General features: G+C 53.4%; 1 long non-coding RNA gene across 1 annotated transcript; it reads right to left on the bottom strand.

Annotated features, from left to right (window-relative positions):
• Window positions 1–2,262: 2,262 nt before the first annotated feature.
• LOC308631389 lies at window positions 2,263–52,441 on the bottom strand. The gene is made up of 5 exons (XR_014018189.1): window positions 52,119–52,441; window positions 51,635–51,741; window positions 48,978–50,412; window positions 18,876–19,084; window positions 2,263–3,736 (listed from the first exon to the last, which is right to left on the bottom strand). It is a non-coding gene; the product is annotated as an uncharacterized lncRNA (long non-coding RNA).
• Between the last annotated feature and the right edge of the window lie 10,894 nt (window positions 52,442–63,335).

Below are 63,335 nucleotides of genomic sequence, written 5' to 3' on the forward strand. Positions count from 1 at the left end.
GACAACTGAAGACTACTTTACTGCACGGCTGTGCGTGATGACGTTAGCTGAGTCCCAATACCTGAACACTGAAGTTCTTCCAAGACCCTCTGCTTGAACAATCCCAGAAAGCTCTGGACACATATTAAGTGTTGCTTGTTGTTTTTCTTCCTTTGCAAAACAGTTTTATGTCCTGCAACCTGCTTCTCACATTTAAAAAATATATCATAAAAGACCTTCCAGAGAATTATTTTAACAGTGTACAATATTCTATAGTGTAATACACTCTCTTGGTGCAACCTTTTTCTTGAGGATACTCTGGCTACTTCCTGGTGTTTGCCACACAAGTGTTGCTGCACATGGGTGCCCATCCACGTGTGCACGTCCATAGCATGAGGGGATGTAGGGTGCTGGGTGAATGGCAGGATTGCACTGCCAGTGGACTTGCAGAGTCACCTGTGGAGGTGTGCGCCCAGCACGGGGATCCAAGCTGCTCTGCCAGTTCTCAGGGACACTTGGTCGGACACACAAACCCCTCGTGTGCAGCATACAGACAAAGCAAGTGCCCTCTAACAGGAACGCTCCTGAGCCTCAAGGGGACATGTCCCAGAACAATGAACCTTCTGCTGGAGTGGGAAGTCACTACAGGGGACAGAAAGTGAGCTATTGCTGACAGCCACCACCTGACACCCAGTAGCTTGGAATAACTGCCATGGTCAGGTCCACGTGGCAGTGCAGGCTGGCCTCTGCCGGGGGAGCTTCTGGTCGGAGCTAGGTCCACTCACCTCTGCGTGGCCCGCTGGGTGCTTCACCTCTCTCCTCCTCAAAGACCCAAGAGACAGCAAGCAGAGCGACCTCCCCACAGAGGTCACAGCCTACCCCTGTCACTTCAGCATCATCCGCAGCAGAGAGCAAGGGGGCCCCAGACCCAAAGGGCCAGAAGGGGACGGCCTCTTTCTGCAGGAGGAGTGCCCAGGTCAGGCACCCAGGTCACACAGGAAGAGGCGGAGCCTTCTGCCTGCCAGCAGGGCCTGTGTGTGCAGTGGGTATTTTTCCCAGTTTCCAAAAAATTGCTTTCGTAGTGTGTTCACCAGGCTGTTGGGAAAATCACGGCTGTGTATGAGCATAAAGAAAGTGACATTTGTACAGAGACCTCCCAAACCTCTCTCAAGATGCCCGAGGTACACTTGGGGCACCACTCTATCGGGTCGGGTCTCTCTTTATTTTTAAAAGTAGAGTTTTCAGATAAGGAAATTAATCTCTATGGCCACTTTATTCCCATTATTTGTAACACCTTATATGGAGTTGCTGATTTATCCCCCCTTTATTGCTCTGCTTGTGAGCACTGCAGCTATACAGGACACTACTGGGGGTTTGTTTCTTTTTCCTCTTGGCATGTCTGTGACTCTCCATCTCCCACAACAAGCAAGCCGAGAGCAGGGCAGTGCAGGTCAGGAAAACGGCAGCCAGAAATAAAGCTCAGTGCGGTGGCTCCCTTCATGTGACCCTGCAGAGGAGGGCAGGTGGGGCCCAGGCCAGGGCAGGAGGGGCGCTCACAGCCCTGCAGGATGTCCCTGTGGCTGGGGTGGAATGTCCGACCTCCATGTCTAGAAGCTGGCATGGATTGGGGACATGGGATGAGGACAAGCAAGACGGCTCTTTCCTGATTCTGCAGCTTGGTACAGAAAGGACCTTAGTGAGCCTGGGGGTGTCAGCTAAGGTGGTCCTGGAAGGAAGGGGAGGCCTGCTGCGGCCTGCCTGAGGGTGGCCACTCCCTCTGCACTGCAGCACCTGCCGACACACCGCTGAGCAAGGCCAGGAGTCCCAGGAAGCAGGAGCCGAGCCCTCTGGAGCTTCCAGGCCAAGAGCACAAGCTCTGAGGTTGGAGAGGAACTCTGCTAACGTGGAAGGCTTCGCAGCCGTCTGCAGGACTCCCTGACCGAGGAGACAGGACACCAGGGAGGGGCCTGTGCTCACTCAGGTAGGGAGGAAGCAGGTCGGTGATCTGTTTCCATGGTGACTGTTACGAAATAAGACAAACTGACACTGATTTATTCTCCTCAAGCTCTTTAAAATTCCACTTTAATTTGAGTTGGTTCTTTACTAAAGCAAAACCAAGTTTTCTCTCACAATAATTAGCATTGGCCACCTGCAAATGAGCTTTTTAAAAAATAATGACACCAAAACCATCGGAATTCATGCCAGATCAGCTTGTGAGTGTAAATTTGATGTGCATTTTACATACAGAATCTGTGTTCTGGATATTTGCAATTTAATCCTGATTCTTAAAGTAATATCAGTTCTTGCTGCACATGGAACTACGAGATATCCATGTGCTGCGGGTGACCTTGGAAGCCACATCAGCAGGGCCTGTTTTATCAATGTGGACACTCAATCTACCCTCCCGGGTGGAGCCCCCAGCTCCAGGTGTGGTCCATTTCATGGTGGTGATCACAGAACAGTGGGCATGAGTCTTACGGGATTCCCAATCCCCCTCTCAGGAGAAGGCCTGGGGATGTCCTACAGGGCGATGCACAGGAAGTCAGAGCTACTATGCATTCCTGGCTTAGCTCATAGAGAGGAGAAAGGCCCAGAGAAGCTTCTAGAAATCCCAAGGCCCCTGCTGGTTAAAGTGCAGCCTGTCGGCTTGTTTCAGTATCTCTATGCCCGGGGCCCCCAGGCAGGGCTCCTCAGTCCTCCCTTCCCCACCTCGGGGGGCTCCCCTGACAGTAGATCTCGCTCTCACCGGGAGGAAGCACCAAGGAGTCTCACCAAGGAGCTGGAGTTCGATTCCAGTCCTGCGCTGAGGCTTCCTGGAGGTCCCTGGTGTCTCTCGGCCACACCCACCACAGTTGCTGGGAGGATTAGGTGAGATCTGTGAGCTCAGAACCTGCTGCTATGAAGCCTTGCCCCCCCCCCCCCCCCCCCGTGGGTCACACTCGGCATCCTGTGTTACAGAAAAGTCCTCAAGAACAGAACATTGAAACCGCTCTCAACGCGGTCTCCATGACTTAAAACGGAAGTAAAGTGTCATCACTTATTCCTTTCAAAGCCTCTTTGGGTCTGACTGGCGGCTGGGCGTGGTTGATGTAGGTCAGTCTGGATCGGTGTGCGCCAGCGAAGCCATCGCCTCGGTCCCTGCAGTGAGTACGGTCCCCCAGGTCCCCCGGCCCGGCCTGCCTCCCCGCTGTTTCATCGTCCACTCTGTGATGAGAACACTCGGCAACTTATCCCTTCCACACTGTCAGGACCCCAGTGTGGCCCTGGGCTGGAGCTGTGTGGATGTCCAGGACTAGAGCTGACCTCTGGTCCCCGCCCCACCCTGCCTCGTGATGTGGCGGTTCGGACCTTGTCTCGGCGTACTGGGGCTTGCGTGTCTGGCTTCTTCACACTGCATCAAGGCCTCCAGGGCCCAGGTGACCAGGCTCTATGAGGCCTTTTAGACTGGGACGAGCACAGGCCTGGTGCACAGCTGTGGACCCAAGGCCAACCTCAGTGGCTTCTTTCACCAGCACCATGAGCCACCCAGCAGCTGGTGTCAGCATCGGGACTGCGAGAGTTTTCATCAGCCACAGGACCCTGGGACCCTGGGCCACCTCCTTGGCTGAGCTCTTAACCTCTGGGAGGCTGAGGCACGAGGATCACAAATTCCGGGCCAGCCTCAGCAACTTAGTGAGAGCCTGTCTCAAAATAAAGAATTAAGAAGGTCTGGGGATATGGCTCAGTGGTAAAGCATCCTGGGTTCAATTCCTGGCACCTAAAAAACAACACCAAAAAAAAAAAAAAACACCTCTATAAACGCAGCATCAGTTCTTAACCTTGTGGTGTGAAAATCAACTTTTTCCATTTGTTCCTGTGCAAGTCTGAGTGTGTATGAAAGAACGTGTGTGTGTGAATCACAAGTGTGTTTATGTGTGGGAGTGTGCAAAGCTGTGTGACTTGAATGAGTGAGTATATGTGAACGTGAGAGTGCCGGTGTGCACAGGGGGCAAGCCTGTGCCCCGAGTGTGGCTTGTGTTGGTGAGCCCCGCCTAACTCCAGCGTAAGATTGGGAGCCGTCTCATCACTGAGTCATGAAACGTTCACTTCTGTTTTACTGTAAAATACTGATTTCTATCTGGCCGGACCATGATTTGATGTTTTAAAAACTTGCTTGGGACTCCTGCTGTTGCCCGGCTCCTCCTGACCAGTAACCACCCTCCCTGAAATCCCAGCTGCTCCTCGTTAACTCTGGTGACGGAATCCGAGGCTGCGCCCCACCTTGAGATGTTAAGCCACGCAGATCACAGACCTCATCTGCCCTTGCCTTACGCGTGCCAGAGCCGGGACAGCTGTGGGCTCCCAGGACACCCCCATCCTGTGACCTTTGTGCTGTGAAAACTTCCTGTGACCAGGTCAGCTGCTGACCTCCTGGTAGGATGTGGATAAGTGTGCACAAAAGCAGATGAAGGCTGAGTGCCTGACTGTGTGTGTGAGCACCTGAGTGTGTGGCTGCGCGTCCCTGACTGTGGGGGTGTGAGCATGCCCACGTGCTCTGAGGCCCTGAGATGCACATGGGCGACGGGTTGACGGGTCTCTTGGGCTGCCGGGAGCCCTTCGGTGGGTCTTCTTTGCCCGTGTCTCCTCTGGCACTTCCTGGCTCTCGACCTCTCTGCAAGTTGGCCTCTCCTGACACGTTACAGGCACGTTGGTGGGAGACCAGGAAAGGGGGTTTGGGAGTGCGAAGGGAGGCGGGGCTTTCTGGCTAGAGCGAGCCACACCTGCTCTGCTCCAGGCCGGCCTCCACCTGCCAGCGCCCAGTGTGCTGTGTGACGGATGCACGCTCCTGTGCCTGGGCAGTACGCGCTTTCCCCCAGCAACCCAACAAAAGCCCCCGGAGCTGGCCCATCAGGAGGAGGAGTCCACATGGAGGACCCTAGCCCACAGCTGAAGCTGGTCCCCACGTTGAGAACCAAGACTGTCCACCGCCTGGGGCTGGCGCTCCCTCCCCACTTCCTGCAGTGGCACAGAGGGAGGCACTGGCTTTGTTCCCTTGGAATGGCTCCGCGTGCAGTGTGGCCCCACTCTGCAGGGACAGCCCCTGCACGCTCACTGTGGGCCCATCTGTGGGCTGGGCACTGCCTACGTGAACCCAGGTCCTGGTGTCAGGGCTGGACAAAGCCTGGCAGTTCTGGTGACATCCCAGGCACAGCAGATGCTAAGTGGCTACGCACAGCAACTTGTTGCTTCTGGTGCTACATCAAATCTCTTACTAAAAAAATCTCTATCGGAGAGTGAACTACTCATAAGGAAGGCCAAAGGATGGAGCCTGAGAACTGGAACGGATGATGAGGAGAATGTGCCGCTCCTGTAGGCAAAAGGCCTGCGTGGAGCCAGTGCAGAGTCCTTTCCTGCTTGATTTTTTTACTAAGTTGGTTATAAATTTTGGAATTTTGTTTTACAGCATTTCAGACACCCATGAACATACTAAGAATCATAACATGACCCTACACATCTACCCCCCCAGCTTGAAAGAAATCAAAGCCGGCTCCCCCGGCCTCCCCGCAGCCCCCCTCCGGCTGAGCTGACCCAGGTGGGAGCTCAGGCTGCCTACCTCCCACCTCTAGTACTTTACAATACAGCCATGTAGCCACACGGCAAGTCGGTTTTGTGTATTTCAAATTTCTGTGTGGCTAATAGCATGCGTGGTTTGGCTTTGCAGATGGCTTCAACGTGGCTGTCCTGGAGCCAAGGCCACCCTCGCCCTCACAGGTGAATGGCCATCGTCACGACGCAGCACGACCTCTCTGTTCTCCTCGTCAGAGCGCCTAAATCATTATTTAGATGAAATTCTATTTTCAACCTGGTTTTGCTTCCATTTTCCCTATTCCTCACAGAGACTTTTTCGGAAGAGACTCAGCTTAAGATATGCAAAGTTAATTAAAACAAAACCTGTTTTCCCAGGTATGAAGCTGATACATGTCCATTTGAACTAACTTCACATAAGTTCTCTTCTCCGCCTGGGGCGACTGCTGGTGTCTCTGTTTCCAGTGCTTTCCCTGTACCTAGGTATTACTCTTGACTCGCATAAGTCTCACGCTGCCAAAGAAACAATTTCCCTTGTCTTTAAAAATGCTCGAAAATATGGATTGTGGTGATTGTAAGGTATCCCCGGTGTGTTCCAATAGGTAAGGCCGTTTCCAGGTTTCACTCTTTCCCCCTCGACAGATGTCTAGCAAGTTCTTACAGAGTCCTGTAACTCTGGTGCTGTAGGCAGGGGCAGGGGCAGGGGCGTAGAGCAAGAGAGGCAAGACCCCCTCCCTCGCTGCTGGGCTGCTGTAACTGAATACCACAGCCTAACCCATGAGGCAGAGAGGCTTACCTGCTCATGGCTGGGAGGTTCTGCATCTGGAAAGAAACTTTTTGTTGCAGGGACTCCCTATGAGTCCCCAGGTGGCTCAGGACATCGCCTAGCAACAGAAGACCCCAGCTCAGCTCAGTTCTCTGCTGCTCCTCTGAAGCCACGGCCCAGGATGGGGGCCTACGTTTATGGCCTTATTTAAAAGGACCTACCTCCAAACATCACCCACTTCATTCCCCACAATGGGCTGAATTTTCAACATGTATTTTGGCAGGGACACTCAAACCCCAGCAAAGCCTGCAACAAGACAGCTAGGTACCAGAGAGACAGACCCTCCTGGCTAGGGAAGCCCTGGGAGCAAGAGGATCGGAGGTCTGAGGTCAGGAGGCCGTGGTCAGGTGCCACACTGTGGTGCCACACTGTGGCTGGGGTTGGGCAGAGAGGAGGACACAGGGTGGGTAGGCGTGAAGACAGAGGATGGTAGGCAACCCAGGTGCCCCACTTCAGTCCTCTCATGAGATGCCACCCCAAGTGCCGCAGCACCGGGTCCCGGGAAGGGAAGGAGTGGGCGCCTGCAGGATTCCCATGTGTTGAGGGGTGCAGTATCATCCAAGGTCCTGTTCTCACTACAAATGTGAAGACTGCTGCAGAACCCAGTGGGCTGGACACACAGCAGGCTAGCTGGCCAAGCATCAGCCCGTGCTGTGCACCTGCTCAGGGGAGGGGCTGGGAAACCCGCAGCTGAACACTCGGCCCTGTTCTCCTCCTCCTCCTCCGGGTCTCCTATTTGCCCAGGTGACCCCAGACCTCTGGACTCAGCGACCCTCCTCCCTCAGCTTCCTGAGTAGCTGGAGGTACAGCTGCCATCACGCCCAACAAGAGATCATTTTTAATGTTTAAAAACATACTAAGAAAAAATCACCTTTGCTATTTGAATTACACACATACACTTTTTAAAGAAAATATTTTTAGTTGTAGTTGCACATAATGACTTTACTTTTCTAATTTATTTTTTATGTGGTGCTGAGGATGGAACCCAGTGCCTTACACGTCCTTGGCAAGCGCTCTACCACTGAGCCCAGCCCCAGCTCCACACATAAATATTTAGGGAAATGCTAAACAAGAACAAGGCAAGGAGGGCCGGGCCTGCAGGGGCGCCATAAATTCACTGGGGGACAGGTCAGGTTTTAGTAAATGGGGAGAGACTTCATTAAATGAAGAGCCCACATTAAAAGAAATTCATTCTATCAAATCTATTTTTTTAAATGCATCAAAAAAATTGTAAAAGGAGTTATTCTGGACAAAAAGATTTTGGAGTTTTTTTTTTTTTAAGAAATAATATTCGAGAATATCCAGGAAAATTACTAGAAAAAAAGCCACTAAAATAATAACTATTTCTTCTGGGGGTGAGTGGGCCGGTGGGGTGAACAGGGGCTGGGGCTTCCCCCCAAGCCCCAGACTTTACCCGCCCTGTCGGGGCCTCTGGACAGCAGTGAGCAGCCAAGGGGCCACACTGGCCAGCTGTGGCACCAGCAGGCATAGGGGTAGGACGTGGGACAGCTGGAGTTTGTAAAAGAACTAAAGATAAAAATAACATTTTAAATCAGATGCATGGCTAACACTGCAAGTAAGGTACAACCGTCTGGGGCAGCCTCAGAAGTTGAATCCAAGAACTGGAGAATTAAAAATGAACACGGGGAGGCAGGGGCCACGCACAGGAGCGGAGCCGCAGGAGGGTGGGCGTCCACGGTGCCCACAGTGAGGGACGCCCAGCGGACCATGTCGCCTGACTCCCCAGAACAGCTTCCACGCCTGGGGAGACAGAGCCGAGCAGGCCTGTGCTGCGACTCTCACCTGGCTCCCAGCCAGCGGGTGCCACCCCACCTGGGGGCAATTGTCCTGACAGCCGTGACTCCAGGGCCCACTCACGCTTCCTGCTTCCTCTGGCCAGGACAGAGGGGCGCATCCCCAATCCTTCACACCCACCCTGTTCTCCTGTGCTGGGGCTTTCCAGGGTGCTGGGGGACCGGCACCAGCCGGGGAAGGGTCTGTCTATCCAGTAGGAGGTGGGCTGGGAGGAAGTGTCCTGAGTGTGTGACCTGCCACGTGCTTGTGGTGGGGTGGCGCCCATGCTGAGGTCGAAGCCCGCAAGTCGATGCACACCTGCCTGTGAGAGAGAAAGAGGGCTCGGGCGCGGGGTCTTCCACCCACCACACACAGCAGGTACGGACCGAAGGCGGGCGAGTCACACATGTGGGCGAGTCACACATGTGGGCGTGTGGCCATCCTCATCACGGGGAGCCACTCCGAGGGGTGCCATCAGAAGTCAGGGTCTCCTCTAGGAAGGAGGCTGTGGTGTAGAGGCAGCCAAACAAAATTGACACTCAGGGCTGAGAGGGGCTGGCGGTCACCCCCGGGGCTCGGTATTCCCTTCTGGATGGTGTGTGGCTAATATTGGCCTCTAGCTACATCAAATGCTCTTAAAAAGCAAAGTAGAAGTTTGGGTTCTAATCAAATTTGTAGGGCTTCTAGAACTTTCTGTTTCTAGGAGAATTGCTTGTTTCCTCCCCTCTGCTCTCTAGGGAGGTGGGGACAGAACTGAGGTCAAAACACCGGGGATTTTGTGACCTGGCATCTTTCTGGGTGAGAAGTGTTCCTTTTCTTTGCAGTTACTTTTCCTTTTGTAATAAAAGATAAGCAACACCTTCCCAAACCTCACACCCCCATGGAGTCCCACTCCATAGATGGCTCAGTGCTGTGACACGGGGCTGGGCGCGCTCCAGGGCCAGGCAGGTCTGGGGCTGGAAGCTAGCTGGCTCGGAGGGCACCCCAGCACCTCGGGGTCATGTGTTCCCTACACTGTGCAATGTGCCGTCCCCAGGTGAGGTCCCCTCTTGTAGTGCCTGTTTCTGCAGCTAAGCCAAAGCTCCCCTGCTGCACTTGTGCAGAACTTTATCAAAGAGGCCTTGCCTGAGAGCAATAAATCTTGTCTCTTGTTCCAAATGACATTTGCAACTTAAAAAGACAGGAAGTGAAGTTATTTACAGCTTCTCAGGACAGAATGGGGCCAACTCCGTAATGAGGAGATTCTGTAATAACCACACACAGGTGCAGGTGCATACACCCTCCATGCCTGCCTCGGGCCAGGACCCACCCAAGAAGCTCGTTTGGCAAATGGGGCTGCGAGGTGGACAGCGCCGGTCAGCACACATGGGGCAATACATGACGTTACTCCAAGCAATACCGTAACCCAGAAACAGGATTCTGTGCTGAAGACCTCACCTGCCACCCACATGGCTGAGCCCGGCGAGGACGTGCCAGTGTCACCACACCCCTCGCTCAAGCCCAGGTGGCCCCCTGATGTGCCTCCTGTCTGAAATGGAGCTCCCTGTTCTCTAAGCCTCTCTGGCTGCATCCTCTGGAGTTTCCTGATTAAAGACACGTTCCTCCGAGCTCCAGAAATCCCACGGGGGAGGGTGGGACAGCCTTCTCCAGCTCCAGGCTGGTGCACAGGGGCTCGCTGTGCTGCTCCGGAAGCAGCCGGGTGCCTGGAAGGTGGAGCTGTGGCGGGCATTTCCAGAGCTTTTTGTGTGCTCCCAGAGGTAACAAGATAGAAAGTGCACAGCAAGGCTCGCCCAACGTCTGGGGCGCAGGGCAGACCCAAAGGAAAGCCACAGAGCCCACCCTCCCCTCCCCTCTCTCAGCTGTTTTCACTTGGTGCCACTTACCCCAGCTGCACCCCAGCTGCACCCCAGCCAGGGACTCTATCCCGCACTTTCAGACCAAATCCCACGGGGTTCAAACTCAGTGACTTCTTGAGGTCCCTTGTCTTTCCTTCTTGCAATCTTTCATCTCTATGTGGGCAGCTGGTAGGAGAGGAGGTGGGGAGAGTTCTCACTAAGTGTGAGTGATGCATGTCCTGTGGCCCGTGGCCCCTGGCCCAGGGCTCTCTGCTGGTAAAACAGAGACTGTGGTCCAAGTGGGTTCAGGGCAGGGCTCCCTTACCTAGAGATCACGAGTCTTTGGGAATAGAGCAGGCAAGTGGGGCCAGATGGCTACTTTATCTGGCCAGGCCCCATCTCCTCTGCTTGGCAATGATATGGAAATACAATTCTCTAGAGCTGTACTTTCCAGACTTTCAATGATGCATCCCTATTGGATTAAAAAAAAATCCAACCAAATCATTGATTTTCTGTTTATATATGCACCACTGCTGTACTAATATACTTTGTTTACTACAGACACACATATTTTAAAGTGTGTGATAAAAATAAGCAATCTTTTAAAACCATTTTATCTTAGTTTAAAAATGTTTTTGCTCTGATTCCAACTTGTTTTGTGTGCCAGTAATTAGACTGCATATTCTTCTCACAAGCAAATTCAAGTCCACCAACTACTGGGGGAGCCAAGGGCATCCTGCTCCTGCCCTGGGTCGCCTGCTCACCAAATGGGCGCACAGGGCAGGGGCCCCTGCACCAAGAATGAAGGTGACAGTAATGCAGTGTCTCCTCTTGAGCCCCAGCTACTCCTGTAGGCTGCGATCACAGTACAAGGGCAACATTGAAAGCAGGGGTGTCAAGGGGCCAGGTTTTGTGCAATGGGACTTTTACGATTCCTGAGAGTAAATTTCTGAAGGAAATAAAACTTTAAAATATATATTGCAAAAATCTCTCAAAGCCAAAAACACTACTTGTCAATTTTTACACATTTATGACCCTGGAGACACAGGGACAGGCCCTGCCAGGGCCCTGGGTGGGGAACCCTACGTGACCCATCACTCCTCAGGCAGAACCCATCTGCACCTTGGCTGGGAGACAGAGTGGCATGGACCCTTAAGACACCACTTCTGCAATAAGTTGCACAGTGAGCTAGACCATGCCTCTCCCGGGCTCAGGGTCCTTGCTCTCAGGAGGGCTGTGAGTCGTCCTGTAGCATGGAGAGCTCCAGGGCTGGCTGCAGGAAATCAGTCTGGGAGGTGCAGGAGATCAGCCTGGGGGGTGCAGGAGATCAGCCTGGGGGGTGCAGGATATCAGCCTGGGAGGTGCAGGAGATCAGGGATGGGAGGTGCAGGAGATCAGGACTGGGAGGTGCAGGAGATTAGCCTGGGAGGTGCAGGAGATCAGGGATGGGAGGTGCAGGAGATCAGGGCTGGAGGTGCAGGAGATCAGGACTGGGAGGTGCAGGAGATTAGCCTGGGAGGTGCAGGAGATCAGGGATGGGAGGTGCAGGAGATCAGGGATGGGAGGTGCAGGAGATCAGGACTGGGAGGTGCAGGAGATTAGCCTGGGAGGTGCAGGAGATCAGGGATGGGAGGTGCAGGAGATCAGGGCTGGGAGGTGCAGGAGATCAGGACTGGGAGGTGCAGGAGATTAGCCTGGGAGGTGCAGGAGATCAGGGCTAGGAGGTGCAGGAGATCAGGGCTGGGAGGTGAAGGAGATCAGGGATGGGAGGTGCAGGATATCAGGGCTGGGAGGTGCAGGAGATCAGCCTGGGAGGTGCAGGAGATCAGCCTGGGAGGTGCAGGAGATCAGGGATGGAGGTGCAGGAGATCAGGGCTGGAGGTGCAGGAGATCAGGGCTGGAGGTGCAGGAGATCAGCCTGGGAGGTGGAGGAGATCAGGGCTGGAGGTGCAGGAGATCAGGGATGGGAGGTGCAGGAGATCAGGGATGGGAGGTGCAGGAGATCAGCCTCAGAGGTGCAGGAGATCAGCCTGGGAGGTGCAGGAGATCAGGGATGGGAGGTGCAGGAGATCAGGGCTGGAGGTGCAGGAGATCAGGGCTGGAGGTGCAGGAGATCAGGGCTGGAGGTGCAGGAGATCAGCCTGGGAGGTGGAGGAGATCAGGGCTGGAGGTGCAGGAGATCAGGGCTGGGAGGTGCAGGAGATCAGCCTGGGAGGTGCAGGAGATCAGGGCTGGAGGTGCAGGAGATCAGGGCTGGAGGTGCAGGAGATCAGGGCTGGAGGTGCAGGAGATCAGCCTGGGAGGTGGAGGAGATCAGGGCTGGAGGTGCAGGAGATCAGGGCTGGGAGGTGAAGGAGATCAGGGCTGGGAGGTGCAGGAGATCAGCCTGGGAGGTGCAGGAGATCAGGGCTGGAGGTGCAGGAGATCAGGGCTGGAGGTGCAGGAGATCAGCCTGGGAGGTGCTGGAGATCAGCCTGGGAGGTGCAGGAGATCAGGGATGGGAGGTGCAGGAGATCAGGGCTGGAGGTGCAGGAGATCAGGGCTGGAGGTGCAGGAGATCAGCCTGGGAGGTGCAGGAGATCAGGGATGGGAGGTGCAGGAGATCAGGGCTGGAGGTGCAGGAGATCAGGGCTGGAGGTGCAGGAGATCAGGGCTGGGAGGTGCAGGAGATCAGCCTGGGAGGTGCAGGAGATCAGGGCTGGAGGTGCAGGAGATCAGGGCTGGAGGTGCAGGAGATCTGGGCTGGAGGTGCAGGAGATCAGCCTGGGAGGTGCAGGAGATCAGGGCTGTAGGTGCAGGATATCAGGGCTGGGAGGTGCAGGAGATCAGGGCTGGAGGTGCAGGAGATCAGCCTGGGAGGTGGAGGAGATCAGGGCTGGAGGTGCAGGAGATCAGGGATGGGAGGTGCAGGAGATCAGCCTCGGAGGTGCAGGAGATCAGCCTGGGAGGTGCAGGAGATCAGGGATGGGAGGTGCAGGAGATCAGGGCTGGAGGTGCAGGATATCAGGGCTGGAGGTGCAGGAGATCAGCCTGGGAGGTGGAGGAGATCAGGGCTGGAGGTGCAGGAGATCAGGGCTGGGAGGTGCAGGAGATCAGCCTGGGAGGTGCAGGAGATCAGGGCTGGAGGTGCAGGAGATCAGGGCTGGAGGTGCAGGAGATCAGGGCTGGAGGTGCAGGAGATCAGCCTGGGAGGTGGAGGAGATCAGGGCTGGAGGTGCAGGAGATCAGGGCTGGGAGGTGAAGGAGATCAGGGCTGGGAGGTGCAGGAGATCAGCCTGGGAGGTGCAGGAGATCAGGGCTGGAGGTGCAGGAGATCAGGGCTGGAGGTGCAGGAGATCAGCCTGGGAGGTGCTGGAGATCAGCCTGGGAGGTGCAGGAGATCAGGGATGGGAGGTGCAGGAGATCAGGGCTGGAGGTGCAGGAGATCAGGGCTGGAGGTGCAGGAGATCAGCCTGGGAGGTGGAGGAGATCAGGGACGGGAGGTGAAGGAGATCAGGGATGGGAGGTGAAGGAGATCAGAGCTGGAGGTGCAGGAGATCAGGGCTGGAGGTGCAGGAGATCAGAGCTGGAGGTGCAGGAGATCAGGGCTGGGAGGTGCAGGAGACCAGGTCTGGGAGGTGCAGGAGATTAGCCTGGGAGGTGAAGGAGATCAGGGATGGGAGGTGCAGGAGATCAAGGCTGAAGGTGCAGGAGATCAGGGATGGGAGGTGCAGGAGATCAGGGATGGGAGGTGCAGGAGATCAGGACTGGGAGGTGCAGGAGATCAGGGCTGGGAGGTGCAGGAGATCAGGGCTGGGAGGTGCAGGAGATCAGAGCTGGAGGTGCAGGAGATCAGGGCTGGGAGGTACAGGAGATCAGGTCTGGGAGGTGCAGGAGATTAGCCTGGGAGGTGCAGGAGATCAGGGATGGGAGGTGCAGGAGATCAGGGCTGGGAGGTGCAGGAGATCAGCCTGGGACGTGCAGGAGATCAGGGATGGAGGTGCAGGAGATCAGGGCTGGAGGTGCAGGAGATCAGGGCTGGAGGTGCAGGAGATCAGCCTGGGAGGTGGAGGAGATCAGGGCTGGAGGTGCAGGAGATCAGGGATGGGAGGTGCAGGAGATCAGGGATGGGAGGTGCAGGAGATCAGCCTGGGAGGTGCAGGAGATCAGGGATGGGAGGTGCAGGAGATCAGGGCTGGGAGGTGCAGGAGATCAGGGCTGGAGGTGCAGGAGATCAGGGCTGGAGGTGCAGGAGATCAGCCTGGGAGGTGGAGGAGATCAGGGCTGGAGGTGCAGGAGATCAGGGCTGGGAGGTGCAGGAGATCAGCCTGGGAGGTGCAGGAGATCAGGGCTGTAGGTGCAGGAGATCAGAGCTGGGAGGTGCAGGAGATCAGGGCTGGAGGTGCAGGAGATCAGCCTGGGAGGTGGAGGAGATCAGGGACGGGAGGTGAAGGAGATCAGGGATGGGAGGTGAAGGAGATCAGGGCTGGAGGTGCAGGAGATCAGGGCTGGAGGTGCAGGAGATCAGAGCTGGAGGTGCAGGAGATCAGGGCTGGGAGGTGCAGGAGACCAGGTCTGGGAGGTGCAGGAGATTAGCCTGGGAGGTGAAGGAGATCAGGGATGGGAGGTGCAGGAGATCAAGGCTGAAGGTGCAGGAGATCAAGGCTGAAGGTGCAGGAGATCAGGGCTGGGAGGTGCAGGAGATCAGGGATGGGAGGTGCAGGAGATCAGGGCTGGAGGTGCAGGAGATCAGAGCTGGAGGTGCAGGAGATCAGCATGGGAGGTGCAGGATATCAGGCCTGGAGGTGCAGGAGATCAGGGCTGGGAGGTGCAGGAGATCAGGGCTGGAGGTGCAAGAGATCAGCCTAGGAGGTGCAGGAGATCAGGGATGGGAGGTGCAGGAGATCAGGGCTGGGAGGTGCAGGAGATCAGGGCTGGGAGGTGCAGGAGATCAGAGCTGGAGGTGCAGGAGATCAGGGCTGGGAGGTACAGGAGATCAGGTCTGGGAGGTGCAGGAGATTAGCCTGGGAGGTGCAGGAGATCAGGGATGGGAGGTGCAGGAGATCAGGGCTAGGAGGTGCAGGAGATCAGCCTGGGAGGTGCAGGAGATCAGGGATGGAGGTGCAGGAGATCAGGGCTGGAGGTGCAGGAGATCAGGGCTGGAGGTGCAGGAGATCAGCCTGGGAGGTGGAGGAGATCAGGGCTGGAAGTGCAGGAGATCAGGGATGGGAGGTGCAGGAGATCAGGGATGGGAGGTGCAGGAGATCAGCCTGGGAGGTGCAGGAGATCAGGGATGGGAGGTGCAGGAGATCAGGGCTGGAGGTGCAGGAGATCAGGGCTGGAGGTGCAGGAGATCAGGGCTGGAGGTGCAGGAGATCAGCCTGGGAGGTGGAGGAGATCAGGGCTGGAGGTGCAGGAGATCAGGGCTGGGAGGTGCAGGAGATCAGCCTGGGAGGTGCAGGAGATCAGGGATGGAGGTGCAGGAGATCAGGGATGGAGGTGCAGGAGATCAGGGCTGGAGGTGCAGGAGATCAGGGCTGGGAGGTGCAGGAGATCAGGGCTGGGAGGTGCAGAAGATCAGGGCTGGGAGGTTCAGGAGATCAGGGCTGGAGGTGCAGGAGATCAGCCTAGGAGGTGCAGGAGATCAGGGATGGGAGGTGCAGGAGATCAGGGCTGGGAGGTGCAGGAGATCAGGGCTGGGAGGTGCAGGAGATCATGGCTGGAGGTGCAGGAGAGTAGCCTGGGGGTGCAGGAGATCAGAGCTGGGAGGTGCTGGTGTCTGGAGGCCAGTGTCAGTGGCTAGTCTCACTTCCTGCCCCAGCTGCTCTCCTAGCAGTGTTCAGGCGCCAGGAGGAAGATGTATAACATTTCGGTAAAGAACAGTCTGGACTTACTAAAATAAGTCACACTGTCAGCTCCTGCGCAGCGAGGGGGGCCTAATTTTCCTGCTCCTTACAGGAGAGAAATTTGAGATGAAGCTGGTCTTGCAGAAATCCCAGCCATCTTCCTTTTAAGGAATTGTTTTTAATGTAAGATGACAAAAGAAAATAGGCTGTGGCCAATAGAGGACATTTATGGCCCTGCAAGCAGCGGAAGGCCAACAGTGGGGTGGGTTTGATTCAGGCAAGTCTCAGCAAACGGTTCAGGTGCAGACTTACTGCGGCAGAGAGTGGGAGAGCCCAGGAGAGATTCCGTCTTCAACAGTCACAAACCCATCGCTTCCCTCCCCCCTCCCTGGTGCTGGCTGCAGGCCACCCCCCATGTCTTCCCATGTGGTTGGCATCTCTGAGGCCTCAGGATAAGCTTGTACAAGGACACCGAGGGCCAGCAGGCCTGGCCACACCTGGCCACAGGTGGATGTGCCACCCCTCTTTGGCTCTGTCCTCCCTGGGACTGCAGTCTTTCCCAAGGGCAATCAGACAAGATAGTGGGTCCATAGATGCCAGGCCTCACTGCCCACACAGTCCCACACAGAGCCCGGACTTTCCTAAAAGCAAATCTCAGGGGAGCCCTACGTCTTGGTACCTCGACCAGCAGACAGCACCCTTCCATTTTCCCCCAGAACAGGGCTGCAGGAAGTGGTGTGGCAGAGACCCCTACTAGGATTGGCAAACTAGGGTTGGTACCTCTTCCCATTGTCTGGGCTGGCCCGTTGAGGTCAGACAGGGGACCTGGAGGTTAGCCCGGGCATCCGCAGGTGAGATGGGCACCTGGAAGTCAGATGAGGCACATAGTAGTGACAAGTTGGCCACAGCCCAGACCCCTTGGCCTAGGGCGGGTGCGACCCTGACCAAGAGCCCACCGGTCCTGGAGGACATTGCAAGTGCCTGGTGCAGGTAAGCCGGTGGGAGGTGGGGCATCAGCGTGGCGGAATCCTCTCCCTCCAGGCCTTTCCTGGGGGACGAAGTGGGGGTGGCAGGAAGCGGGAGGTTCTGCCCTACAGGTGACATCTAGCTGCAGCAGAGCCCACTTACTGGCAGTTTTTATTTCTATGGCTTCCAGGTACATGCAGTTTTAAATTGTTTGCCGTTCTAGTGAGGAATGAGCATGAGGAAATCTCAGGCCATCCCATTCTGTCCCATCCTCTTTTGTACGGTGTATGGATCCATCCCGTGTAGGTTGCCTGCCCCTCCTTCGCTGCAGCCTTGGTTATCTGATCATCTGGTGGTGTCACGATGCTTGTGTTCATGTGACCCTGGTTTTACTGTATAATGATCCCAGAGAGAGTAGCAAGCTGGTGAAAGGTAACAGAAATGAATAGCCAGGCTGCTCTGAGTCTACAGTTGAGGGCAAACATGCTAGAAATGTTTTCCCATGCCAGTTAAACAGGAAGAATTTTGAAGGAACCTTCCAATCGAATTTATGTTTAAAATGAACTTTAGAAAAGGTTAATATATGTTGAAAACTTGTTCAAATGACAGAACTCTACCTTTGACTTGGCTTAGTCTAAAAATAGCTCCAGAGGAGCAGAGGTGACTTCCTACCTCTGAGATCACTGGAACATCAGCTAATGGGCATGCTGTTGAGCAGAAGGCCTGGAGAGGAAGGTTTCTATACCACCTTTCCACAGACAGCAGACTGAAGCCCTAAGGTACAGGGCTGGGAGGCAGAGAAGAGCAAGTTAGAAATCTAGAGATTTACTACAGAAAGTGGGGGGTAGAGGCCAGTGCTTCTGACATTTAAAGACCAGGATGAGAACTCCTTTTGGGTGCAGGAGTGGAAAAGGAATGGTAACCGCTGGACTAGCACTGTCCTTCTGCATCCTTGGGGTGCAGCCCAAGCCTTCCTATAAGCATGTGCCAGGTCTGCATCCTGCCACTCTTGATGAGCTGACTTTGACTAAATGACTTAGCTCTCCAAGTGTCAGCCTGCTGGTCAATTCAGGGTGAAGTCTGTCCATGCACGTACAGACCCTGGTCCAGCCCTCCCCTCAGCAGGTTTACCAAGGGCATCCCTGTCCTGGAGCCTGGACCCTGCAGCCCAGAGCCTGTGGCTTATGCACCACTGCCATCTGGTGGTCACACCCCCAAATTACAACTCCAGGGTTTCTCCCTCCTGAATCCTCTATAGGGAAGGAAGCCTCTGAGCATCAAGGTAGGGTGGGAGGCGGGGCGATTTCAGGGTCTGCACAGTACTGCCTGGTTACTTTGAGATGTTTTGAATTCCCAGTATATTAGACCCACTCAAAATGGACGATCCAAAACGGGCCAAAGGCAAGATTCCCGGTGCTGCATTGCCTTCCATCTGGGGTATTCTGGCAAGCTCTTTCTGCAGATACCAAGGGTCTCAATGAACCACTTAATTGAGAGTAAGCCAAAACATGAGTAAGACAGCAACAGGATTCGCTTCCACTTCTGAACTCTGACCCTTGCCCTGGACAATTCAGAGGGAGCCTGGTTTGAGCAGCATCAGGAAAGACTACAACAGCCCCCCATTCCAGACAACAGTCCTCCAGGCAGGGGGCACAGGGCTGTCTGCTTTCTAGCTGCATCTCACTTGCAGGTAAGCCCTGCACTGGTGGCTGACTCCCCAGGCACCCCAGCCCACCCAGCACACACCCTACCTCTGCCTGGTTCTGTGTGGGGTCACCTAGGGAGGAAGTCAGGGCAGCAGGGGCTCCAGGTGAGTTCACCCTGGATGGAACCCACAGGCGGCCACTGAGGGAAACCGCCCCAGATGACCAAGTGTCTCCACCCAGCGCTCAGGTGTATGCAGGTGTGGGGTTGGAGAGCTGCAGCCCATTCTCGGCTCATCATTATGATTCACATTCAGAGAAGTCTGCCTGCAACCATCCTCCCAGAGCCCCTGAGGGGAGCAGGGCTCCGGCCTGAGGACCTGCCCAGGCCCCGCATCCTCGGGCCCTGTCCTTCCGAAGAGAAATGAGCAGTGACACTCACCGACATCCGTCTGGATCATTTCTGGTGGGCCCAGGAGTTCCTTGGAGGTCCAGACGTGCAGACTCAGAGCAGTGAGGGTGCTGGGCTCCAGCCCTTGTCAGTCATCTCAGAAATGTTGTGTCAGCCCCTGGGTCTGGATCCAGGTCAGGAGGGTGCAGGGGAGGCCTTGGGGAATCGCAGTTGCTCTGGATTAGCAGAGTTGCTGGACCCTGCAACAGAATTATGGGCTGACCTTGCTCACCAGTTCTCTCCAACTCCTCACCCTCCCACGGTCCATATTTTCTTCCAAGACCACCTTCCTGTCTCAGAAGACCATGGATGGGAAGACAGCAGACCAAGATGCCCACCAGGTTTGGATCAGCAAGGCCCAGGGATGACCAGATGAGCCCCAGGGGTGGCAGTCAGGCAGCCTGTGTCGCAGGAGCAAAAAACCTTCCTCTATGCAGATCTAACTGGCTGAGGGAAGTGCCAAGACCTGAGCATGGACCATCAGTCTCCCCTTGACTTGCCCTTCCAGCCATAAAAAAACAGTGAGGTTTTCCCATCTTAACCCTAGTCCCTTTGATTTGGCTTTTCCATCAGTGGATTTAGGATTAGCACTCGGGGTCTGAGAAGTGATATAAAACACTATGCTAGCAATTATAAGCTCAGGGACCCAGAAAAAATTACCTGCTACCCTGGGCAAAACAATGCTCAATAGTAGAAACATAATCCCAACACCTCCTAGGACACTGCAGGGACACAGGGTGGCACTGTCCTCCTGTGCAGATACAGTCCAGCACCTCCTAGGACACTGCAGGGACACAGGGTGGCACTGTCCTCCTGTGCAGATACAGTCCAGCACCTCCTAGGACACTGCAGGGACACAGGGTGGCACTGTCCTCCTGTGCAGACACAGTCCAGCACCTCCTAGGACACTGCAGGGACACAGGGTGGCACTGTCCTCCTGTGCAGACACAGTCCCATCACCTCCTAGGACACTGCAGGGACACAGGGTGGCACTGTCCTCCTGTGCAGATACAGTCCAGCACCTCCTAGGACACTGCAGGGACACAGGGTGGCACTGTCCTCCTGTGCAGATACAGTCCAGCACCTCCTAGGACACAGCAGGGACACAGGGTGGCACTGTCCTCCTGTGCAGACACAGTCCAGCACCTCCTAGGACACTGCAGAGACACAGGGTGGCACTGTCCTCCTGTGCAGACACAGTCCCAGCACCTCCTAGGAACCTGCAGGGACACAGGGTGGCACTGTCCTCCTGTACAGACACAGTCCTAGCACCTCCTAGGACACTGCAGGGACACAGGGTGGCACTGTCCTCCTGTGTAGACACAGTCCCAGCACCTCCTAGGACACTGCAGGACACAGGGTGGCACTGTCTTCCTGTGCAGACACAGTCCCAGCACCTCCTAGGACACTGCAGGGACACAGGGTGGCACTGTCCTCCTGTGCAGACACAGTCCAGCACCTCCTAGGACACTGCAGGGACACAGGGTGGCACTGTCCTCCTGTGCAGACACAGTCCAGCACCTCCTAGGACACTGCAGAGACACAGGGTGGCACTGTCCTCCGGTGCAGATACAGTCCAAGCACCCCCTAGGACACTGCAGGACAAAGGGTGGCACTGTCCTCCTGTGTAGACACAGTCCCAGCACCTCCTAGGACACTGCGGGACACAGGGTGGCACTGTCCTCCTATGCAGACACAGTCCTACCACCTCCTAGGACACTGCAGGACACATGGTGGCACTGTCCTCCTGTGCAGACACAGTCCCAGCACCTCCTAAGGACACTGCAGGGACACATGGTGGCACTGTCCTCCTGTGCAGACACAGTCCAGCACCTCCTAGGACACTGCAGGACACAGGGTGGCACTGTCCTCCTGTGCAGACACAGTCCCAGCACCTCCTAGGACACTGCAGGACACAGGGTGGCACTGTCCTCCTCTGCAGACACAGTCCTAGCACCTCCTAGGACACTGCAGGACACAGGGTGGCACTGTCCTCCTGTGCAGACACAGTCCCAGCACCTCCTAGGACACTGCAGGACACAGGGTGGCACTGTCCTCCTCTGCAGACACAGTCCTAGCACCTCCTAGGACACTGCAGGACACAGGGTGGCACTGTCCTCCTGTGCAGACACAGTCCAGCACCTCCTAGGACACTGCAGGGACACAGGGTGGCACTGTCCTCCTGTGCAGACACAGTCCAGCACCTCCTAGGACACTGCAGGGACACAGGGTGGCACTGTCCTCCTGTGCAGACACAGTCCCAGCACCTCCTAGGACACTGCAGGACACAGGGTGGCACTGTCCTCCTGTGCAGATACAGTCCAGCACATCCTAGGACACTGCAGGACACAGGGTGGCACTGTCCTCCTGTGCAGACACAGTCCAGCACCTCCTAGGACACTGCAGGGACACAGGGTGGCACTGTCCTCCTGTGCAGACACAGTCCCAGCACCCCCTAGGACACTGCAGGACACAGGGTGGCACTGTCCTCCTGTGCAGACACAGTCCCAGCACCCCCTAGGACACTGCAGGGACACAGGGTGGCACTGTCCTCCTGTGCAGACACAGTCCCAGCACCTCCTAGGACACTGCAGGGACACAGGGTGGCACTGTCCTCCTGTACAGACACAGTCCAGCACCTCCTAGGACACTGCAGGACACAGGGTGGCACTGTCCTCCTGTGCAGACACAGACCCAGCACCTCCTAGGACACTGCAGGACACAGGGTGGCACTGTCCTCCTGTGCAGACACAGTCTCAACACCTCCTAGGACACTGCAGGACACAGGGTGGCACTGTCCTCCTGTGTAGACACAGTCTCAACACCTCCTAGGACACTGCAGGACACAGGGTGGCACTGTCCTCCTGTGCAGACACAGTCCAGCACCTCCTAGGACACTGCAGGACACAGGGTGGCACTGTCCTCCTGTGTAGACACAGTCCCAGCACCTCCTAGGACACTGCAGGACACAGGGTGGCACTGTCCTCCTGTGTAGACACAGTCCCAGCACCTCCTAGGACACTGCAGGACACAGGGTGGCACTGTCCTCCTGTGTAGACACAGTCTCAACACCTCCAAGGACACTGCAGGGACACAGGGTGGCACTGTCCTCCTGTGCAGACACAGTCCCAGCACCTCCTAGGACACTGCAGGGACACAGGGTGGCACTGTCCTCCTGTGCAGACACAGTCCAGCACCTCCTAGGACACTGCAGGGACACAGGGTGGCACTGTCCTCCTGTGCAGACACAGTCCAGCACCTCCTAGGACACTGCAGGGACACAGGGTGGCACTGTCCTCCTGTGCAGACATAGTCCCAGCACCTCCTAGGACACTGCAGGGACACAGGGTGGCACTGTCCTCCTGTGCAGACACAGTCCAGCACCTCCTAGGACACTGCAGGGCACAGGGTGGTACTGTCCTCCTGTGCAGACACAGTCTCAGCACCTCCTAGGACACTGCAGGACACAGGGTGGCACTGTCCTCCTGTGTAGACACAGTCCAGCACCTCCTAGGACACTGCAGGACACAGGGTGGCACTGTCCTCCTGTGCAGACACAGTCCAGCACGTCCTAGGACACTGCAGAGACACAGTGTGGCACTGTCCTCATGTGCAGACACAGTCCTAGCACCTCCTAGGACACTGCAGGGACACAGGGTGGCACTGTCCTCCTGTGCAGACACAGTCCCAGCACCTCCTAGGACACTGCAGGGCACAGGGTGGCACTGTCCTCCTGTGTAGACACAGTCCCAGCACCTCCTAGGACACTGCAGAGACACAGGGTGGCACTGTCCTCCTGTGCAGATACAGTCCAGCACCTCCTAGGACACTGCAGGGACACAGGGTGGCACTGTCCTCCTGTGCAGACACAGTCCCAGCACCTCCTAGGACACTGCAGGGACACAGGGTGGCACTGTCCTCCTGTGCAGACACAGTCCAGCACCTCCTAGGACACTGCAGGGACACAGGGTGGCACTGTCCTCCTGTGCAGACACAGTCCAGCACCTCCTAGGACACTGCAGGGACACAGGGTGGCACTGTCCTCCTGTGCAGACATAGTCCCAGCACCTCCTAGGACACTGCAGGGACACAGGGTGGCACTGTCCTCCTGTGCAGACACAGTCCAGCACCTCCTAGGACACTGCAGGGCACAGGGTGGCACTGTCCTCCTGTGCAGACACAGTCTCAGCACCTCCTAGGACACTGCAGGACACAGGGTGGCACTGTCCTCCTGTGTAGACACAGTCCAGCACCTCCTAGGACACTGCAGGACACAGGGTGGCACTGTCCTCCTGTGCAGACACATTCCAGCACGTCCTAGGACACTGCAGAGACACAGTGTGGCACTGTCCTCATGTGCAGACACAGTCCTAGCACCTCCTAGGACACTGCAGGGACACAGGGTGGCACTGTCCTCCTGTGCAGACACAGTCCCAGCACCTCCTAGGACACTGCAGGGCACAGGGTGGCACTGTCCTCCTGTGTAGACACAGTCCCAGCACCTCCTAGGACACTGCAGAGACACAGGGTGGCACTGTCCTCCTGTGCAGATACAGTCCAGCACCTCCTAGGACACTGCAGGACACAGGATGGCACTGTCCTCCTGTGCAGATACAGTCCAGCACCTCCTAGGACACTGAAGGGACACAGGGTGGCACTGTCTTCCTGTGCAGACACAGTCCTAGCACCTCCTAGGACACTGCAGGGACACAGGGTGGCACTGTCCTCCTGTGCAGACACAGTCCAGCACCTCCTAGGACACTGCAGGGACACAGGGTGGCACTGTCCTCCTGTGCAGACACAGTCTCAACACCTCCTAGGACACTGCAGGACACAGGGTGGCACTGTCTTCCTGTGCAGACACAGTCCTAGCACCTCCTAGGACACTGCAGGGACACAGGGTGGCACTGTCCTCCTGTGCAGACACAGTCCAGCACCTCCTAGGACACTGCAGGGACACAGGGTGGCACTGTCCTCCTGTGCAGATACAGTCCAGCACCTCCTAGGACACTGCAGGGACACAGGGTGGCACTGTCCTCCTGTGCAGACACAGTCCCAGCACCTCCTAGGACACTGCAGGACACAGGGTGGCACTGTCCTCCTGTGCAGACACAGTCCCAGCACCTCCTAGGAACCTGCAGGGACACAGGGTGGCACTGTCCTCCTGTACAGACACAGTCCTAGCACCTCCTAGGACACTGCAGGGACACAGGGTGGCACTGTCCTCCTGTGTAGACACAGTCCCAGCACCTCCTAGGACACTGCAGAGACACAGGGTGGCACTGTCCTCCTGTGCAGATACAGTCCAAGCACCCCCTAGGACACTGCAGGACACAGGGTGGCACTGTCCTCCTGTGTAGACACAGTCCCAGCACCCCCTAGGACACTGCAGGGACACAGGGTGGCACTGTCCTCCTGTGCAGATACAGTCCAGCACCTCCTAGGACACTGCAGGACACAGGGTGGCACTGTCCTCCTGTGCAGACACAGTCCAGCACCTCCTAGGACACTGCAGGGACACAGGGTGGCACTGTCCTCCTGTGCAGACACAGTCCAGCACCTCCTAGGACACTGCAGGGACACAGGGTGGCACTGTCCTCCTGTGCAGACACAGTCCCAGCACCTCCTAGGACACTGCAGAGACACAGGGTGGCACTGTCCTCCTGTGCAGACACAGTCCAGCACGTCCTAGGACACTGCAGGGACACAGGGTGGCACTGTCCTCCTGTGCAGACACAGTCCCATCACCTCCTAGGACACTGCAGGGACACAGGGTGGCACTATCCTCCTGTGCAGACACAGTCCAGCACCTCCTAGGAACCTGCAGGGACACAGGGTGGCACTGTCCTCCTGTGCAGACACAGTCCAGCACCTCCTAGGACACTGCAGGGACACAGGGTGGCACTGTCCTCCTGTGCAGACACAGTCCCATCACCTCCTAGGACACTGCAGGGACACAGGGTGGCACTGTCCTCCTGTGCAGACACAGTCCAGCACCTCCTAGGACACTGCAGGACACAGGGTGGCACTGTCCTCCTGTGTAGACACAGTCCAGCACCTCCTAGGACACTGCAGGACACAGGGTGGCACTGTCCTCCTGTGCAGACACAGTCCAGCACCTCCTAGGAAACTGCAGGACACAGGGTGGCACTGTCCTCCTGTGTAGACACAGTCTCAACACCTCCTAGGACACTGCAGGACACAGGGTGGCACTGTCCTCCTGTGCAGACACAGTCCCAGCACCTCCTAGGACACTGCAGGACACAGGGTGGCACTGTCCTCCTGTGTAGACACAGTCCCAGCACCTCCTAGGACACTGCAGGGACACAGGGTGGCACTGTCCTCCTGTGCAGACACAGTCCCAGCACCTCCTAGGACACTGCAGGGACACAGGGTGGCACTGTCCTCCTGTGCAGACACAGTCCAGCACCTCCTAGGACACTGCAGGGACACAGGGTGGCACTGTCCTCCTGTGCAGACATAGTCCCAGCACCTCCTAGGACACTGCAGGACACAGGGTGGCACTGTCCTCCTGTGCAGACACAGTCCAGCACCTCCTAGGACACTGCAGGGCACAGGGTGGCACTGTCCTCCTGTGCAGACACAGTCCAGCACCTCCTAGGAAACTGCAGGACACAGGGTGGCACTGTCCTCCTGTGCAGACACAGTCCCAACACCTCCTAGGACACTGCAGGACACAGGGTGGCACTGTCCTCCTGTGCAGACACAGTCCCAGCACCTCCTAGGACACTGCAGGACACAGGGTGGCACTGTCCTCCTGTGTAGACACAGTCCCAGCACCTCCTAGGACACTGCAGGGACACAGGGTGGCACTGTCCTCCTGTGCAGACACAGTCCCAGCACCTCCTAGGACACTGCAGGGACACAGGGTGGCACTGTCCTCCTGTGCAGACACAGTCCCGCACCTCCTAGGACACTGCAGGGACACAGGGTGGCACTGTCCTCCTGTGTAGACACAGTCCCAGCACCTCCTAGGACACTGCAGGACACAGGGTGGCACTGTCCTCCTGTGCAGACACAGTCCAGCACCTCCTAGGACACTGCAGGGCACAGGGTGGCACTGTCCTCATGTGCAGACACAGTCTCAGCACCTCCTAGGACACTGCAGGGACACAGGGTGGCACTGTCCTCCTGTGCAGACACAGTCCCAGCACCTCCTAGGACACTGCAGGGCACAGGGTGGCACTGTCCTCCTGTGCAGACACAGTCCCAGCACCTCCTAGGACACTGCAGGGACACAGGGTGGCACTGTCCTCCTGTACAGACACAGTCCAGCACCTCCTAGGAACCTGCAGGGACACAGGGTGGCACTGTCCTCCTGTGCAGATACAGTCCAGCACCTCCTAGGACACTGCAGGGACACAGGGTGGCACTGTCCTCCTGTGCAGACACAGTCCCAGCACCTCCTAGGACACTGCAGGGACACAGGGTGGCACTGTCCTCATGTGCAGACACAGTCCCAGCACCTCCTAGGACACTGCAGGACACAGGGTGGCACTGTCCTCCTGTGTAGACACAGTCCCAGCACCTCCTAGGACACTGCAGGGACACAGGGTGGCACTGTCCTCCTGTGCAGACACAGTCCCAGCACCTCCTAGGACACTGCAGGGACACAGGGTGGCACTGTCCTCCTGTGCAGACACAGTCCAGCACCTCCTAGGACACTGCAGGGACACAGGGTGGCACTGTCCTCCTGTGCAGACATAGTCCCAGCACCTCCTAGGACACTGCAGGACACAGGGTGGCACTGTCCTCCTGTGCAGACACAGTCCAGCACCTCCTAGGACACTGCAGGGACACAGGGTGGCACTGTCCTCCTGTGCAGACACAGTCCAGCACCTCCTAGGACACTGCAGGGCACAGGGTGGCACTGTCCTCCTGTGCAAACACAGTCCCAGCACCTCCTAGGACACTGCAGGGCACAGGGTGGCACTGTCCTCCTGTGTAGACACAGTCCCAGCACCTCCTAGGACACTGCAGGGCACAGGGTGGCACTGTCCTCCTGTGCAGACACAGTCCCAGCACCTCCTAGGACACTGCAGGGACACAGGGTGGCACTGTCCTCCTGTGCAGACACAGTCCCAGCACCTCCTAGGACACTGCAGGGACACAGGGTGGCACTGTCCTCATGTGCAGACACAGTCTCAGCACCTCCTAGGACACTGCAGGACACAGGGTGGCACTGTCCTCCTGTGCAGATACAGTCCAGCACCTCCTAGGACACTGCAGGACACAGGGTGGCACTGTCCTCCTGTGTAGACACAGTCTCAACACCTCCTAGGACACTGCAGGACACAGGGTGGCACTGTCCTCCTGTGCAGACACAGTCCAGCACCTCCTAGGACACTGCAGAGACACAGTGTGGCACTGTCCTCATGTGCAGAGACAGTCCTAGCACCTCCTAGGACACTGCAGGGACACAGGGTGGCACTGTCCTCCTGTGCAGACACAGTCCCAGCACCTCCTAGGACACTGCAGGGCACAGGGTGGCACTGTCCTCCTGTGTAGACACAGTCCCAGCACCTCCTAGGACACTGCAGAGACACAGGGTGGCACTGTCCTCCTGTGCAGATACAGTCCAGCACCTCCTAGGACACTGCAGGACACAGAATGGCACTGTCCTCCTGTGCAGATACAGTCCAGCACCTCCTAGGACACTGAAGGGACACAGGGTGGCACTGTCCTCCTGTGCAGACACAGTCCTAGCACCTCCTAGGACACTGCAGGGACACAGGGTGGCACTGTCCTCCTGTGCAGACACAGTCCAGCACCTCCTAGGACACTGCAGGGACACAGGGTGGCACTGTCCTCCTGTGCAGACACAGTCTCAACACCTCCTAGGACACTGCAGGACACAGGGTGGCACTGTCTTCCTGTGCAGACACAGTCCTAGCACCTCCTAGGACACTGCAGGGACACAGGGTGGCACTGTCCTCCTGTGCAGACACAGTCCAGCACCTCCTAGGACACTGCAGGGACACAGGGTGGCACTGTCCTCCTGTGCAGACACAGTCCCAGCACCTCCTAGGACACTGCAGGACACAGGGTGGCACTGTCCTCCTGTGCAGACACAGTCCCAGCACCTCCTAGGACACTGCAGGGACACAGGGTGGCACTGTCCTCCTGTGCAGACACAGTCCAGCACCTCCTAGGACACTGCAGGGACACAGGGTGGCACTGTCCTCCTGTGTAGACACAGTCCAGCACCTCCTAGGACACTGCAGGGACACAGGGTGGCACTGTCCTCCTGTGTAGACACAGTCCCAGCACCTCCTAGGACACTGCAGGGACACAGGGTGGCACTGTCCTCCTGTGCAGACACAGTCCCAGCACCTCCTAGGACACTGCAGGGACACAGGGTGGCACTGTCCTCCTGTGCAGACACAGTCCAGCACCTCCTAGGACACTGCAGGGACACAGGGTGGCACTGTCCTCCTGTGCAGATACAGTCCAGCACCTCCTAGGACACTGCAGGGACACAGGGTGGCACTGTCCTCCTGTGTAGACACAGTCCCAGCACCCCCTAGGACACTGCAGGGACACAGGGTGGCACTGTCCTCCTGTGCAGACACAGTCCCAGCACCTCCTAGGACACTGCAGGGACACAGGGTGGCACTGTCCTCATGTGCAGACACAGTCCCAGCACCTCCTAGGACACTGCAGGGCACAGGGTGGCACTGTCCTCCTGTGTAGACACAGTCCCAGCACCTCCTAGGACACTGCAGAGACACTGGGTGGCACTGTCCTCCTGTGCAGATACAGTCCAGCACCTCCTAGGACACTGCAGGGACCCAGGGTGGCACTGTCCTCCTGTGCAGATACAGTCCAGCACCTCCTAGGACACTGAAGGGACACAGGGTGGCACTGTCTTCCTGTGCAGACACAGTCCTAGCACCTCCTAGGACACTGCAGGGACACAGGGTGGCACTGTCCTCCTGTGCAGACACAGTCCAGCACCTCCTAGGACACTGCAGGGACACAGGGTGGCACTGTCCTCCTGTGCAGACACAGTCTCAACACCTCCTAGGACACTGCAGGACACAGGGTGGCACTGTCTTCCTGTGCAGACACAGTCCTAGCACCTCCTAGGACACTGCAGGGACACAGGGTGGCACTGTCCTCCTGTGCAGACACAGTCCAGCACCTCCTAGGACACTGCAGGGACACAGGGTGGCACTGTCCTCCTGTGCAGACACAGTCCCAGCACCTCCTAGGACACTGCAGGACACAGGGTGGCACTGTCCTCCTGTGTAGACACAGTCCCAGCACCTCCTAGGACACTGCAGGACACAGGGTGGCACTGTCCTCCTGTGCAGACACAGTCCCAGCACCTCCTAGGACACTGCAGGGACACAGGGTGGCACTGTCCTCCTGTGCAGACACAGTCCCAGCACCTCCTAGGACACTGCAGGACACAGGGTGGCACTGTCCTCCTGTGCAGACACAGTCCCAGCACCTCCTAGGACACTGCAGGGACACAGGGTGGCACTGTCCTCCTGTGTAGACACAGTCCAGCACCTCCTAGGACACTGCAGGGACACAGGGTGGCACTGTCCTCCTGTGTAGACACAGTCCCAGCACCTCCTAGGACACTGCAGGGACACAGGGTGGCACTGTCCTCCTGTGCAGACACAGTCCCAGCACCTCCTAGGAACCTGCAGGGACACAGGGTGGCACTGTCCTCCTGTGCAGACACAGTCCCAGCACCTCCTAGGAACCTGCAGGGACACAGGGTGGCACTGTCCTCCTGTGCAGACACAGTCCCAGCACCTCCTAGGACACTGCAGGACACAGGGTGGCACTGTCCTCCTGTGCAGACACAGTCTCAACACCTCCTAGGACACTGCAGGACACAGGGTGGCACTGTCTTCCTGTGCAGACACAGTCCTAGCACCTCCTAGGACACTGCAGGGACACAGGGTGGCACTGTCCTCCTGTGCAGACACAGTCCAGCACCTCCTAGGACACTGCAGGACACAGGGTGGCACTGTCCTCCTGTGTAGACACAGTCCCAGCACCTCCTAGGACACTGCAGGACACAGGGTGGCACTGTCCTCCTGTGCAGACACAGTCCCAGCACCTCCTAGGACACTGCAGGGACACAGGGTGGCACTGTCCTCCTGTGCAGACACAGTCCCAGCACCTCCTAGGACACTGCAGGACACAGGGTGGCACTGTCCTCCTGTGCAGACACAGTCCCAGCACCTCCTAGGACACTGCAGGGACACAGGGTGGCACTGTCCTCCTGTGTAGACACAGTCCAGCACCTCCTAGGACACTGCAGGGACACAGGGTGGCACTGTCCTCCTGTGTAGACACAGTCCCAGCACCTCCTAGGACACTGCAGGGACACAGGGTGGCACTGTCCTCCTGTGCAGACACAGTCCCAGCACCTCCTAGGACACTGCAGGGACACAGGGTGGCACTGTCCTCCTGTGCAGACACAGTCCAGCACCTCCTAGGACACTGCAGGGACACAGGGTAGCACTGTCCTCCTGTGCAGATACAGTCCAGCACCTCCTAGGACACTGCAGGACACAGGGTGGCACTGTCCTCCTGTGCAGACACAGTCCAGCACCTCCTAGGACACTGCAGGGACACAGGGTGGCACTGTCCTCCTGTGCAGACACAGTCTCAACACCTCCTAGGACACTGCAGGACACAGGGTGGCACTGTCCTCCTGTGCAGACACAGTCCTATCACCTCCTAGGACACTGCAGGACACAGGGTGGCACTGTCCTCCTGTGCAGACACAGTCCCAGCACCTCCTAGGACACTGCAGGACACAGGGTGGCACTGTCTTCCTGTGCAGACACAGTCCAGCACCTCCTAGGACACTGCAGGGACACAGGGTGGCACTGTCCTCCTGTGCAGACACAGTCCCAGCACCTCCTAGGACACTGCAGGGACACAGGGTGGCACTGTCCTCCTGTGTAGACACAGTCTCAACACCTCCTAGGAACCTGCAGGGACACAGGGTGGCACTGTCCTCCTGTACAGACACAGTCCAGCACCTCCTAGGACACTGCAGGACACAGGGTGGCACTGTCTTCCTGTGCAGACACAGTCCCAGCACCTCCTAGGACACTGCAGGACACAGGGTGGCACTGTCCTCCTGTGCAGACACAGTCCAGCACCTCCTAGGAACCTGCAGGGACACAGGGTGGCACTGTCCTCCTGTGCAGACACAGTCCAGCACCTCCTAGGAACCTGCAGGGACACAGGGTGGCACTGTCCTCCTGTGCAGACACAGTCCCAGCACCTCCTAGGACACTGCAGGACACAGGGTGGCACTGTCCTCCTGTGCAGACACAGTCTCAACACCTCCTAGGACACTGCAGGACACAGGGTGGCACTGTCCTCCTGTGCAGACACAGTCCCAGCACCTCCTAGGACACTGCAGGGACACAGGGTGGCACTGTCCTCCTGTGTAGACACAGTCCAGCACCTCCTAGGACACTGCAGGGACACAGGGTGGCACTGTCCTCCTGTGCAGACACAGTCCAGCACCTCCTAGGACACTGCAGGGACACAGGGTGGCACTGTCCTCCTGTGCAGACACAGTCCCAGCACCTCCTAGGACACTGCAGGACACAGGGTGGCACTGTCCTCCTGTGCAGACACAGTCCTACCACCTCCTAGGACACTGCAGGACACAGGGTGGCACTGTCCTCCTGTGCAGACACAGTCCTATCACCTCCTAGGACACTGCAGGACACAGGGTGGCACTGTCCTCCTATGCAGACACAGTCCCAGCACCTCCTAGGACACTGCAGGACACAGGGTGGCACTGTCCTCCTGTGCAGACACAGTCTCAACACCTCCTAGGACACTGCAGGACACAGGGTGGCACTGTCCTCCTGTGCAGACACAGTCCCAGCACCTCCTAGGACACTGCAGGACACAGGGTGGCACTGTCTTCCTGTGCAGACACAGTCCAGCACCTCCTAGGAACCTGCAGGGACACAGGGTGGCACTGTCCTCCTATGCAGACACAGTCCCAGCACCTCCTAGGACACTGCAGGACACAGGGTGGCACTGTCCTCCTGTGCAGACACAGTCCCAGCACCTCCTAGGACACTGCAGGGCACAGGGTGGCACTGTCCTCCTGTGGAGACACAGTCCAGCACCTCCTAGGAACCTGCAGGGACACAGGATGGCACTGTCCTCCTGTGCAGACACAGTCCAGCACCCCCTAGGACACTGCAGGACACAGGGTGGCACTGTCTTCCTGTGCAGACACAGTCCCAGCACCTCCTAGGACACTGCAGGACACAGGGTGGCACTGTCCTCCTGTGCAGACACAGTCCCAACACCTCCTAGGACACTGCAGGGACACAGGGTGGCACTGTCCTTCTGTGCAGACACAGTCTCAACACCTCCTAGGAACCTGCAGGGACACAGGGTGGCACTGTCCTCCTATGCAGACACAGTCCCAGCACCTCCTAGGACACTGCAGGACACAGGGTGGCACTGTCCTCCTGTGCAGACACAGTCCCAGCACCTCCTAGGAACCTGCAGGGACACAGGGTGGCACTGTCCTCCTGTGCAGACACAGTCCAGCACCTCCTAGGACACTGCAGGGACACAGGGTGGCACTGTCCTCCTATGCAGACACAGTCCCAGCACCTCCTAGGACACTGCAGAACACAGGGTGGCACTGTCCTCCTGTGCAGACACAGTCTCAACACCTCCTAGGACACTGCAGGACACAGGGTGGCATTGTCCTCCTGTGCAGACACAGTCCCAGCACCTCCTAGGACACTGCAGGACACAGGGTGGCACTGTCTTCCTGTGCAGACACAGTCCAGCACCTCCTAGGAACCTGCAGGGACACAGGGTGGCACTGTCCTCCTATGCAGACACAGTCCCAGCACCTCCTAGGACACTGCAGGACACAGGGTGGCACTGTCCTCCTGTGCAGACACAGTCCCAGCACCTCCTAGGAACCTGCAGGGACACAGGATGGCACTGTCCTCCTGTGCAGACACAGTCCAGCACCCCCTAGGACACTGCAGGACACAGGGTGGCACTGTCCTCCTGTGCAGACACAGTCCCAGCACCTCCTAGGACACTGCAGGACACAGGGTGGCACTGTCTTCCTGTGCAGACACAGTCCAGCACCTCCTAGGAACCTGCAGGGACACAGGGTGGCACTGTCCTCCTATGCAGACACAGTCCCAGCACCTCCTAGGACACTGCAGGACACAGGGTGGCACTGTCCTCCTGTGCAGACACAGTCCCAGCACCTCCTAGGAACCTGCAGGGACACAGGGTGGCACTGTCCTCCTGTGCAGACACAGTCCAGCACCCCCTAGGACACTGCAGGACACAGGGTGGCACTGTCCTCCTGTGCAGACACAGTCCTAGCACCTCCTAGGACACTGCAGGGACACAGGGTGGCACTGTCCTCCTGTGCAGACACAGTCCCAGCACCTCCTAGGAACCTGCAGGGACACAGGGTGGCACTGTCCTCCTGTGCAGATACAGTCCAGCACCTCCTAGGAACCTGCAGGGACACAGGGTGGCACTGTCCTCCTGTGCAGACACAGTCCCAGCACCTCCTAGGACACTGCAGGACACAGGGTGGCACTGTCCTCCTGTGCAGACACAGTCCCAGCACCTCCTAGGAACCTGCAGGGACACAGGGTGGCACTGTCCTCCTGTGCAGATACAGTCCAGCACCTCCTAGGACACTGCAGGGCACAGGGTGGCACTGTCCCATTGTTATCAATTTCTGTCACTCTCAATTTTAGGCCTTTCGGCCTGTGTTCCCAGCATCCTCACACCCTCAGCGGCCACTCCTGAAAACAGAGGTGGTCTAGTCATACCCCCTGTTCGTAGTGTCATCTAGTGAGTTTAAACTCTCTCAGCTGAGATTCGTTAGTAAAGTGCTGGTCTTCTGAGAAGCGTGGCAGCACTCAGTGGTCCTGATTGTTGGCAGCAGGAAGTGTCTTCCTAAATCCTTCATCATACAGCTGGTGAAGGGGAAAAAGGAAGGGCTGTATTTCTTGAGTTTTTTTTTTTCCAAAACCTGAATTTCTTCTCAATCTATAATGAACAAAACACAAAATCCACATTTTTTATTGGAACTGTTTTTCTTATTTGTTTTTTTTTTTTTTTCAGATCCTGAATTTCTTCTAAATCTACAAAGAATCAACCAGAGGATTGGAGACATTGGTTCTGAGCCAGACCCACTTGGTGATGAGAGAGTCCAGTTCCCACTGGGGACATTTACCTGAGTCCCAGCCTTTTCAGTTTACATTACACCTACCACCTCGAAAAATAAATCCAGGTACCCATCTGGGTTGAAGGAAAAGATTTACTGTGACTTCATAAAAAAATGGAACTATATAATGCCAAATTCCAAAAGAGTCAAATGGTGCTACATAAGACATTATTGTCTCTTTTTCTTAGTTATACGGAAACTTCTCATTTTTTTCCCGCTACTCCTCTATGTCCAATGTTGAAGGCAGGTCATACCATAGGGTCCATCTCACCTTCTTAACTAAAAAAAACTGCTCGCACTACTCTCCTTCCAGTTTTGGCCACACAGAACACTAACTCTACTGTGCTGTCGGACTCCACACAGCAGGTTGAAGGAGACTGTAATACAGCGCCTGTCATCTCAGGACGGGAACGGGTTCCAGCACAGACTCAAATTGGTTGTTCGCTTTTATCATTCTTTTAACTAAACGTGAGCGTGCACTCACAGGGTTAGCTCTTCTGGAGAAGAATGAAAAAAATTTAAAAAAGCAAATGTTCTGAGACTTGAAAAAGTCAATAAAAGGTTCTGTTTCCAGGAGAAAAATCACTCCTTTCATCCAAAAATGTAGATTTTCACATGTAAAAGTATGTATTTGTACAGAATCTCTATAGGTATATCAGATATGAAATCAATCTTGATGTCTTGTCTTTATGCTTCTTTATCACATCAAAGGGTTAACTGCAAAACTGGACCTTCATTTCTGTCCAGTAAATCTCTGTCCCAAGATGAACCAGGATTTAGAGATAAATGTAACTTTTTTAACATCTCTTGCTTTTCAAATTACGACAAATATTTGGAATTTACTGCTGCAGTCTCAAATGTGCTTATCATAATAGTGGCCGAAACTGGAAGACCTTCTTAAAAAAAACCCTGAAGTCATCCGGACTTGCCATTTATTAGCCTTCTTGTTTGAAGCAAAAGGCTAAGAATGCACAAACACCACAACCTAAGCACCTGTTTCAAATTAAACGTCAGCCTTCGGTTTGCAAAATAATGTTTTGATAATTAAGCAAATTGCAGAAGACCCATCAGTTGCTTTTTTTCTTCCTGGGGAAGTCATTGGGTAACTGCACCCGAAGGGCTTCTTTCTGTGTTATATCTGAAAGGTGGAACCAGAGAAAAGCAGTCTTGTCCAGTCCAAGCCATGAGATAATGTGTGGAAAGGCATCCATATTTCAGTACGGAAAGTGGCTGGATCAAAGAAGAGGACTACCCGCTCAGAAGACAACCAGAAATACCTGCCACATCCTGAGATCAGAATTTTGTTTTGAGATGAATATAAAAGCACCTGAAGTGTTCATCCTGTGTGACAAGGATTCTCGCATGGTCCATCAGATGCCGAAGGCTTCCCGAGGGGCCTGCCCGCCCCTGGCCCAGAGCGCCCCTCACTCCGCCATCTTCGCTTCTTCAGTACATGCTTTTTTAAAAAAAAAAAAAGTTTTTGTTTGTTCTTTTTGGTTATACATGACAGTAGAGTGGATTTTGACATATCATACATAAATGCAGTATAACTTCCCATTCTGTTTTCATATATGAACATAGGAAAGTTATATATTTCCCATTCCAATCTCCCTCCCTTCTCCCCCTATTCCTCCCCTCCCAATCCAGTGAACCTCCACTCTCCCCCCGCTCCCCACCCCACCTATTGTGAGTCAGCATCCATATATCAGAGAGAACAATCGGCCTTTGTTTTTTGGGGGACTGGCTTATTTCACTTAGCATGATAGCCTCCAGTTCCATCCATTTACCAGCAAATGCCAACATTTTATTCTTCTTTATGGCTGAGTAATATTCCATGTGCATATGTACCACGTAGGTTTGTTCCACAGCTTGGCTATTGTGACTGAAGTTGCTATAAACATTGATCTGGCTGGATCACTGTAGTATGCTGATTTTAAGTCCTTTGGGTATATACTGAGGAATGGGATAGCTGGGTCAAATGGTGGCTCCATTCCAAGTTTTCTGAGGCGTCTCATACTGTTCTCCGGAGTGGTTGCTCCAATTTGCAGTCCCACCAGCAATGTGTGAGTGAAACGTTTTTCCCCACGTCCTCTCCAACACTTATTGTCATTTGTATTCTTGATAATCGCCATTCTGACTGGAATGGGATGAGTTCCGAGTGTGGTTTTCATTTGCATTTCTCTAACTGCTAGTGATGTGGAACATTTTCTCATGTATCTGTTGACGATCATATTTCCTCTGTGAAGTGTCTGTTCAGTTCCTGGGCCCATTTGTTGATTGGGTTATTTGGATCTTTGGAGTTCAGTTTTTGAGTTCTTTATGTATCCTGGGGATCAATGCTCTATCTGAGGTGCAGGAGGCCCCTCTCCCCTCTGGGTCTGAGCAGCCATCGTGCCCACCCAGCAGGGGCGCAGCCCAGGAGCCCCAGGCTGATGCTGCTCAGCGGCTGTTGAGGACTTGCAGAAAGCTGGTTTGGAGGCGCCAGGATGGTGTGCTGGCCAGGTGTGGGTGCAGGCCAGGGCCAGCCAGGCTGCACTCAAAGTCAGGGGCCAGTGTTGACAGGCAGGCAACAAGGGCCTGGGACAGAGGAGCAAGGTCACAGAGGCATCTTGCATGTTGGTGATGGTGACCACGTGGCTGATGGTGACCACACGAGCTGAAACCTATCGGCCCTGGGATCATGGGGAGAGGATTTCCCTGGAGACAGGCAGGTGAGGAAAAGCTCAGGAGGGAGGGAAGACCTCCTGTCCAGGGGAGGTGTCGGCCGGGCTCTGTGTTAGGGCAGGTTGTGAGTCCTGGGCTTTTGGACCACGCGGTCTGTTTCATGTGCACATATACAGAAGTGGACACCTCGTGCAGAACAGAGTGGGCGAGGCTGTGATCCAGTGAAACTTCACAGAGAGGGGGGGTGGGCTGCGTTGGGCCCTCAGGCCTCGTTGCTGGTCCCTGGTGCTGGGAATTGGTGTGGATCTTGCCCTGAGACCCCAGAACTGAATGCTGTTCTGCCTTGTACGGATCTGTGACCTCAGGAAAATCATTCACCTCTCTGAGCCTATTTCTTCATGAGTAAAAAGGGTTACCAGCATCTGCCTCTGAGTTGTGGGGTGGGCCAGCTCCTGTCCCGGTGCAGTGTCTGCTGGGCTTCCCACGGGTGCCCACCGCCCGGGGGGCCAAGGGCTGCAGGCAGCCTGAGGCTTGCTTGTCTCTGGAGGGTCGTGACCATCTTTTGCCTCCTTGTTTGGGCCTGGCTCAGAGTGAATGAAGTCTTTCTCTCTAGCGTATTCTAGGGGAGGCCCTTCAGGCAGTTTCAGCACTGTAGAGTCCCCTGAAAGTCTCGCTGCCCCTCAGCATTGCCTGCCCTAGAAGGATCGGAACAGAGGAATCCTAAACAGATGCGCCAAGTCCAGGGCAGCTGGAGCAATGACCTGTCCTCAGGAATGCCCCTCATGGGCCCAGTTCCAGGCAGACTATGTGATAAGAGCCAGGCAATAGAAGATCCAGCAAGTTCTAACACTGCAGCTTTGCGCCAAAGAAATCCGGAAGGCAGGGATCACTAAAGCACAACTGTCTAAACGTTCACTAAAATAGACGTGTTTGAAAGATCAGAGAAACAGGAATGTAGAGGGGAAACATCATGTCTCGTCGGCGTGTGGCTCTCCTATCGTGGCACTTGTTGGTTCTGGGGTGTTCAGAGTCTGACCCAGGCTGAAGGTGCTCCTGGGCCTCTGCTGGGGCTCATGCACAAGGTCTGGCGAGCAGCTCTGCGGGCCAGCCTCCGGCGCAGCCCACTCGGAGATGGAGGCCGGGCTGACCCCAGCACTGTGAGTACCGTGAGTCAGGGTGAGAGACAAGACTATGGTTAAATCCAGTCTTTTTTCATTGCTAAATTAAAAAGTTGTTTCAAAGATGAAGAAACCTGGGTGGAGCAAGTTTCAAACACCTGTGAAGGGTGCCCAGTTAGAAAAGCATCAGGTTTTTAAGAAATAACTAAAAGATGGAAAACTTGGCCCCTAAGACAGGGAATACCAGGAGGGTGCCCGCTCTCCCCCCGCTGCCTAACACTGCATGGGGGCTCCCATCGGAACACTCAGGCAGGAAGGAGGACATAGAAGCACACAAACTAGAAAGGAAGCAGCGAATCTATCTCTATTGAAGATTACATGGTCCTATAAAATCTTCTTAAAATTCATACACAAAGTCCACTAGTGCTACTAAACAAATGCAGACAAGTTTTAGGGCACAAGATCAACACACACAAAAGATTCATGCTTCCATACACTACCCATGAAAAATTCAGAAAGGCAATCATGATAATTCCATTTGTAGGAGTAACCAAAACAGCAAAATACCAAGGAATAATTTTAGTAAAATGGTGGCAGATTTGTACCCTAGAAATGACAAATCTGGGTATGGTGGCACATGCCTGTAATCCCAGTGACTCAGGAAGCTGAGGCAGGAGGATTGTGAGTTCAAAGCCAGCCTCAGCAACTTAGCTCTGAGCAACTCAGTGAGACCCTGTCTCAAAATCAAAGTGCTGGGGATGTAGCTCAGTGGTTGAGAGCCTCAAGGTTTAATCTTCAGTAAAAACAACAACAACAACAACAAAACATTGCTGAAAGAAATTAAGACCCGGGAAAATGGAAAGTCATCCCATATGTGTGGATTGAAAGATTGAGTTGTTAGGATGACGAAGTGATCTCCAAAATCAAGTGGCCCAAACAAAGCCGGACATGACCGAGCACCTGTAGTTCCAGCTCCCTGGAGGCTGGGGTAGGAGGTCCTGGAGCTCAAGACCAGCCCGGGAGACACAGTGAGACTCTGTCTGAAAAACACTATTGAAAACAAAAATAAAACCAAAGGACACGGAGGCCCAGAGAGTCTTGAAGGAGAAGGGGTGGGAAGTCGGAGGCCACTGGCCCTTCTCAATCTAACTACACACCCAGCCGCAGAACTCAGCGCAGACGTCACTGCATCGAGAATGATGAAATGGGAGTCGCTGGCACCAGGCAGAAAGGTTCAGACCAGACGCACCGGGGCCGGGAGTTAGCCAGGGGAGGGCTGGGGTCGGCCTGCGGGGTCAGCGCTGTTTCAGGAGCTTCCTGAGTCCCACAGAGAAGCCTTCTTGCTGCACATGACCACACCTGCCCTGTGCACAGATTTCTACAAGAGCAACTTCTCCAGGGGTACCGGCAGTTCAGACAGCACGCTCTCGCAGAAGGTCCCTCATGGGGCACCTCCACCCCGAGCTGAAGCCACGTCCTGCTCTGGCCTCCAGCACCAGTGAGCTCTGTCTCCAAGAGGTTGGCAGAAATCTTTCTGGGTTTTTAAAAACTTTTCCTGGCCAAGCACAGTGCACACACCTGTGACCCCAGCGGCTGGGGCTGGAAAAAGGACTTAGGAACTTAGTAATGACCTATCTCAAAATATAAAAATAAATAAAAATAAAAAGGGCGGAGGCACGATTCACAACAGCCAAACTATGGAACCAGCCTGGCGTCCATCCATGGATGAATGGAGGAAGAAAATGTGTCTATACACAATGGGGTTTTACTCACCCATAAAGAAGAATGAAATCATGTCTTTTGCAGGAAAATGGATGGAACTAGAGACCATATGTTAAGCAAAATAAGTGAAACTCAGAAGGCCAAGGGTCATGTTTTCTCTGATATGGAGAAGTTAGAGAGGAAATGTCGGAGAAAGGTGGAGACTCATGAGAATCCAAGGAGATCAGTAGAGGGAAGAGACAGGGGTGAGGAGGAGGGAAGAGGGAAGAGCTGGGGGCAGATATTGGCTCAATACACCGTTACTTTGTGTGCATGTATTAATACGTACAACAAATTCCATCATCTCCTACAACGATAATGCACCACTAAAACGCGTGGGGGGGAAAACCTGGGGATGTAACTCAGTGGCAGAGCAACCTCTGGGTTCAATCCTCAATGCCACAAAAATATTTTTAAATTTTTTTAAAAGAAAGAAACTCCCTTCTGGCCTCAACCTCTTTGACTACATTCCTCAGTTACCATGGTGCATGTACCACATTGCAATGCTCTGCTATTCCCAAATAAAATTATTATTCAGTGTTTACCATCCCTCTGATGATGATTGAGGTTGACACTTGTGAACAAGAAAAGATGGTTTCTTCAATAGACGGTGGCTATCCACACGTCAGGAAAGAAGCTGAACCCTTACACCACGCCAAAATCAACTCAGCGAGAATCAATGACCTGAACACAAGAGTCACAGCAAAGAGCTCTTGGAAGAAACATGGGAGAGATCTCTGTGACTTGGATCTGGACAAAATGTCTGATACTAGACCCTGGCCAACAAACACTGAAAGCCCAAGCAAGGGATTGATATGCAGACATGTAAAAAGCCCTCAGAACCAACAACAGAAAAACCCACGACCTGACTTCAAAGTGGACAAAGGACAGGGAGAAACACTCCTCCAGAGAACAGGTACAGGTGACAACAAAACGTGAAGATGCTCGCAGCACTCGTCATTAGGGACCTGGGAATCAGAAGCGTAGTGAGTTCCCTTAGGAGGGGTTTAGATTTTTAAATGAAAGATACCAACTGTTGGTAAGAATGTAGAGATTTGGAACCCTCGATACTGCTGGTGAAAGTGGTGCAGGCCTCATGGAAGACAGTTCAACAAGCTCCTGAAACACGGAAAATGACTGAGAAGAGAGACTCAAACGCACATTTGTGCACTGGTATTCCTGGGTAATTTCCTCTGAGATTGTGAAAAGACATATTTTGAAATTTCTTCTCTTTAATTCAATGCCCTTTAGTTTTCCCAAATTAATAAAATTCGTAACTTTACTTTTATCTGTACATTAATTGTAAAATAGTAAATTGATAGTAAAAATGACACTGGGTACTTGTATCCTAAATGTTCTAGGCCTTTACATGACTATCACACTGAAACTCATTGCCTCATGAACTAGAATAGGTATTATCATCCCCATTTTGTAGATGGAGAAACTAAAACACAGAGTAGTTCTATTACTGGCCCAAGATCACAGAGTGGCAGAACCAGGCTGCTGAGCCTGACCCTCCAACCAGGTGGTGTCCTGAAGCCCAGGCAAACACCTAGTCACCAGGTGGGCCCTGACGCAGACCCTGGACCACCTGAGACTCTGAGCAGGTGGAAAGGACAGGGAGTTTGCATATTAACAAGCCCCAGGTGGTGCCCATGCTCAGGATCTCACTGGCCTGAAATCTACACCTTGAGGACTGCTTTTGTTAAGATTCTGTCCTGTTGTCTGGGAGAGCCACAGATGGAAAGGTCCGGTGTGGCTGGACTCAGGTAAGCAGGTCCTGAAGCCTGGTTTAGGGTAAAAGAGTCCAGTAGCCTTCATGTGCACCACTCAAGAGGGTCTGGACAGCAGGTTTCTCTGTCCTCTGTGCCAGAGAGGGGAGACCTCTAAAGGGCTGGGCTGAGTTCACGACTGATTCACTGTGATAACAGGTTGTTACAGACAAACAAAAATTTAGCATTTACGAAGACAAACAAATAAAAAAAAACCCAAGGCTTGAACAATGAAGTGGTGGACCACAGTGCCACTCACCCATGACACTCAGGCCATGAGAGGCAACGACAAAATGAAACCCAGGCCCGAGGACTGGGAGAAGCAGGAAGGAAGCGCTGACCAGAGAGCTGGGATGCAGCATTTCTCACGTTAGAAATGGGACGGACATTCACATACAGAAAGCACATAGGGTCACAAATAGACAAGGTCAAAACAGAACCTCTCCAAGACATACAATAATCAATGCCTAACATGGAAATTAAGGAAAGAATATTAAAAGCTTCAAGAGAAGAATGATAGGTCACATTCAGAGACAAACCAATGGGCTCACTTCTGACTTCTAAACTCAGACCCTAAAATCAAGAAGGGCCTAGATTGAGATATCCTTCCAAGCTCTAAAAGAAAACAATTTACAACCAAGATTACTGTATCTATCCAGCAAAGCTATCATTCAGAATTGATAGAGAATTAAGAACTTTCCATGATAAGGATAAATTTTAAAAATTCATGACTACAGTAAGCCAGCACTACAGAGAATACTTAAAGATATAATGTACCCAGGAGAAGCCAAAAACAAACAACAAAGATCCCAAATAGATGAAGGTCACTGGAACAACCAAGTAAATGAAAATCAAGATAGAATTCAATATAGCAAACAAACCAAAACGGCAGAAAATAACAAATATCTGATCGTAATAATGGTGCAAATGGTTGCAACTTTGCAATTAAAAGACAGATTGGCAGGTGAATTTTTTTTTAAAGAGTCAATTATATGCTGTTTGCAAGAGACTCATCTCATAGGCAAAGACACTCATAGACTCATAGACTAAAAGTAAAACTTGGGGCTGGCATTGTGGTTCAGCGGTAGAGAGCTCGCCTAGCACGTGTGAGGCCCTAGGTTCCATCCTCAGCCCCACATATAAATAAAAAAATAGACATATGTGTCTAACTACAACTAAAAAATAAATATTTTTTTAAAAAAGTAAAAACTTTGAAAAAGTATTCCATGAAAATGAAATCCAAAAACAAGCAAGAATAGCTATGTTCGTATCTGACAAAGCAAATGTAAAGCAAAAATCAATGAGAAGAGGCAAAGAAGGCCACTACATACTGGTAAGAGAGCAATCCAATGAGAAGTTATAACAATAGTAAATGCTTACATTCCCAATGTCAGGGCATCTAATTACATTACCAAATACTTCTTGACATTAAATCTCAGAAAGACTCCCCTACAAGAACACAGGGGGATTGCAACATACCCCTACCACTAATAGACAGGGCTCAAAATATTAAATCAATAAAGATATTTCCAATCTAAATAATATTACAATCTAGTGGATCTAACAGACATTTACAGAATATTTCACCCAAGAACAACTGAATTCACTTTCTTATCAGCAGTTCATGGAACATTTTCCAAAAAGGCCGTGTTCTATGTCATGATGTCAATTTTAACAAATACCAAACAAAAACAAAAACAAAAACAAAAAACTGATAGACTCACATGCATCCTATCAGATCATTATGGGATAAAACTAGAACATTAAGAAAGATTATAGAAACCACATAAACACAGGAAGATTGAACAGTACTCTTAAATCAAGAATGTATCCTAAGAGAAATGAATGAAGAAATAAAGAAATTATTAGAAACAAATGAAAACAGAGATATAATCCATCAAAATCTCTGGGACAGCATGAAGGCAATTCTAAGAGAAAAGTTTATAGCAATGAATGCCTACATTTAAAAAATAGAGAGATCTCAAATAATCTAAATCTACATATCAACACCTTCTAAAGGGAAGAACAAACTAATGCCCAAATCAGTAGAAGACAGGAAATAATTAAAATCAGAACCAATGAAATGTAGAATAAAAAATAATACACAGGATCAATGCAACAAAGAGCTGGCTCTTTGAAAAAATAAACAAGATTGACAAACCCTCAGCCAAAATAACAAAAAAAAAAAAAAAAAAGAGAAAGACTACCCAAATTAACAAAGTTAGAGGTAAAAAGGAAGTATCACCACAGACACTTCTGAAATGCAGAGAATCATTAGAAACTATTTTTTAAATTGTATACTACAATAAACCGGAAAATCTATAAGACTTTGACATATCTCTAGACACACATGACCTTCCAAAATTAAACCAGGAAGATAAGGGAAACCTAAATAGACCACTATCAAGAAATGAGATTGAAGTAGCTATTAAAAGATTTCCAACAAAGTAAAGCTCAGGACCACATGGATTCTTTAGTATATATAACTTTAATCCACTTGCTTTTAAATATATATATATATTTTTTTCTTAGTTTGAGATGAACCTTTATTTTCATTTATTTATTTATTTATCTATTTATCTATTTATTTAATTATTTATATGTGGCGCCAGAGCTGTGCCCCCTGGTGGAGCCCCGCTGCACTGAAGCTGTCTCAGAGCCAACCAAGACCCAGGTATCCCTTGTGCTGGGCATTTTAAGACTTCTTTGAGAAGGTAAGAGACATTTTGTTCATCACGGTCAAGAGCCTTCTATTTTAATGCACCCTGTCCACTGTGATTCATGCTCAGGTCACTCAGGGACAGAAGATTGCAAAGGCCCTTCCCAGGAAGTGCTGGGCAGAGTGGCACAGCAGGATGGAAATTTCCCCCTGACCCCCACTGACCAGCTATCCTCCTTTCCTTCTCGCTGCTTACATCGTCCTGAGCAGGCCACCTTCCCCAAGGCACTGGATGCAAACTGCTTACGACATTTACAGCCTGTGACGTTTTCAGTTGAAGTGGTAAGTCAGTCCCTAGGTTCTGGAAATTTAAAATAATCAGCTTGGGTGACAGACTGCTTTCCCTTAAATGCAATGGCAATGTCTTTTATATTTCTGTACCCCAGTATTTTCTTAATATTAGCATTCTGGTGATTGTAATATCAGAGTTGGCACAATTTGCAAGTAGTCATAAAACAAATGCCAACAGTGGTTATGATTCGTATTGCTCTAGCTGCTAGTTCTCCAGTACTTGCAGATCTGGGCCATTCTTGGCTACCACAGAACGTGGCCAGGCAGAGGAAGACATGCACAGTGCCTCCTTCGTTTCTGCTTAGGATGAGATAATTTTCTTACAGGCTCTGTGACCATATATCCCATATTTCCTGGGATAGTCATTATTTCAAATATGCTGTTTTGTTCTTTTCATAAACAATTAGATTTTATCAGGCTGTGAGTCCCCATTTTTTATTGGATATCTTATCTAAGGGCAGGTGCCCAGCAGCGAAGAGGTGTGCCCAGTGTTTCATTTGAAACTTGTGAGAGTGGGGACCGATCACAGCCAGTCCGTCTCTCCAAGTCCAGGCACACCCTGATGGTGTGTCCACAGCACCACCTTCCTGGGAGGGGGTGCATCTGCAGGTCAGCCTGAGTGGGAAGCTATGGCATGAAAAGTGAAGTCAGTGAGGTAATGCTCTTCACGGTGTTGGAAGGAAGAGGAAGCTGCGTATCGCCCCGCTAACTGGTGGAGCCTCGGAGAGGAGGACGGAAGTGCGGGGGCAGATGCCCCACTGTATTAGTAAGAGCTGTGAGTCAGTGGACCTTCAGGACAAGTGGCACAAACTACATGTGCATGCAGGTATCATTTGTGTGGTCACATCTCAAATTTGTGTCTTTATTGCAGAGACTTTCAAAATAGAAAGTATGGGCTCTTTTGCAAGCTATGGAAACTGCAGGTTCCAGTTCACATTCTGTTGGGGACACTGTGCTGTGCTGGATGCAGCACTCAAATCACGTTTGAATATATATGATCCCAGAGCTGGATGTGAAGCTCCCAGGGACCTGGGGGAAGGAAAGCCCTGCCTGGGTGGCAGTGGGTGTCAGCCGGAGGTCTGAAGAGGGAGAAGACTTTGCCTCCTGTTCCCCAAGCCCTCTGCACCCACCTGTCCAACAGCCTCCACTGTCCTCCCATCAGAGACAGACGCCAGATGATTCCCAGAAGTGAGTGAGATAGGACAAGACACTTGGTCATCTTCTCCTCTCATGAAAGGCCCTCAAATTGGTCATAACCGGCTTTGGAGGATTCAGAATTAGTTGTTAATCATGCTCAGAACCACACCTATCACCATTCTTTCAGGAATCAAATTTTTGAAGACACTCTCCTACCAATCTATAGATATTTTAGAGGTAAGAACTTAAAAGTCTTTTGTGTTTATCACTCTCCAGTTCTGGTGCAGGTGGGGCACCTGTGGCAGAGCCCTGCGACAGGTACCATTCCAGTGCATGGCACAGGGTGCCTGTGTATTAGTAAGCCCCACTGTATTAGTAAGGGCTGTGAGTCAGAGTGGACCTTAATGACAAGGGGCACAAGCTATATGGTGCATGCAGGTGTCATGTCTATCTCCCTAATAGACATGATTAGCCAGTCACACTATTCCTCACAACTGTGGCTCCTTCATTTGAAAGTGCTATGGACAATACAAACACTAGAACTCCTTTACTTCAAGATAGCAGGTACTTTTTGCATTAATGCTAAAAATTCTTTAAAAGACATTCATCTTTGTAATTCGGAAAGGGTGTCATGTGAAACTTCATGCAGAGCCTGGTTCCTGCACAAATGCAGGGTGCTATGGACTGACCCTTGTGGCTGAATTAGTCCTTGCTGGTCTCTAGTGATCTGCCCCTGCTTACTCTTGCACACGACGACGTGCCTGGAAATTGTCTGCAGCGGGGCCATGAGTTACCATTTACAAAACAACCTTCAGAAATCAGATCGACTCCCGCCAGGAGGCCCACAGTCCAGTTTCCAGTTCGGTTCTGCATGGTGGCCAAGCTCCATCTACCTGCCCAGCTCTGGTCCTGCCCATGGGCCGGCAGAGCAGTTTCCCTTCAGCTGGACTGATGATGTCCCGTGTCCCAACACAGAGGATACAGATCCTCAGATGCTGCCTTGGTCTGTAGCTCTCATGATGAGCCTGTGATGGTAATGGATGTGAGGGGCTGAGCCAAAGCCAGGGGCAGATTCCAAGGGAAGCTCTGGTCTTTGGAGCAGATGAGGTGTTTCCCTTCAGGTCGATGGCGATGAGAACACAGTGACAGTGTCGGGGTAAGAAATGCTTTCATTCCCTGTCCCAATTTAAACTTAGGAAAGAAAATGTTTTGGGGACCAGGATTAGCTAGCAGAGGCTGTGAGCAGCAGTTCCACCTCTAAGGATGCTCATGGGGTGATGTGGGAGAGCCTTGAGAGCAGCCAGCCCACGTTGACTGGAAACGCTGCAGCACCAACCTCAGGGCCAGAGCCAGTGTCCACTTCAAGTGCAGTTGTGCAAGTACACTGGGCAGGCCCACCAGAGCCTGACTACCTAGGCACAGGGAGGTGCAGGGGCACACCCACCACTGTTGTGACTACCTAGGTGTGTGCAGGTGCAGGGGCACACCCACCAGTTCTGTGACTACCTAGGTGTGTGTAGGTGCAGGGGCACACCCACCAGAGCATGACTACCTAGGCACAGGGAGGTGCAGGGGCACACCCACCACTGTTGTGACTACCTAGGTGTGTGCAGGTGCAGGGGCACACCCACCAGTTCTGTGACTACCTAGGTGTGTGTAGGTGCAGGGGCACACCCACCAGAGCATGACTACCTAGGTGTGCATAGGTGCAGGGGCACACCCACCAGAGCATGACTACCTAAGTGTGCGTAGGTGCAGGGGCACACCCACCAGAGCCTGACTACCTAAGTGTGTGCAGGTGCAGGGGCACACCCACCGGAGCATGACTACCTAGGTGTGTGCAGGTGCAGGGGGCACACTCACCAGAGCCTGACTACCTAGGTGTGTGCAGGTGCAGGGGCACACCCACCAGTGCCTGACTACCTAAGTGTGCGTAGGTGCAGGGGCACACCCACCAGAGCCTGACTACCTAAGTGTGTGCAGGTGCAGGGGCACACCCACCGGAGCATGACTACCTAGGTGTGTGCAGGTGCAGGGGGCACACTCACCAGAGCCTGACTACCTAGGTGTGTGCAGGTGCAGGGGCACACCCACCAGTGCCTGACTACCTAAGTGTGCGTAGGTGCAGGGGCACACCCACCGGAGCCTGACTACCTAGGTGCGTGCAGGTGCAGGGGCACGCCCACCAGTGCTGTGACCACCGAGGAGAAGCTACATAGACAGAAGAAGGTCAGTGGCTGCCAGCGATGGAGGGAGTGGCGGGGAGAAGGCCCGGGCATGGTGGGCTGGTCCTGGGCAGGGAAGGTAGGTTCTGCATGCGCTCTCCTGGCAGGCACATCTCCTTACTGTTTGTCCTGTCACAGGCCACAGGGCAGCAGGCGAACCCGCGGCAGCCGGTGGACTTTGGCGGTGATCCCATGTGGGTGTGGGTGGGCCGGTGGTAAAGAACGGCCACTCTGGTGGGGATGGGATAGCAGGGAAAGCTCTGAGTGTGGGACTGAGGGACACTGGACACTCCCTGCAGTGCACTGAAGTTCCTTGAGCACGGTCTCTGTCTGGCACGGCCTCACCCCAGCACCTGTGCTCCCGCCTGCACTGACCAGAGCTTAATACCCATGGGCCATGAGCCACCCAGAAATGGGAATGGGCAGCTTGCCGGGGACGTGGCTGGAGTGATTCCTGCTCCCACTGGGGTAACAGCTGTGGGGTCTCATGCTCGAGGTGTGCAGGCGGCTGCCCCTCACGCTCTGGTCCACACCTCAGCCTTAGCTAAGAGGAAGGAAGGTGAGACTGACTCTGGTGTTTGTTAAGACTTCTCAAGAGATTGTGAAGTCTTGGCGCTGCATGTTTTCATTTCCCTTCACCTTGTTCCATATTGTGTAGTCTCATCTGCCTTTGGTGCTCCTAAAAGCCAAGCAAAGTGAAAAGGGAGCAAACACACTTTTCACTTTGCTTGGCTTCCTTATGGGAAGATGAATTATGCAAAGGTAGAGGCCATTGGCAGGGCGTCTACGTTTGCTGGTGACAAAGGACACCCACCAAGGGTACCTGGGGGTGGTTCTCACCCCACTTTTCATCCTCCTGCTGTTCCATGTCACTCACTCCACTGTGGTGTTTCTCTCCCACTCGCTGACCCTCTGCAGCCTCCAAGGAGTCAGACACTGCATGGCAGAGCCACGACCGGACTCTAGTGGGAGCCCAGACCCTGAGTCTGCTGACCCAACACCGTCCCAATGCCACTCATGTGAACAGTGCAGGCGGAGCCCGCCAGAGACTCGCAGACCCAAGCAAACAGGTGTTTGCACTGAATCCCAGAGCAGCTGCCTCCAATGCCCAGAAATTTTAGCAAAGAAGGAGGAAATAGGCAAGCACCAGACCTACCTGGGGATGTGGATCAGAGCAGCAGGAGCGACAGCAGGGGTCAGCAATTCCTGGCCCTCTGGACACTGTTAACCTTATTTGTAAGGTGGGATGGGACCTGCAGAGGAGGAACACACTGGGAGCCAGGAAGGTGCCCGAGTCGGTGAGCGCCAGGCAAATCTGAATTTGGAAGAGGCCAAACCTTCGGGGGGGAGGAGGCTGCTAACTCTGAAAGGCCAGCAGAGGGCCAGCCCTATTAAAAGAGAATGGTGCTGTCTTGAGTCTGGGGTGGTTGTCCCAGCTGGGTTCTTTTAGCTTTGTGTCCAGGAGAGAAATGCCCAGAGCGTGCCTGGGCCTGACTACTGTGCTTTATGCCAAAGTTGGCGGTGGGGCACTGCTGGGTCTGGGCAACTGCTGCCCTCGCTGTCCTCCTCTCCTAGGGTGGACACGGCACCCTGTGCATCCTACACCCAAAGCAGTGAGCCCCTCGCCCCTCCCCCACCCACTCTCAGCACTGTCAGTCCCCTGGGTGTCCTCTAGAGGAGGCGGGACTGGCATGACTGGAGACAAGCACTCTTCACTCTTGTGCCCAGTGAATAGCTCCACACAAGAAAAACAATAAAGTTGGAGTGTAGGTGCCACCCAGCCCAGGAGGCACGTCATTTGCAGGCTTCATGCGGGTGCCCTTCAGGAGTGGGCCCACTTCTTGGCGTGAATTCTTTAGAGCCTCTCCTGTTGCTAAAGACACAAGGGTTTCACTTGAAAAAATAGCAGACGCTTTAAACAGGTGTCTTTTCTGGAGGACGTTAAGACAATGTGGGAGAATATGAAACCTCATGCTGTCTTTCAAGAGAGGCCTCCTGCAGCCCTCCGAGGAGCGCAGGGCCTCTCACTTGTGCTGGACACGTTCCGCTCTTTCCTCTTCTACACTGTGCTCAATCTGCCTGTCCACTCTGCATTCATCCTCCTGCTAACCATTAACAAATGCAGAAGCCAGGTGCTTCATGTGGGAGCAAGAGGTCTTTGAAGTTCCTTTATAGAGGCACCAAGTACCAGGCAAGGAGGATTGATGATTCATTGAACTGATTACCATGCACAAACTGTTCTTTTCTGGATGTATAACTGAAACACCGTCTTCAAAATGCAAGGGGACATTGCTTGTAATAATAGATGAAAATGAAAAGCAGGCTTCTTAGCAGGACCTTATGAGGGTTCACAATGAAATGGAATCTGTAGACAATAGAACCTTTCACACGTCAGGGCAAGTGAAATGTCAAATAATTCCTCAAGTACAAGGAGCGTCTTGTTGATCCCTGCAAGAGTCTCAATGCTCTTTGTGCAACGGGGAAGACAGAGTTGGAGCAGGGTGGTGGTGAGAAGGAAACTCTTGTCCTGAGACACATCCTCTGCCTGCAGCTCCGTGGGCACCGTGTCTGTCCTGCAGCACAGGAGGATTCTGGGAAACACACACACTTCCCTAGTGAATTTCAAGAGCAATGGCAAATAAAAGATGTGCAAGTCCAAGCTCAGGAGTTGACAATTTTCTACCAAGTTTATAATCAGAGACAATGAAGAACATGACATTAGTAACGTTCCTAACAATTCATGCACAAAAATGCTCTCACAAGTCAATTGGTTAAAGGTAACCTCATCACCTTGTCCCAGTAAAAATATGGCTAAGGACCAGAACCAGTGTTCCCCAAAGAAAAAGCTCAAAAGGCTAGCAAACTTGTGGGAAATATCCAATCTAAAGAAATGCAAAATAAAAATAGGATAAAATATGCCATTCTTGACTATATAAGATGCAAGGACTCCCAACCCCAAATGACAATGCTAATTTAGCAGATTTTGGAAATGTGCAGCCTTTGGCGTGTTGGTGGGCAAACGGGGGCATTGCTCTCTGGAGTGAGTCATCTTCAGGAGAGACGGTGGCTCGTGCCATGCAGGGGTGCACCCCATTCGCACTTTCTCCACCAGGTGGAGAAGGACTAGCCTAAATAGCAGGAAAAGGGGCGCAGCAACACCCCTGTCCCCCTCCCAGCCCACCCCCGCATGGCTACAGAACTGGATTGTGTTAGTCTTCCTCATTGGAGTCCTGCGCAGCAAGTCAAGTCAATCGCTATCCTTGCTTTATGAAAAATCATCATGGTGAGCCCCTGCATGAGCCTTTTAATAAATATTTATTTGTGAAAATGAAATAAGCACCTATGAGTTCATCTCCCTCCATGAAAGCCAGGACTGAATGATGAAGGCACCTAAGTGTCTGTGTTCTGCCTCGCACCCAGGTGGCCTGGACGGACCTATTCTGTCTGATGTCTTGACAGTGGTTAGTGGACAATCGGACAGTATGGGTGATAGAGACCGGGAACCTGAGCAAGATGGGCGCACTGAGGTCCAGCTACCAGGGGAGATTTGCAAGATGACAGCACTGGGCTCAGCAGGCAAAATGTGCTCGGAATGTTCTTTGTTATTTAAACTATGCATGAATCTTCAATTATATTAATACATTTTACATTTAAAAAGTAAGATTATCAAATTTGGCAAATAAAGATACAGAGTGAACTGTTAAATTTCAATTTCAGGTAAACATTTTTTAGCAAATGTATGCCTCAAATATTGATCAATGGGTAGACCTACCCTTTAAAGTCATTGTTGTTGCTGGGCAGGGTGGTGCATACCTGTAATCCCAGTGGCTCAGGAGGCCGAGGCAGGAGAATCACAAGATCAAAGGCAGTCTCAGCAACTTAGCAAGGCCCTCAGCAACTTAGTGAAACCCTGTTTCAAACTGAAAAATAAAAAGGGCTGTGGCTCAGTGGTTAATCCCCCTGGGTTCAATCCCCAATATAAAAAATATATATTGTTGCTGATCTGACATTCAAATTTGTCTGGGCACCTGGGCATCCTATATCATACCTAACTCAAAGGGACAGGTGGCACTCTGTCTGAGAAGGAGGGTGCTGGATACCCCTCGGCCTCACCATGCATGGAAGAGCAGTGCCTGACCCTCACTCTCAGGCCCAGGATCCTGACTCCCCTCCTGGACCCCGGATTGACCAGCTCAGAGCGTTCAAGGTCTCAAGCGCAGAGGAGGGCACCCATTTATAGTTCTGAACAGGAAACAAGACTTGTAAGCAAATAAGAAGTGCCCTTCGTCTCCCATACTGGAGCCGATGAGGTAACGGCAGAGGGACTTGGTGGTCTGGTCGTTCACGGGTCCCAGAAACACTGAGGTCTTCTCTGTGGGTACTGTCCTAGGGTTGAGTGTTCGTGGAGGTGACGTGTCCTCACAGTCCACGTGCTGTGAGCTCCAAGGACTGGAAAGCAGGATGCTCACAGGGAGTCCAGGCCATCATCGGGTCTGGCGCATCGAGCCTCTTGTGCACTGGTTCCTGGGTGGACGGTTCCTCCTAGGGCACAGCTGCCTGCGAGCCGGAGGCGTGGCCTGCTTACTGCTGCGTAAGATGGTGATCATGCTGACCCCGAGCGGAGACCTAGACAGGAGGAAATGCGACTCAGGACGCAGGCTGGAGGGCTGCTGAGGACAGACACCTGGGTGGGTTGCAGAGCAGGGAAAGCGGACAGTGCTGCCAAGGCCTCCCTGTCTCCGCAGTGCACAGGCAGGACGGCTCCCAAGCTGTGGGAGGGAGCGCTGCGAGGTCCGCGGGTGCCAGCAGAGCCTTTCTGATGGCCGGCACCTGGGATTCCTGTCCTTCCTACCAGTTTCAGTCAGGCTTTGCTTCTGCCTGCAGACCATTCTGTCTCTTGGGTGGACTTGGGGTTTCCAAACCCCTCCACCGACAAATGACCTCCCATACCTCCTTGGCCACTGCTAATCTCCATGGCTGCATGCACATGTCACTAGCCTAGGGCTCTGTAATTGGGAGGCAGAGCCCATGTCCCTAGCAGGGCACAGAAAGCCACTCCAGCCCCAAACAACTGCAGGACCCTACTCCTCTGCCGCAGGGTCTGAGTGGCCTTCCTGGTTGGTCTGTACGCTGGCGGTTTGGGGGTCAATAAGAAGCAGCCCTTTCTTTCCCTCTGAAGTTTAGACCTTGTTGAGACCTAAGACTGTGGATGAAAAAGGAGCCCGAGAAGAGGTTCTCCCACCAGAAGGCGGCGCCCACCGGCCTGCCCCTTTGTTCTGCACAATCATGCACCTGCGCTGAGCTGCTCCTTTGTTCCTGACAGGGCAAGTCCCATCAGCCCAGATGCTTAGTCTGTCTCCTTCACTGCTGAACCCCACAGCACCTGGGCCAGGTGGCCGAGCACAGGGAAGTCTCAGTCCATAGGAGACCTGTAAACAACAACTTGACTTCTCACAGTTCTGCAGCCTGGGAATCTGAGATGGGTTGTCATCAGGGGAGAATGCTGTTGGGAACCCTCTTCCAGACTGAGACATTCTTTGAGTCCTCAGTGGAGGAAAGAAGGCAAGACAGGGCACTGATCCCATCCGTGAGAGCTCTGCCCTCTTGACCTCATCCCTCTCCAAGGAACTAGTTCTGCCCACCACAGCAGGTCAGGGGTTCAGCACGTGATTTGGGGGAACACAAACACTCAGCCGTCACTGTGATAATGGTAATGGTCCAACACAACTGGACCAATCCTGCACACTATTAAGACACACCCCACTGTCCACTGGGGGGCATCTTAGTAAGCAGAACCCTCAGCTGTCCCCACACTGCAAGGTGCCCCTCATGTGTTCCCCTGGGATGCTCCTGCGCTGGGCATAACTTTGTTCGGCCAGGAGTCCTCCCCCAGGAGCCCTACTGTGAGCCTTCTGGCTGGAGTAAGCCTCCCTAGACATGGAGAATCATCGTTAGCTGTTGAAATGCTAGTTACACATCTGTTGCTGCTTCATGGGCACCACGAACCCTCGTGCAGGGTCAGCCCTCATCTTGTACTTGAACTGCAATAGTAAATGACCTCACTCATTCAGAGTTGGGATCAATCTCAAGCGTTGACATGAGCCTCACCAACAGCTGCTGTGGTCTGAATGTGTCCCCCACAATTTCATGTGTTGACCTTAATTGCCAACATGGTAGCACTAAGAGGTGGGCCTTTAGGAAGTGACTAAGAGATGAAGACAGAACTCTCCTGAATGGCACAGTGACCTTGTAAGAGAGGTTGAAGGGTGTGTGCTATGCACCTTAGCCCTTCCATCTCTTCTGCCATGTGAGGACGCAGCAAGTGGCACCATCTTGAAAACAGTAGTCCTCACCAGATGCTGAGAGCCATAGCCGAGTCCGAATGACGCATGGCATTTTTGCCAGAACGGAGTGGTTGAGAGGTGACACCAGCAAGCCATTGAGATGATAATGGTTATGTTAAGCTGTGTATATTAGACCCCTGCTGTCTGCCTCGGCCTGCTACTTTGGCCTACCACTTTGGAGTTCTCGCGGGGAATTCCCGGAGAGTTCCCATTGGTTGGGGAAGTGCCGGAGGAGGGATTTCCGGTTGGTGGTTCCTGGAGGAGCGCGTGGCATTCGGGAGAGTTCCCGGGGAGCGTGTGTGGAGTGTGCTGGTGGAGTTCAGAAATAAAGTTTGTTCCTGCTTCAGTGGCTCGTGATTTGTGCCCAGCCAGACTGCAGCAACCAGACACCAATCTGCCAACTCCTTGATCTCAAACTTCCAGGCTTCGAACTGAGAAAGAAACGTTTGTTCTTCATAAATTACCCAGTGTTGAATATTTTCTTGTAGTAGAAATAGCCTAAGACCATGGCTGTATACGTTTTTTAAATTACTGTTATTGGGCTGGGAATGTGGCTCAAGCAGTAGCGTGCTCACCTGGCATGCGTGCGGCCCGGGTTCAATCCTCAGCACCACATACAAAGATGTTGTGTCTGCTGAAAACTAAAAAATAAATATTAAAAAATTCTCTCTCTCTCTCTCTCTCTCTCTCTCTCTCTCCTCTCTCACTCTCTCTTTAAAATAAAATAAAATAATATAAATTACTGTTATTGTTGAAATAATAACAAGAATGAAAAATGAGAATATGTAAAAATAAAAAATAGAGCCAGATAGTGATGTTAGAATAAGACAAGGTGCAGCTGGGCACAGAGGTACACACCTGTAACCCCAGCAACTCTGGAGGCTGGAGGAGGGAGAGGCATGAGTTTGCAGCCAGCCTGAGCAACATAACTAAACAAAGAATAAAGAATTAAAAGGGCCAGAAATATAGTTCAGTGGTAAAGCACCCCTGGGTTCCCAGTACTGCAAAAATAAGAAGTCAAGGTGCATCTTTCTTCATTAGCATATGTAACAGGCAGAATAATGTCCCCTGGGGTCCATGCCAAACCCAGAATATACCACTTTCATGGTGTCATGTTAATATCTTTGTTGTGCTGGGGCCAGGAGATACTTGCGCGACACCAGGACACCCAGAGATGGGTTCTAAGGGGAAAGGCTCAGAGAGAGGTGCTTACAGGGAGCTCCAGCGGCAGTGGGCTGGGCAGGGGTGCCCTGTTCCATGCAGTGCCTCCAGTGGCTCTTCAGGACGCCACACCCCCTGTCCCCCACCACTCTTGGTCTGGGCATGGCCGCCTGCATGCCCACTTTCCTTTCCAAGGTCTGAGCCACACCAGCTGCCACAGGGAAAGGGTCCCAAAGCTCGGCTCCAGAAGTGTGACAGCTTTTGTTTGCTTTGTCCTGGTGTGACCAGCATGCAGTGTGCAGCCAGAAGCAGCTTTCTACAGAGAAGACGCCCTTGCCCAGCTCCCAGCTTACCTGGGAGACAGCCTCTGTCCTCCTGACGTAGTGGTGGACTTGGTGTCCCAGGCCGGCTCTCACTATTCCCTTAACTTGTGCCCAGGTTCTGGGGAACAGGCAGGGACATTCCGGGACATGGTGTTTTTACACTCTCCCTGGTCTTTAAAGATGACACCCACGGCAAAAGGTACTTTGCAGAGGTGATGAGGTTAGATCCGAGGTGGGGAGAGTGTCCTGGACACTGCAGTGAGACCCCATTGAATCACGAGTCCTAAAACGTTGGAGTCCTTGCCAGAGGTGACGGAGGGAGAGGTGACTAGAGAAGGCTTGTCAGAAGAGCAGCACCCTTGACTTTGAAGATGGAGGAGGAGCCAGCACAGGTGAGCCTCCGTGACGGGATGTTTGCTTTGCTTAGGAGTCTCTCGGCCATTGCCTGAACATCCGTGTTCCCGTGTTCACGTGTTGAAGCCCTGAAGTGTATTTGGAGCTGGTGCCTCAGGGAGGCTCCTGGGGTGAATAGCGCCTTGAGGCAGGCTCTCATGGTGGTTAGTGCTCCTGTTGAAGGACACCAGAGTCCCCCTTCTTCCTCAGGCTCTGAGCACACAGCAAGATGGTGCCAGCTGGGCCAAGAGAAGGGTTCCAGGCAACGCCGACCTCGCTGGCACCCTGACCCCCAACGCCCCGCCTCCGGAGCCAGCAGGGAATAACTGTCGGCTGCAAGCCCCACAGACTGGCATATCACCCTGCGCGCCGGCCGATGGCACAGTCTGTAATTGCTGGCACTCGGCTCATTCAGGGATGAGGTCTGAGGCCTGAAGAAGGTGTGGTCATTGGACTTTCTTTCTCTAGGATGAAGCTTATTTCTAGGAACACAAGCTCTCAGTGTCATTAGGAAAATGTCATTGATGCTTTTTTTTTTGGCAGTCGGTGATGTCACAGTAAACAGTGGCCATACCTCCGTGGCCACCCTGCAGATTTCCAGAGCATGATGGCTCACCCTCTTCCCAGCTCTAGAGCACACGCCTTTGAAGGCACTAGTCGGGCTTTTGGAGAATGAGAACAGGTCTTACCCAACCTGCTGGGAGTCAGTCTCAGGAAATGTTTCTGAGAACATCATGTTGTCCGTGTCTCCCAGCAGCCAGAGAATGACAGCCTTCCGGAATGAGCCAGAGCTGCCCTTCCTCCCTGTCGCTGGGCCTTTTGTGTCTAGACTCTTCACAGAGGGTTTGAATGTCATGGAAAGTGGACTGTGGACAGCGTGGCCTTGGAGTGGGAACTGCGAGGGCATCCTCCAACTGGTTTCTGGTACCCAGGAGGACGCCCGGCTTCCTGCACGCGGCTGCTCTCTGCGCCACAAGCACAGGCCACGCGAGCAGAGGAGTCTAGAGTCCTCGCAGCCCAGAGAACTGTTCTTCACACGTCATCTGTCATTAATCAAAGGGAGGATTCCTATGCTGATGACCACATGAACTTCCTGTTGATGGGACACACGAGGGCGAGGAGGAGAGTGCCTAATGGTGACAATGTGGTGACAGTGCACATGTGACTGTGGCACTAAGGCCTGACACAGGCAGGGCAATTAAGGACCAGCCTTTGGGGAGAAGTCTCTGTCCCGCACTAGGTGAGCAGCCAGGCAGCCAGAAGCACTAGGGTGGGCAGGGGGATCCGCACCAGTGGTAGAATGGGAAGGGGCGACCAGTAGGTAAGGCCCTGGGAGCAGGGCCGCAGGGCCGCAGGGGGACACTGGTTTGTCCCACCTACATCTAGAGTCCTTGTAAAAAGTGTAGTACCTCCCCCCCAGTGGTCCTGTGCAGGCTGCCTGCCGAGGGCACAAGCCAGGCCAGCTGCAGCCTCTGACCACCCCCAACCTCCCCTCGGGCACTAGCTCCGCACCCCCCCATCTTCTTCTCCTGTTGCAGCAAAAAGATCTGCCCAGGCTTTGAGGGGCGCCACCCAGAGAGCCTGGCCCCAGTCAGGCTTTGTGGCCCTCAGTGCTGCCCTGGGCTGCTGAGGACCCTCTCTGCCCTCCTCACACGCTGAGAAGAGCAGGGATGGGGACTCGGGCAGGGGGTCGGGCGTATTCCGTGAGGCCCTGGTGGCCCTGGAGGACGCTCTGCTTTGGCTTCCTTCCGGTTCCTGTGCCAGCTCTCCCTGCTGCTCCTAACTGGAGGCCTGAATCCCAGCCTGCCCAGGACCACTGTTGGTGGCACAGGCTGAGAGCCTCTCCTCCTCCAGGGCTCCTTGGGCAGAAGGCAAGGGAGCCTGGGAGGAGCACAAACTCTCATCAGGCTCTGCAGGTTCTATCTGAGGGCTCAAAGGCTATAAACCGTGCACGTTTCCCGTAGTTGGCGTCTCCTTGACCTCCGGGGAGCTCGGCAGTCCCAGGTGGCGAGGGCACAGCGAGGAGGAGAAGCCAGGCTTGGAGGTGGCCGGAGGCGATGGGGAAGCTGGAGTGGGCGCTGCACAGCTCCACTCCGCAGAAGCCTGTCTGGGCTGTGTGGCGCCTTGTCACAGCAGTCTTGTGAGGGAGGAAGGACCCAGGTACCCTTGACATCCCCAACTCCCCGAGCTTTTGGGACAGCTAGCCTGACTCAGGTGCTCAGGCTGACATTGGGCTTGCTGTCAATCACTCTTGAAATGATGACGACAATCTCATCTTAGGCTTGGCGGTTTTCATCGAAGGTTTTCCATCTTGTTTATTCACACTCGTTTCTATGGTTCAGCCCTGCCCGTCCACTCATGTCCATCTTGCCTGCTGTCCCAGTGACCTGAAATGGGCTTCTGGTTTCTGCCCTGTTTGTTTCAGATCTCAGGGGAGATAAAGTGAGAGCTTTAATTTCCTTCCTCTTTGGGCTGAATGTCAGATGCATCTCGCTTCTTTTGCAGAGTTTTCTGTACAGCAATTTCCTGTGTCAAAAATCATAAAGTCGGAGCCAGGAGAACACTGGCCCTCACTCCAGAAGTCCTGGGACTGGGAGGACCTGCGCACCAGCCTAGGGCCACAGGAGCTCTGCTACCTGAACCTCCTCCCCAGCGCTACTCCGCACAACTCCTGGAACCACCTGGTTTGCAAAGGAGCCGCTGGAGGGCTGGGAGGGTGGAGAGGGGGATTCTTACTAGCTGCTCCACCTTTCTGAGAATTAAAACAGTTAAAAAATAAAGCTGTTAATGTTTTTAAAACCTCAGCCCCGGGAAGGAAGGCCACCTATTGTCATTCTGAGCACCCCGCTGAGCCAAGCCTCCACTGGGGTCAGGCCTGTGTAGTGAATGGCGCTGTGCAGCTCCAGGAGCACCGGGGCGAGTCGCCACCAGGGGGCGTCCTCCCAGGGCTCCCTCTCTGCTCCAGTCAAACCTCTTGGAACACAACATGAATCAACTGCGGTCAGTTTCCAGGAGAGCTGTCCTTCTCTGAGACTGTAGTCGCGGCCACTTTATGCTTTGCTGCTCTGCCACTGTGACTTGTGTTTAAAACGGACACGTTTCTTTCTCCTCCTCTCTCCTCCCTAATCTCTCCCCCTCCCTAATCTCAAGAAAACAGGATTACCTTTCTTCCCCATCCTAGGCAGAGTTATCTGTCCTGAGCACTCACCCAAGTGATCCAGACCTTGGGGACAGCACCAGAATCTCTCAGAAACTACCTCCCAAATTAACAAGTGAATTGCAACTCCAACAGAGAGCACGGAATGTAGACTTTGAGTCACCTCTTCGCAGCCCCCTGTTCCTGCTGATGGGCAGAATCACAGCCTCTGGGACAGGAATCCCTGTGTTTCTTTCTCCTTTGCTAGCAAAGCAATAACCTCTTTTTTCTCTTTCTCAAAACCATGTTCTGGTTATTGGATTGGCAACAGGGACAAGGACTGAACTTTCAGTAACAAAACCACATGATCCCAATCTTTACTGTGCACAGTCCTGTTGGCAATCTAGTCTTCTAACTCCCACCAGAATTGCCATTCCGTTAACATCAGTTTACAACACTCTAAAGCCTTTCCAGTTTGCACTGCTAAAATTTCCAAAATCCTGCCATAAATTCCAAAAAGCTCCCAAAGCTTCTAAACCATATGGTCAGTTTTGAAAGCAAAGTGAGAAAGCGAGAGACAGGCGAGCAAGAATTGAAGGATGGAGACCAGGCAGAGAGTCACATGGAATTTTAAAGGCCATCCCTCTGTTGAGAGGAGAGAGGCCCGAGTGGTTCCGGTGTCAGCTTTTGTGGAGTAGGGAGCTGTAGCTGAGGCACTGTGGGATAGGCTGGGGTGATTTCGTCCGAGCTAGGCGGGTGGGAATAGCAGGGGATGGGGCTTTCCAGAGTCAAGGGTTGAGGGGTTGTGTCCTTCTGGGACTGGCTTAGGGCTATGGTACCATGGGGTAGGTCACTAATGTGGGTGGGGAGTTGGGGTAAGAGGAAGTACAGGAAAGTGAAGTTTATTTCATAAGACGGTGTTAACATCTAAGCTGGCTGCTCAGATGTTAAGTCAAAACCCTATACGTTTAGTCACAGCAATGAACCTACTTTTCAGTACCAATTTCTATTTTAGTTGGCGTTTTCATTGCTGAGGCCAAAAGACCTGACAAGAACAATTAGAGGAGAAAAGTTTATTTGGAGCTCCTGGTTTCCGAGGTCTCAGTCCACAGACGGCTGACTGCGTTGCTCTGGGCCTGAGGTGAGGCAGAGCACCCTGGGGAGGCTGTGGTGGAGGGGAGAGGCTCAGCACATGGCCCCAGGAGTCAGAAAGCTCGGCTCAACAAGGACAAAAACTGCAAACCTCAGAGTCTCTCCTCCAGCCACACACTACCTGCCTACAGCTACCACCAGTTAACCTCTATCTGAGGACTAACACACTGATTGGGTTTAGGCTCTCATGACCCAACCTCTAAACTTTCTTGCATTGTCTCCCACATGAGTTTTGGGGGAACACCTCATATCTAAAACCCCCCTCCAGTGACTTCCTGGGAGAAACCATGCTCCGTGTTCATGGTGGCGCCATAGAGGTTGACAAGGTGTCAGCTGTGTGTGGGCCTCAGAGCGCAGCCCCTTCACTTTCAGTAATGTGCTCTTTTCCTGGAATCACATGGCTTGCCTCTGTGTTTCTGTGAGTGGCAGTTAACTGTCAGCATCTACTAGAAAGTGTACAGGAGAAAATCAGCCCACTTTCTTGAGCATCAGAGAACCCCTGTGCCTCCCCCGTGCTGGCTGTAGAACCTTCTGCTTCCTATGATTCTACTGGATCGAAGTGCAGGTGAGGGGTGCGTGGAAGGAGAGTGGCCCACGGCGCAGCCTCGCCATCCCACCTGGGCAGGGCAAGTAATTGGCCAGAGGAAAGACTTAGGCCACACGAAGCCTCTCACCTTCAGAGAGAATTTGTATAGATGACAGTTTCCTGACTCCAGATGTGAGAATGTGTCTGTTTTATTTACTCAGAAAAATTATCCGACTTCCATGTCCACACCAGATAAAAACAGCTTCCTAGGAACAGACACAATCTTTGGGAGCTGGAGGTTGGCAGGCCTGGAAAACTGCTCTGGGGGACCTTCCAAGGCAGGCTCAAGGGTACCACTGTTCTTACTTACTTTCATGGAAATACACACATAAATCATATCTTCAAAACGATAGCTATGTCACTCAAGTTCATACTGCAAAACACCCGAATGTTTTATGGAAACAGAAACTCTGTTGAGGGCCACAGCCGAGTCGGGATGATGCATGGCATTTTTGCCAGAAGTAGTGGTTGAGAGGTGACGCCAGCCAGCCATTAAGATGATGACTTTTGAGTTCTCGCAGAGTTCCCGTTGAGCTCTCGCGGGGATTCCTGAAGAGCTTGCACTGGTTGGGGAAGTGCCGGAGGAGGGATTTCCGGTTGGTGGTTCCTGGAGGAGCTGCGTGGCGTTTGGGAGAGTTTCTGGGGAGCGTGTGTGGAGTGTGCTGGTGGAGTTCAGAAAGAAAGTTTGTTCTTCTTAAGTGGCTCATGATTTGTGCCCAGCCAGACTCAGAAGATTTATTGAGTGTAATTAAAAAACACAAATCTACATTTTATTTCATTAATATGGAGGCTGGCTAAAGTTTAGAAATTTCTAGACAGTAGTGCCAGAAAGGATGTGTTTTATCTTTATTAGCCTCTTTATTTTAGAGCAGTTTGGGTGTGTACAACCGTGCAGGTGGCACAGAGCGTGGCTGCAGAGCCTGTGTCCATTTCCTCTCGTTACTATCTCATATTAGATGGCACATTTGTGACAACATAGGAGCTGATTTCAATGCATCAGTATCAGCTGAAGCCCTCAGTCTCTGGCTGATGCCTCAGGTCCTCTGCAGGAGCTCATCCAGGACCCTGCCCTGCATTTAGCCATCACGTCTCCCTGACTTCTCCCTGGCTTGAAGGAGGGCTGGCCAGATATTTTGTAGACAGTCCCTTGATTGGGATTGTCTGGTGATTTTGTTTTGATTAGACTTTTACTCCAGGGTTTGGAAAGAAGACCCAACACACAAAGCACTGTTTTGGACATTGCATCAAATTTGCATGCTTGTCCCTGCAGGTTTGCAGCTTGATCACCTGGTGTTTGTGGAGTTACTCTTCCCCTTGTTAGAAGGGAATGTTGGTTGTTTCTTCCTGTGGACGTGGTCTCCAGGGTCCTGGGACTCACACAGTGGGCAGTTCTGCTGATGACCAGTTTCAGTCAGCTCTCTCCTCACTGTGAACAAAGACCTGAAATGAACAATTTCGGGATGGAAAGTTTACTTGGCTCATAGTTTCCGAGGTTCAGTCCATAGACAGCCAGGTCCTGGCTGTGGGCCTGAGGTCAGGCAGAGCACCATGGCAGCGGGCGGTGCAAAGGACAGCAGCGGGGGACATGGCACCAGGAAGCAGAGAGACTGAGCTCACCAGGGATGATATATCCAGGAGCCTACCCCCAAGCCACACCCCACCTGCCTACAGCTACCATCCAGTTAATCCCATCAGGGAATCAATGCACTGATTGGTTAAGACTCTCATAACCCATCATCTTACCTCTAAACTTTCTTGCATTATCTCACACATGAGATTCTGGGGGACACTTCCCACCTAAATCACAACTTGACATGACATAGTATCTCACCACCTGGAAGCCCAAAGCAATGAATGAGGAGACCAGTGCTGAACTGCTGATGCAGGAGGATGAGCCCTGGGTAAAGCAGGAGCTGCCCTGTCTCCACTGCGTCTAGCTGTGGCCGTATTGGAGACAGCCACTTCTGCCCAGTCCTTGGTGAGGTGCATAAAGGAAACACACAGGAAGGATACCTGCAGGCTCCAGCAAGCTGTTCAGGCTGTAGGCATAAAGCCAATGCCCAGCCCATGACGACCAGCAGGGGGCAGCAGACGGAGGGCCTCAGGAGAACTGCACTGCTGCCGGTTCCCATGAATCCCTGCAAGAATGTCTCCTAACACTTTGGGTCTCAGCATCCTTGTGGATAAAACTGGACAAACCCCCTCTGTCTGCCTCAAATGATGTGAGAATCAAATGTTAACATGGTAAAACATTTTACTAAGAAGAGATGAATATCATTTGAAATTGCACATTATTTGAAATTTCACAATGAAGTTTTGCAATGCCCCCAAATGAATTAAGATGGCACATTTGGAGCTGGAGGTTGGCAGGCCTGGAAAACTGCTCTGGGGGATCTTCCAAGGCAGGCTCAAGGGCACC

This window comes from Spermophilus citellus (assembly GCF_964194105.1).
Source record: "Spermophilus citellus genome assembly, chromosome: 12".
Classification (NCBI taxonomy): domain Eukaryota; kingdom Metazoa; phylum Chordata; class Mammalia; order Rodentia; family Sciuridae; genus Spermophilus; species Spermophilus citellus.